This window comes from Poecilia formosa, unplaced genomic scaffold (assembly GCF_000485575.1).
Source record: "Poecilia formosa unplaced genomic scaffold, Poecilia_formosa-5.1.2 Scaffold84, whole genome shotgun sequence".
Classification (NCBI taxonomy): Eukaryota; Metazoa; Chordata; class Actinopteri; order Cyprinodontiformes; family Poeciliidae; genus Poecilia; species Poecilia formosa.
The window spans coordinates 2,016,415-2,067,444 of record NW_006800023.1 but is presented as its reverse complement, the minus strand read 5'-3'; the positions used below and the strand labels follow the sequence as shown (position 1 = coordinate 2,067,444).

At 37.3% G+C, this 51,030-nt stretch overlaps 1 protein-coding gene across 3 annotated transcripts; it reads left to right on the top strand.

The window, feature by feature from the left end:
* Nucleotides 1-13,209: 13,209 nt before the first annotated feature.
* On the top strand, nt 13,210-46,214 carry LOC103141501 (alsin-like). Of its 3 annotated transcripts, XM_007557172.2 has the most exons (41): nt 13,214-13,442; nt 14,998-15,192; nt 16,227-16,387; nt 17,452-17,676; nt 18,897-19,087; nt 19,166-19,198; nt 20,006-20,206; nt 21,104-21,222; nt 21,336-21,574; nt 21,666-21,753; nt 23,217-23,386; nt 25,013-25,169; nt 25,985-26,081; nt 26,274-26,351; nt 27,488-27,694; nt 28,661-28,832; nt 28,909-29,104; nt 30,002-30,067; nt 30,248-30,407; nt 30,549-30,680; nt 31,327-31,455; nt 31,624-31,647; nt 33,540-33,610; nt 35,183-35,249; nt 35,347-35,528; nt 36,446-36,511; nt 36,618-36,716; nt 36,870-37,034; nt 37,544-37,655; nt 37,804-37,881; nt 37,953-38,083; nt 38,531-38,683; nt 39,081-39,195; nt 39,276-39,433; nt 40,315-40,416; nt 40,508-40,687; nt 41,494-41,539; nt 41,726-41,787; nt 42,663-42,812; nt 42,891-42,987; nt 44,612-46,214. In XM_007557172.2, exons 2-41 carry the CDS (start codon nt 15,173-15,175, stop codon nt 44,648-44,650), a joined length of 4,938 nt encoding a protein of 1,645 aa, XP_007557234.1. In that variant the 5' UTR covers nt 13,214-13,442; nt 14,998-15,172; the 3' UTR covers nt 44,651-46,214. The 3 variants fall into 3 exon arrangements, 2 of the variants coding, with proteins under 2 accessions (XP_007557234.1, XP_007557235.1); XM_007557173.2 differs by lacking the exon at nt 31,624-31,647; XR_001662749.1 differs by lacking the exons at nt 40,508-40,687; nt 42,663-42,812; nt 42,891-42,987; nt 44,612-46,214 and having other exon boundaries at nt 13,210-13,442; nt 40,315-40,469; nt 41,726-41,755.
* Nucleotides 46,215-51,030: the final 4,816 nt, after the last annotated feature.

Here is a 51,030-nt window from a genome sequence, read left to right as displayed (position 1 = left end):
GCCCTTTTTTCTGTCTAAAATGTCCCTACTGAGCCATTGTACAAACAACATTGTGTTTCAGTAGAATTTTATGTGATCAAACAATCTCAAGTGGAACATCTGGGAAGTGAAAGAAAAATGTTTTTTTTATATCATTTTAATAAATAAATTAATAAAATAACATGTTGCATTCAGTTGTTTTCATCCCATATCAGTTAGTATTTAATACAAGCCTTTGCTGCACTAATAGCTCCATCCTTGGAGTTTGTCTCTACCAACTTTGTTCATTTAGAGATTAGACTTGTGCTCATTTTATTTTGAAAAACAGGCAAACTTCTGTCAGCCACAGATATTTAATTAAATTAGAGCCAGACTTTAACTAGACCTTTGGAACCATCTGTCTGTTTTAACTTCTTAAATGTTCTCTTCCAGGATTACCCAGCATTTAGTTTCATCTATCTTCCCATAAACTCTTCCCCGCAGCATAAAACCTTCACCACCGTGTTTTATTGTTGAGGTGGCGTTTTCATTTAGTGTTAATTCTCTGCCAAAAAAGTTGCATCCAATCGCCACACCCTTTTCCACATTTGTTGTGTCCACTACATGGCTTGGGGCAAACTACAAACAGGACTTCTTATGTCTTTATTTCAATAATGGCTTCCTTGGTACTTTTCCAGAAAAAGCCCAGTTGTCATGCCAACCAATTCTCTCACCTCAGCTATCAATCTCTGTAGGCCGTCTAGAGTTACGATGGGCCTCTTGGCTGCTTCTCTAATTGATGCTTTTCTTGTCCAACCTGCCAGTTTAGATGGACAAACTTGTTTTTTAGCACTTTTCCTCCAGTATAGCCCTGAATTTAATAGGCCTGTCGCAGTAAATCAATTAATTGCATGATAAATTTCCATTTGTATGGTTGCTTGTCTCTTTCTACCAAAAACTGGATGACAAAAGGCTTCAGCCTGGAGTTTTGGTCTCATCTACTGCCTATTTCAAATGCCATTTTTGTTTACAAAAGCAGCGTCTCCATTGGCTTTACAGTGTAAATGCAAAATTTGACATTTCAAAAATAAATTTTGAAACAATTAACTGAAACATTTAAAATGTCTTTCAGTTCCTGTGGTAAATGTTTATTAGAAATAAAAACTTATTTGTCTTTATTATATAAATTTACATCACTTGTAAAAGTTAAATAACATGTAAAAATAGACTTGAAACAATAAAAGGAGTATTTCTGTCATGTACTCACATGGACAAAACATTTATCTATGTATTTTATGATCTGAACAAACTTTCTTTTGAAATCTGTAGATATTTCCTGTGTGCTCAGTTAAGATGAGCTGATAGTTCCCACACCATCTGACTGCAGTCATCTGATTACATTTTACTGTGTTTATGTTAACGAACCGGCACAGATCATCAGCGATGTGCATAGTAAAGTTGAAGCTCAGCAGGAATCTGGTGTCTCCTGCAGCTTCCTGCTGTCCAGCCTCCAGGCTTTGGTCTTGTTGATGTTACGATGGGGGAAGTGGTTCACATAGTTACATTTACTCAGTTACATTTATTTGAGTAACTTTTTGAAATAAATTTACTTTTACTATGTTGTGGTTTTTACTTTTATTTGAGTAATTTTATTATCAAGTATCTCTACTCTTATTTCTGGATTTTATACCCATGAGAAACAAACTTTTTTAAATAAAAAATTCACCAGACACACACCTGCAGTTTTTGTTAAAGTCTCATAAGTTTTTTATTCAAAGAAACTCATTTGGAAAAAAATATTTTGTCCTTATAATGCCAAAATCTCCACTTAACTTTATATTTTGGTCCATTTGATGATCCATCCATCCATTTTCTAACACCCTTGTCCCTTAGTGGGGTCGGGAGGGTCCAGCTATCGTCCTGGGTGAGAGGCGGGGTCACCCTGGACAGGTCGCCAGTCTGTCGCAGGGCTACACAGAGACACACAGAGACAAGCTCCATGTAGAAAGACCCGGGGCCGGGAATCGAACCTAGAACCTTCTTGCTGCAAGGCAAGAAGGTTCTGCCTTGCAGCAAGGTTCTACCAACTGTGCAGCCCCCATTTGATGATGTAATTTTTAAATATTAAATCAATGATCATTTGATCAGTTACTCAGTACTTTTCACCAAATACTTCTTTACTCTTACTTGAGTAATTTCCTGGATGGCTGCTTTATGTTGAAGTAGTTCTACTCTTACTTGAGAGAATTTTGGGTACTCTGTCCACCTCTTCACGCACTCAGACTTTAACAGCAGTTCAAACCTCTTCAGTCTGTCGGTGAGAAGCAGGTCTTCATTTTATTCCTCTTTTGGTCAGGAAGTGAACAGCCCAGATCAAGAGAGAGGTGTCACAACTCTCAGGCACTACAGGATTGTTGGCTGTTGTGACTTCCTACAAATCTGTCAGCATAAACAGCCGAGGAGTCTTATGCTGAACTGGCTTGTCTGGTTTAGGCAGAATAGAAATGTTCCTTCCCTGAGGCAGGGAAGGAGAAACTCGCACAGCAGCAGCAGCAGCAGCAGCAGCGTGTTAGCATGAAAGCTGCCTGAGCATGCAACTTCTCCTAACAACTGATACCATCTCAGTTCATTTTTCTGCTTGTGCAGGAATGCAAATCCCAAGCAGAAGAAAGGCTGAACTCTCAAAGGAGGTGAAGGAATATTAGATTTCAAGTGATAAGACATTTCTACCTCCTATAGGAGAGCTTGTGTTATGCTAATGTGGCTATAAGAGAACCCCATGCTATAGGTTTTAAATAAGCAAAAATAAGTTTTAGAGCTGCTACTATAGACTCTAAAAATAAATTTGGAGCACATTAAATATTTTCTATTGAAGTGAATCACTTTAAATCAGTCATGATGGCTTAAAATAATGTCATTCTAGATTATTTTTGGTAAAAGTTCAGCATTATTTAACTGGAGAACGTTTTTTATTAGACAGAAAGATAGTTAGTGTCTGGAAAATGAGCTGTTTCAAAACCTCTGGAATGTAACGTTACAAATCATAAGGCGCTGTACCGTTGCCTAGCAACCACAGCTAGACCCAGCCCGTTACCCAGCAACCCAAGTGGAGCTCCAGTACATTTTCCCAGCTTGTTTTAGAATAGAATAGAATAGAATAGAATGTAAGTGATTCAATATGAGAAAATAAAAGTAAATAAATAACAAGCAAGCACATGCAAATATGATCTATGAATCTGAAGGTTTAAGTTACTCAGTTACCGTTGTATGTAATGTAAAATGGCTGCTGGAAAAGGCAAAAGTTTTTTTGTTGCCTTACCATCCTGAAACCACTGGCTGGATTCTTTTTGGTTGTGCAGGAGGTTCCAATTCTGCTTTTCAAAGATGTACGATTATATAGTTGCACTTCTGTTTGTAGAAATGTTCATGTGCAAGTGTAAATGTTAAAATCATTATATAAGTGGGATTTTGTGGTCTTGCTGGTGATCTTTTGAGAATTTTTCTACTGCATAACATGTGTTTACATTTAATCCTCCGTTTTCTGTCCTCTGAAATGTTACATGTTTTATATGTTGGCATTTGTTTGTATGTTTGAGTCCCAAAATCCTTAGGAATGAGTTTGAGAAACCCTTTTCCAAACTGATAGATGTGCCAGACTTTGTTTCTCATCTGCTCTTAAATATTTTGAGATCAGATAAAAGAGAGGAAGGAAGTAAAGGAACGAGGAACAAAAACATACTCTAATTTCCTTTTTCCACCCTTAATTCTGATTTAGCTGAGATTTCATATTTTCCAGGCTTTTTAAGACGGCGTTTGATCCCTGTTAGCAAACTGTTGCACCAGTTTTATTGGTTACATTCTAACAGTGTAGATGCAGGAGAATGTGATGTGCCAGTGCGTGTGGTTAAACAATGGCAAGAATGATGACCGCATGAGATTACATCACTGGAAAGCAATGTGAAATATCCCCAAAAAATTAACTTGGAGTTCTCTTACTTTATCAGCTAGAAGGAAAATACTGAAAACAAAAAGACGTGGCTGTAGAGGGGGTTTAAAGTGAGTTAAACGGTGGGGCAAATCTGTTATTTTCCCCAGTATACACAATGTCCTGGTGTTTTACTTACCCTCCCCCACAGAGCACACAAAAGTCTTTGAGGTGACGTGCTAATTGACGCAAAGTAATGGAGGAGGAGAACTCACAATGGCTGCCCCACTAAGCTTTACATAAACTTATCTTTATTTACGGCAACAAAACCTATCAAAAAGTATGTTGTCTTTTTCTTTTTTGGGAATATTTAGTGGAACCAAACCGAGGAGAAATCCAGGGAAAAGTTTGAAGAACAGGAGGAGGAGGGGAAGTAGAAGAAGGGGTTGACCTCCTGTGGGTCTGGGGTCCCCACACCCAGCTGTGGTCGTCACCTCACACTGCAGGACACACACTCACACACACACGCACACACACTCACCACGGCGATCGTCGCTCTGTGGGAGTTTGACCTGAGCCAGATGGCCACCACTCTCCACCTTTTATGACTCTCCTTTTTCTTGTCTTGTTATCTCACTAAACTAAAATATTTCACACCTAAAAAAAAAAAAAAAGAACCAGGGATTCAGAATACACTTTTCTGGGATGGATCCATTTCAAGACAACGCTAGTCTTTCATTGCAGTGTGAATGAGGTGAACAACACTAAATCAATTATCCATCAGTTAACACGCTGCTTTTATGGACGGCTGTGATTAACGCAGAGTAAATAAATCAAACACGTCAACTCTAGCAGCCAGGAGCAATGTGCTGACTGACAGGGTGTTTTGCAATCAACGTTATATTGAGCTGGACACAGTTTTAACTCGTTTTATCAAAAGTAGAAGGAAAGAACAGATTGCAGTCAGCTTCATTTTTCATCATTTTGTCTCATCTGAGGTGGGTAGAGTAGCCAAAAGTTGTACTCAAGTAAGAAAAGCAATAAGAAAAAAAAAGTAAAAAGTAGAGTTTCAAGAAATTACTAAAATAAAAGAACAAAAAGGATATTAAAGTACTGAGTAACTCATAAAATCTGATTTAATATTTTAAAATGTTGCTATCAGGCAGTCAATATGTAAAGTTGTAATATTATGTAAATGTAAAGTAATTCTGGCATTTAAAAGACTACATTTAAAAAATACTACAATTAAGAATATGACAGGATATTAGGGCTGTTAGAAAAAAAGGAGAAGTAAATTTCCGTCAAAAAAATCTCAGTAATTTTCTATGAGAAAAAAATTCTGAGATTTTTTAGAAAAAACATCTGAGGTCAAACTCAAAATGTCAGTTTTTTTCTAGCTAATTTTGGGCTTTTCAAACTCAGTTTTTCTGAGATTAATCTCAAAATTTCTGAATTGTTTCCATGGAAATTTACTCTTCCTTTTTTTTCCTATTTACTTTGGCCCTTATACACCATATAGTAGAAACTGTTTTCAAATAAGATTTTTCATTACAATATACATAAATTAGTATTTGTAGTAGGTAATGTTAGTCTTACTGACCTCCTAATACTATCAGTAGATAGAAAATGACATTAGAACAAAAACGTTGGTGTAACAACATGATGTCTGACTTTACCATAAACTGTAGGTTTGTGTCTGTCTTTACTAGATGAATTATTTTTGTTCTTTCTTCATTAAAGTTACTTCTATCTAGAAATTTTGCTCAAGTAAAAGCAGCAAAGGTTGAAATGAATATGGCTCAAGTAAAAGTAAAAAGTATGGTGCAGTAAAAGTACTTCTAAAAGTAATTGTTTTTCTAAAACTTACTCAAGGAAATGTAACTCTTACCTACCTGGAGCTCAGCTTGGGTTGCTAGGTGACGAGCTGGGCTCAGCTTGGGTTGTTAGGTGACAAGCTGGGTTCAACTTGGGTTGCTAGGTGACGAGCTGGGCTCAACTTGGGTTGCTAGGTGACGAGCTAAGCCTCCAGTTTTTTTGGTATTTATCCCAGAAAGAAAAGCTTTTTCTGTCCCACTATTACAAATGTAAACATATGAAGTTTGTTAAACTCTACATTGACTGACCGGACCCAAGTGCTATTGGATAGATGAGGTTAAGTAAGTATGGAGATCGACAAGTGTTTTTTATGACCCACAATCTCATGAAAGGTGCTGACATAAAATGGGAGGTTAAAGTTGACCTTCCCTGCCAATATTATGCCACCGAGGTGGTAACAAACCCGTGACAACCATCATGTTACAGTATGATGAAGTAATGGTGCAAAACCAAAGAGAGCAGCTGCAGGTGGAGTCCAATGTATCCGAGCCACTAAATCAGCAGTGTCAAACAAACTCATTTTTATTTTGGGTAAAATCCAAATCATAAATGCTCTTAAAGGGCCAGTTGTGCCAGAATGTATTGACAAAACCCATTAACAAACTATTAAAATATCAATGAATTCTTAAAATTAAATGATATTGAACATCTTTTCAGTCCCTTCTGGGTTTCATGATTGTTTTGTGATTTCTTTGGATTAAAAATCAAAGTGTTTGTGGTACTAATTTGGAAATATTTGTAATATTTCCAGTTGCATTTATTTATGTTGGTAAATGTCACTTTTTATTATTTGCTGTACAGATCATGGACTATAATCTGACATCAATTAAGGCTTAGGCAGCTGTTTAGTACAAGTAAAGTTTTTGACAATTTTTGAGAAAAATCTGCAATAAGCTCCCAATTATGTATTAATGCAAAAAAAGTACAGGGTTTTGTTGATTTTGCATATCAAAATCAACAAATCATGAATCATGAATTTCCATGATAACTTGCAAGAGATTGAAGGGACTGATAGATATAGTTTGGCAGTAAACAGATAAAAACTACATTGATTTGATTGATAAATATTTTATTATAGTTATAGTTATATTTTAGATAGTAATATTTTAGCACATTTAGTGTTAAGGCTAAAACTCACAGGGCCTCATAAAAAGCTATGGCAGGGCCGGATCTGGCCCACGGGCCTCAAGTTTGACACATGCGCAACAGATGGTCCTCCACTGGCCATGTGATCTGACAAATACTTTGATTGGCATGACCTGATGCAGATAATAACATTATGTGACATTTATCATATAAATATTGCTCAATAAATGCTGGAAGTTGTTATTCATTCATGTTGGTTCTGCAATCCCAGCTGCATACATCTAAAGCTCACGATTTTGGTTACTTGAGTGGTGTAAAATTAGAAAGTGGAATAAAACGCGCTCCAAACCATATTGCCATATTACACCAGAATAGTTCACCAAACAAAAAGTCGGTATTCATTAGTTAATATATACGCTACAGGCTTAAATCCAATAGAAAACCTTTGAGGTGATTAGCTTTTTTATGTTCCTCCCCTATAAAAGTAAGAGAAGACATTAAATGAATTAAATGAAGCACAAGTGGGCTAAACTTTTGGATTTAATTGCAATTTTCACAACTGCCATCCAATTTCTTTAAATTTTGTAATTGTTTTTCACCTACTATCGTTCTGAGGAATAAACTTAAACCCCATGATAGCTGAAACAGTCCCAGTTTTCTACCAAGAAGTCATTTAGTCAGTTCCAAGAGCCTGAACACTGAGATGCACTAATTTAATTTATTCTATATGCTACTAGCTTAATTAAATATTTAGAGCAGATATTTGTTTGGTTTACTGAAGAACCAGTAAACCACTCATCCTTAAAACACACAAACATTTACTAACCCAGGAGTATGAACACAAACCCACTTATTCTATAGATTTCCTGCATGTTCATTTGCTTCTTAAAGCCATATGAATTAAACTATTTTGCCTCAAATAAGTCTCTGATATTCATATTTTTATTAATACATGCTATTCTCCAAAAGCTCCTCCATGAAAGGCAGCTTTTTGTGTGTTTTCTGGTGAGTACGATCATGCCAAATTACCCAGTGCCTAAAATATTCTTTATCAAGCTCCAGACATGTGTTTTCAATGTTCTTTAAATATACTGCCTTTACACACACATATTGACACACAAAAACGCACATGCACAAGTATGATGCCAGATAGTTAAAAGAAAACCCCTCCCTTTATCCTCTGAATCACAGTTCAGTATATTTCCATTTTGTTTTCTCAGTATTTCGTGTCAGAGAAATTTAACAGACATTTACTAAGTTAAAACATGAGGCTTATTTGCTAAAATATTAAACTATTACCGAAACTATTTTCACAAAGAAACAGTTTTACCAAACAGTCACAGTAATAATTCTTGGAACAGAACATTTGCATAAAGTAAAATATCAAGCACCATTCATTCATTCAAAAACCATGAATGAATGGCTTTCCACAGAAGGGACGCATGTTCGTGTGAGCGCAGGACGCTGTGGTCAGTAAGTCACTCTTGCTGCGTCTCTGTGGCCTGGCTGTAACCCTGCATGGGTTTACCCACCCACACATGCACACACGCAGCCTCTGCAGCCTTGTAAACCCGGGTTGTGTTGTTTCCAGCAGCAGTAATATTTTACGAGAGCTCGGTAGGAGAAATACAGGCTGCTCAGGTCACGACATGAGGTTATAAGCATGTCTGCTTTTGAGGGTTCTATCGAATTTGGGTTTTTGTTGTTGGTATTTCTCAGATGCCAAGTTACTATACGTGCAAACATTTTAAGTTTGGCATGCTCCAGATATTTTTTTTAGAGAATGAGAGGCTTTATTGTAATCCTTTAAAACTGTTTTGAAAAGTTCTTCAGGCTTTGTGAAGGAGAGTGGTTCAAATGGGAAGATGAACAGCATCTTTAAGTCATGCCTGATAAAAATAAATACAAGATGCATCATGTACTTAGTTTATCATATTAAATTAAATTAAATTAAACCTTTATTTAACCGGATTATAACCAATTGAGATCAAGATTTCTTTAACATGGGTGACCTAGTCATACACATCATAATAGGGAACAGCAATAACAAAAATAGACACTAAAAATTTATAAAATCCAAACAATTTGACAAAAAATGGTTGTTGTGACACTAATAATGTCAAATGTAAAAACACAAGCACTGTTGACAAGATTTCCTTTGTTCTTTGCATTTTTGTAGGCTAATGATGCTATTATCATAGATAGCTAGAAGCTATTAGCTTAATTACGATATATAACACGTTAGCTATTACTTTTAGCTAAATTGGCTAACATCTAACTTAACCTAGAATAGACATGCTAGTTATTAGCTGGTTTAGCTACAGGTGTATAGCTAACTTATCATACTTTATGGTAATTTAGAACTAGTCTCTTCGTGCTCAGAAGTTGGATTTTACGAGTTACCAGTGGGAAACTACCAGATCTAGGAGATGAAAACAGCTTTTGTATTTAAAATTGTGCGGCAGTAGCCAATATAAACTATAGGACCTGTGATGGTTTGTATCTCTTTAAACAAGAGGAACACACAGTGCTCTCTCTATATCTTGTTTTACCTTCAAGTTAAGAGAAATGTATTATTATTAGCTTGTATTGCTAATAGCATTCACCACTACAACATTTAGCAAATACAGTTGTTTTCTAAGATGTGATTACCAGATTCCAAGACTTCTGTAATAGCTTTCATGGCTAAGGGCTAGTGGCAATAGCTATTACCCCGTAGCCAATTAGCCTATAGATAACTGACTGTACATAATAGCCATGAGATTGTAAGAAGTTTACAAATAACCAACTTACAATTCATTAGAAATATGTTACCTATCTCTATAGAGTTTGTTGGTGCTAAAATAAATTATTTTAAGTCTCAAACTGTATTTTTCTTGGTATTTCAGAAAATTTTTCAAAACGTGGACAAGGTTTACTGAGCCTTGATGATTCAGCTTTTTAATAAAATCCCTTGATAATGGTCAGGTGTTGCCAAAAGTGAATGAAACTGGAGCCAAAGTCTAAGGAAATCATTTAGAAAGTCCCAACCCTTTAGAGGCATTATTATTAAATAACCTTAAATGGTTATAAAACACTCTAACTTGGGATGATGCAAGATTCTTGCACATTGTGTCAGATTTTAGATAAATGGCAACCAATGCTATTAATGACTACATAATTTCAGGCTCTTAATTTCTCACACAGCCCTCAGTTTCAAAGGTTCAAAACACTCTTGTTTTAGAATCTACTGATCTAACTGGTTTGTACAAATCTGATCAGCTCTTGTTCTTTAAAAGACATTGTTAAAATTTGAGATGACCACACCCACGATGATTGAAAGCATTTACGTTGACATTGAATATCAGATGACCTGGAAAAAAATAAATGAAATAAGATCATATCAGTAGCTACTGCCAACAGCTTTGCTCTTTTAATGTTCAATGTTTGGATCCAACACAAGAAAAATATTAAATGTTCCTTGTCTGAAATACCAGCCGTTGCTAATTTTTTTTTCCCTCTCTCTGTTTTAAGAGTTGTTGTAAAAGTCAGAGCCAAAACCTGCTGGATGCTTTTATGTAGAAAACACTAAAATTGCAAATAAGAGCAAATCACGAACATGGGTAAATAGAAAAAGAATGGGGAAAAACAAAAGAAGAGAGGGAGGAGAGATTAACTTGTTTCTTCATTAATATTAAAAAAGTACTCATTTAAGCATTAGGCTGTCTTTGTTAAAGTTCAGCACAACACCACAATATTTTAATGTTTGACAATATCCTGCATCATAACTTTATTTCTGCCATTGTAACAAACCAAACCGTGTGAAAATCAGGTAAAAACTGAACTTAATTGTGCTAATTATCTGATCCACAAAGTGCCGTAAGAACAGTAAAACCCGAATCTTCATGTGAAGAATGACTTCGACCAATTGGATGTGAGATTAGCTCAATGCTGATCTTCAGTAATCATGAGGTCACGAGGTCACGGCACCAGGTGTAACCCGTCTGTGTTCGTCTCAGGTCCAGTAGGTCGACTTCACGACAGACACATTCAGGTTCTCTGTATTTATTCTAACAAAAGAGGAAATCAAGTTGGTGGTTAACATCAGTCCAGCAGCTTCTGCCCCTCAGTTACAAACAGCAACTGAAAAAAGGGGGAGGAGCCATCAGTTACCGGTTGCTACGGTAACCACCAACTGCCAAGAGCAACAGAACGTGAAACACCAGTAAATGTCTGGAGAAAGAACTTGTTGACTAAACAAAATAAATAAAAAAAATAAATACATTTTGATAAACTTCACATCGATAATATTGTTAAAATAACACCCTGTTACACATGCGGCTTGCTCAGTACAAATAAACGCCGTTGGGGCGTGTGACATCAACCAAGATGGTGGCCATGCCACCAATACTTTATCTGTTCTAAATTGTTTAGTCAGAAATACTAGATGGGGCAAATTTAAGCAAAAGGTCTCAAGGATCCCGATCAACTCTACTGATAAGCAATTACGCCCGTGTGCAATTGTTACCATTAACCATAAATGTATATAGATAATAAATAGATTGGTCATTTTTTTAGCCAAATATAATGGAGTTAAGGACTTTAAGTAATTATACTGTTTGGTTCTCAGTAGGACATACAATTTATTACTTATTTATCTCAACATATTGTAATTGTGATATTTGTATCACCTAAGAAAAGAAAACATTTTTTTTATCTAAGGAGTTCTGGTAAGTTCACTTTAAAAGTCCTGTTTGGACATTAATTGACAGGTGAAATGTGTTTGTAAGCGTTTTGGTTTTTCTATTTTGGCACCTTTACTAACCTTCTGGAGGCCAGTGGGCCAAAGCCCAGTCCTAAAATTGTACATTAGTCCTAATATCGGTAAAAATACAAACTGTCATTTTTGAAAAATAAAAGAAATCAAAAGTATCTTTATCAAAGTAGACTACTCTTAATAAACCTACAGTCTATAAGACAGTCAGTCATCATGAAAAATCACTGATGATATTATGATTTATTACTTGTTGACAGACAAAATATTTATGACAAACGTTTATTTCCACAGAGCAATTTGTAGGAGCATTACATCAGAGGATCGCCATCTGAGGCATGCCTCCAACCATCACATCTTTTCCCAGTTCCTCTCTGTGGAAGTCATTTCTTTACATGTTCCTCAGTAGATTAAACTTTTTAAACATAGTATAGCCTCATTTGTCTTCATTTTGAAAAATACTTACTGGTAGTATAAATATCGCCAATTATGTTTGTTCTATTTAAGCAGAAACTGTTATTAATCATAATTCTTGTCATTTTACCATTATCTAATCTATAACATTAAACCTGAGAAAAGCAATTAGTATCAAATACTTCCACTTTATTTTTCCAACCATCAGTCATTTTGATGAAAAATGATAAAAATGCCTTAACTCTTATTCATTTAGTTTTGATTACCCATTCATTGGATCAAATCTTAGCTGAATTTGTTCATAAAAGTTTTGGAGCTGGTTGTTTTAGCTTTTTAATTTTCCCCAAGTTTTACTAATTTATAGTTTAGCATTGAATGGCAAGTATACATAAGTATTTCCTTGTATTTCCTCCTGTTTATTGTCAAAAATGTGTTGTGTCCTATCTGAGTGCTTTGCAGCTCAAATGAGTGAGACCTCTGCTGTTCAGATGCATACATTACTAGTCTATTGTGAAAAACAAATAACTCTAATGGATAATTATCTAATTTATTGGATAATTTATTGGTATATGTGGTACACTTTACAAAAATTAATTAAATGTTCAAAGATCTACTATTGGTATGGAAAATCTATATCTGTGGTTCAATTTCCAGGATAAAGTATTCATTTTTGTTGTTAAATATTAGAGCTGAAATGTTAATGTCTTTGTTATAAGTCCTGAAAAAATATCCAAAATATAACAAAATGTTTTATCAGACTTTAAAGAATAAACCTTAGTAAAACACTATAAATAATACAGTGTAATAAGAGTCTCTAAACAAAGTTTATCAGAACACAGTAAGAGGTAAAATAGTAAGGTTTTGTTTATGATACTGAAATTACAGGATTTGTTTTGAGATTTAAAAAATAGCCTTAAGTGGCTGATTTGTTTTTTTGGTAAATCAAAATTGTGTAAATTAAACTTAAAAACAAGGCAGAAAACAAATTCAAAACTTTCTATTATAATTTTAACTTTAGCTTTGTATTTTAGCCTGATCCAATTAAGAATACCACAGCTCTTGAAATTGAATCAGAGTATGCCCTCTTTCGTAGAATAGAATATCTCTACAACTGACGGCAGTAAGAATCGCTTCGGAGTGGGACCTCTTTCGTACATCTTCGCTTTTCTGTCACAGGCTCATCAGCGGCAGTTTCAGGTGTGTCGTCACCGCGATGTTTGTCCCTGCGCGGATTCCATCGCACAGTTTGTCGTCCCTCCGAGCAACATCCAGTCTACTTCTGCTTTCTGAACTCCTGCACTGATTTAAATATATTAAAATTCATTAGCTCGTCGTATCAGCGGTGCCAGTCACACCAGATTATCCGGACTTACTGAAAGGAGCCGCGTCAAACAACTTCTTCACTTCCAGCCGAGTTTGATGGAGTCGCTGGTAAGTTTAATTAGCCTGTTTAGCTTCGGTAGCTGCGTAGCCGCTCAGTTAAATCGCTATTCGACTGTCGAATATATTGAAAGACATCGTTTACTTTCTATTGAATTAGCAGTGTGCGAATACAGTGAAAGTGGATAGAAAGAGAAAATGTTTGTTTCTGGTCTAACACTGTAATACGCATGTCTGTCAGCAAGTTCAGAGTGTGAATGACTAACAATAAATAAATCAGCGGTGTGTTTACAGAGCATCCTGCATGAAGATAAGAGAGAGGACAATCACAAATCTGTTTCCTTCACTTTAACTGGATCTCTGTGCAGAGTTTGAGTTTGAAGGATTAAGACTAAGCAAGACTATTATGAATTCAACAACTATTTACAAGACATTGCAAGGACGGAATTTAATGTATTGGATTTCGTTTAAAAATCAAAAATCTGGTATGTAATTTAGTCCTTTTTACCTTTACACTTAAAAAAAAGGTAAACAGACTCCACCTTCAGTCAACATCAGTATCAAAACAAACTACATAATGACTCTTTAGTGGGTACAGGAAAGTTTGACCATTTTGAGTACAACATGGCAGCATCATGCTGTGGGGATATGCTGCGTTCCAGTTGTACACAGAACTGGGGCATTCTGACACCCCAGTCACCTGGAAAAATCACCTGCAAGTCAAATTTCCCACCAGGAAATCGGGAGCAACTCTGACTGTCCTGAATATGTTTTGTGTTTCAATATGGCCGCTTTTCAGATCAAAATAGTATGATTTTTTTTGGAAACATGTTTATTTTACGAGACACACATGTAAGGGAAAATAAAATAAAATCATGTAGAGCCTGCAGCTCTAATTAAAAATGGTTGCTTATGGAAAGTGAAACTGAAAATGATGTTTGTAAAAGTACTGCAAGCAATGTCTATGGGTGCCGCCACATTGAAATTCTGACACGTTAAACAGTTGTGAGAAAGTGGTCTTCTTCTGCTTGTTTAATTGCAGTTAGGAAGCAACTTTTTGGTGCATTGCTGCCATTTAGATGCTAAATACATATTAGGTATATTTATAAATTACTAAATTAACTAAATAAAACATATATCCTCTACATTAATGTGATCTTTTTAAGGTACCCGACCAAAAAAATAACATTCCGAACTGGAAACTTTGTCCAAGGGAAGATGGTCAGTTTAGAAAACCTCCTGAATAATTAAACATGGTGATGGCAACATAATGCTGTGGGGATAGTTGTCTTCATAAGGGGTTAGGAAATGTGGACAAACCTTAGAAAACTTGTTGGAAGTTACAAAAGACGAGGGATTTGGTGTTCGCACACCATTCAATTAGGTGGCGCTTTAGGATTGTTGCTAAGAATTGTGGGTAAATATTTTAGTGTTCAAATGTTCTAAGGTGGTTGACAAAAACCCCAAAAGACTTGTGCGAAGTGCTGAATATTAATCTTTTTTTCTCTCTGATTTTTGATTGTTAAAAATCATTGATTGATTGCAAGATGTGTTAAAGTTATGGATGATTTTGACAAGGTCTTAATCTGTCTTATCTGTTGAGCAGAAGTTCAACAAACAAGAACCTGGATCCAAATGAGCAGAAGAGGCATCAACTCAGGACGGAGGAGGCTCCTGTCTTTATGTCAGCTGAACGTAATCAGAAGAGACAACAGATGAGTTTTGAGTAAAATGTTCATAAAGGTGCCATCGCCGTGCTGGAGCTCTGAGAGCATGAAGTGATGGAGAAACCAGAAGGAAGGTGAGGAAACCATGACAATCTGTTTCCCCTAGTGTTCAAAACAAAATCACCATTTTTAAAAATCAGATGGATCCCTCATCTGCTCTGTTAGGCTTCAGTTTTAGTCTTAAAGAGTTACTTTTAATTGGGTTTGTGTATTAATGCCGGTTCACAACAAAAGCAAGCCTTTTGTTTCTATATTTCTGAATGATAATGTGAAAAAGTCTGCTATAAAGTGTTTTGGACTGACTGTATCAACTTTCCTAACAATTTTCTATCATCTACTGATACTGTGCTGATGTGTTTATGTGGCTACAACAGAGTCACAACCTGGAGCTGTTTTGTTTTTGTTGTATCTCGTCTTTTATGTCCCTAAGATGTTTGTGGACCGCATCCTGCAAGTTTGAATTGAAAAATGATTTTTTTTATCTATCAGTTAATCCAGTTCTCTTTGTTAAATGATCTCCTGTAAGTTGTGAAATGTTTTTCATTTATTTTACAGAGCAATGAAGCGTTTTCTGACATGGCTAGTAAGATTTCTGATATTTTAATTTTAAACAGGCTTTTTGCTTTACTTTAGTCTTAGACATAGCATTAATTTATCCCCTGAGTTTAGGAGCTTGTAAATTAAGGTAAAAATATATTAAAAATCCTTAAGAGAGTTTAAAGTTATGTTCTCTTTCAGCAAAAATAATCAACATGGCTCAGTTTTTTTTAACTTTGTGATATATTAAGAGAATAATTTATAAATTTCCCTTTTACATGATTGTGATTCATGTTTGCTATCATTCAGACACGTATAGCGACCGTTTGAGTTTTAGATTCGTTTTCTCTAAGAAGTGTGTTGGCATGTCTGGGCGTGCAGATCCCATATAAGCCTTTTCAACTTTAGGGATTAATGAGATGGTATGCTAACTCCTTTATCTCGTCAATCTTTCACTTTCTGATGGCTTTCTCTTTCTTTTTGTCTGTTTTTCATGTCGTAATCAGCTGCGATATTTGCTCTAACTTTGCGTTCAGTTAAATGCCAGAGTTTGTTGTTTCTGTGCCGGCAGCCCTGCGGATGAGAGAGGCCTCCAGCCTCCGGACAGAGGCCTCCTCCATGTCTGGCCTTCAGGAGGAGGAACCCAGCAGCTCTGCCCACAGACGGTGCTGCTGTCCAGGCCCGTAATGCACATCTCCCTGGGAGAAAACCACGGCATCCTCCTGGCACAAGGTGCGTTTTTAATGTAAACTTTACTACTTAGGGACTCATCTTGGAGTAATGCCAAGATCTTGATTTTTGATTCCTAATAAAAGTTTTGGTCATTTAAGAACGGTGAGACACTGGGCTGAATAAATAGAAACGTTCCATGATCTTCTTTGCTGATATAATGGAGAGAAATGAAGATATTTGTATTTACGGTTGAAAGGATTAATTGTGACGAATCGATTATTAAATTTTCAGAAAATGAAACACAATTTATATAAATTCAAATTGACTAAAGGATTGATAAGTTATTGCATTTTAAGCAATAAGATGTTTGTTTTCTTATTTAAAAAATAAATTGAATGATTTACATCATTAATGTACTTCTAATATTGCATAAGACAGGCTTATGTGTTTAATTAATTGTAGCAAATTAACTATATGTTGATGATTAATTGCGATTAATCGTCACCATAATTGATTTCTACAATAATTGTTAGTTACTTTTAAAATTGACTTTTAATTTTAAAAGTTAAAAACAACATTACTGCTGTCAGTCTGCGGTTAGCGACTATTTTAGTAAAAAATTATTCTGACAATTAATCAATTACTCTAAGAAATTGGCACATTCTACAGATTCTTTTAAGCATTTTATGCAATATCAGAGATACAGAAAAAATGTAAACAATTAATTCAGTTCTTTTTTTTAAAAATAAGAATATAAACATTTTATTGCCTAAAATGCAATTACAGCATTGCTTTAGTGTACGTTTGATTATTTGTAGAAAATAATGCATCTGCAGCTAAAACATACTTCTGACACCAACATGTGAAAAACTATTTCTGCTTGACTTAACATCAATACAGTGTAAAGCTGATCTATTGATTATTTTTATTTGGATTTTTTATTTTTTTTTGAGATGACTGGAATCATTTTTAGTTCCAATTACTTCAGTAATCGATTAATCACAATTACTCTTGATTAATTCGATTAATCATTCCATCCATAAAAGCAGGTCGTATAAATTGTACATTGTGTTAAATCATTTGCTCTTCTGTCCTGCAGTGACTGGTTTGGTGTTGTTTTCCAGGGGGTCTGGTGTTCTCGTTCGGGGAGCTTTCCTGGAGGGGGGTGAGCGTCCCGGTGTCGGCTCCGGTGCTGGAGGCCTCGCTGCTGGGGAGGACGGTGGTCCATGTGGCCGCTGGGGGCTTCCACTGCGGCGCAATAAGCGAGCAGGGCTGCGTTTACATGTGGGGGGAGAACACTGCAGGACAGTGTGGGCAGACGGACAGAGCCTCTGTCACAAACACTACAGGTTTGTTTATTTCATCATGTCAGACCAGTTTTTGGCAAAAATGTTTGCTTTAAAAGGGCAGTATAGTGTGAAATCAATGTTATAATGTTATTATTTCATGCACGCTTGAGGAATCCCTCAATCTTCTGTGGCACCAATTCGGGGTGCATAAACCCAAAACTCCTCATTGGAGCTGTAGGCGAGCTTCCTCAGCTCCTGCAGACTAGCAGCAGTTAGCAAACACCTGGTGAAACTGGGTGGCCTTCTCAGTCCAAAGCTCCTGAGAACGTTTGTAAATGGGATAATGGAGGGCATTGCTATGATGACATACTGAAGGCAAAATGAAAGAGCAGGATCTTCTTAAAGAGACAGAGACGTCAATTCACAAAGTAAAATGTCTTTTATGTAATGTTTGATATATGTAGACTTGTCAAAATAACTCATTTTACTGGATGATAAATTGTTCCAGAATTTATTGCAATAAAAGATAATGTTGTTTTGAGAGAATTTTCAAGTAATATTTTGATAATAATTAAAGTTTACTCTCTTACAGACTAATAAAGTTTAATTTTGTAAATAACACTGCACATTGGAGCTGGAATGTGCAACTACAAAAAACAATAAATAAAAAGCATAAACAGATTATGATGGCTAAACAAAATGATCCTTCAAAAATATTAATCAAGATGGAAATTATTTGGCTCATTTCAATTTATAACGTAGTTAGTAGCTTATTATGACAGGCTTAGATATAAACAGCATTTTTTAATAACTGAAGATAACATATTTATTTACTTGTGCTAAAAAGTGGCACCAGAGTGTCTCTAAAATATAATTTCATTAAATGCCTTTTCGTTTCGCTTCATTTATTCTGCTTGTACGATGCGCAGTAACTCTGTCTGCACTGATGAAGATTCACTCACCTCAGCATGCCGGATGCTTTGAGTGGATAATAAATTGAGCCAAAAATGATTAGTTCACTTCAACCACTCAGACTCTGGATGTGTCATTAAACTTTGAGTCCAAAGTGGTCGCGCCATCATTGAATATTGCTAGAAAAATGACAGAGATTTCATGGAAAAAGTAACGAACTGTAAAAATCTACACATTATCTAAAGCTGCTCCTCGAAATATTCAAAACACTTTGCTTTCATGACAGGAGTTGACGTTTAGAAGTTGAATTTGGTTGCTATATTTCTGCTTATTGAGGTAATAATAAAGTGAATGGTTCCCTGTGACAGTTCCCGAGCCGTGTCCCGTCACCGTGGTGGACAGTGAGGTGGTTCCTCCCGTGGTTGTTCGGGTCGTCAGCCTCGCCTGTGGATGGGAGCACAGCCTGGCTCTGTCGGCCCAAAACGAGCTGTGGGCCTGGGGGAGCGGCTGCCAGCTCGGCCTGGTCACCAACACCTTCCCTGTGTGGAAACCTCAGAAGGTATCCTCAAGGCTGAACATCAGTTCCTCTTATATTTGATTTTATTAATCAGATTCTCATTGTTATCCGTCTGTGAAGGTTGAACATCTGGCAGGCAGACATGTGATTCAGGTCAGATATATGTTTGTTGTTTTTGTGCAATATGTATAAAATGCTTTCCTGTCTCTGAGGGTGTTTTCAGACCTGATAGGCCTGTAGAATCGGTTAGATTGGGAACCAAAGCTGCTACATTTGATACATTTTCAGCTGATACAGTTTGGTCTCACACTACACCTCCTAGCCTGTGGTGGCGCTGCACCAAGAACCACTGAAGGAAGCAACATGAAAACCTCTGAGGAAGACATTGAGCACATCTTACTTATTCACAAAATTTAAACAAAAATGAAGTGGCATCAGATTTAAGTGGTTGTAGGATTTCACTTTTTTCTTTGTTAAAAGAAAATGAGTAGTTTCTCCTGCTAGACAAACATGTTAGTTTTGGTTGTATTTACCCAGAATGCCTTGAGCTATAGTCCACTTTCTGCTTTTGGAGCGATTTCTGGTTCACTTGCATTCATATATGCATTGGAACTGCTAGGTTTTTAGGCAGACTACAGTTTGTTTTTGGTCCATGTCAGAGTTTGACTGTTGCTCCCCAAACCAACCAACTCCACATTTGTTTACATTATGTGAAGAAGTAAGTTGTGCTCCGTGTTTTCTTCAGATAATTTCCGGTCATTTCCTTCAGTTGTTCTTGCTGCAGCGCCTCCACAGGCGAGGAGGGAAACAAGTTTTTCAATTAGTTTGTATCGTTTGGCAGTGCAGTGTGAAACCAAATCAGACCAGCTGACCATGTAGCAAATGTTGCAACTTTGGTCCCCAATCAAACCAAGTCTGCTGGACCACCAGGTGTAAATGTTTCTGTTTCGTCTCTTGTAGGTGGCATGTGGTGCCTACCACAGCCTGGCACTTGTCCGCAGTTTACCTGCTCAGGACTTTAGCGCTCAGAGTACCCCGAAAATGAGGGAGCGGGGTCGGTCACCTCAGTGCCCGTTGGCAGACAGGGAGGAACTGGTTACAACCGATGATGCGGTCTACTGTCCGCTTGGGGTGGAGCTCTCTGAAGTCACAAGAAGTGAGGTAGAGACGCCATTTTTGTTTGCTGCAAGTTAAAGAGAGCAGCAGTTTCTTTGCTTTGCAACAATAATGGGCAATGAACTAATATAAGTCTGAAACGTTTGGGATATTTTGGTTTTATTACGATTGTGATTTGATTAAAGGGGCAGTATTATGTAAAATCAACTCTTTTGTTTAGCTTTAGATCATGTTGTAATATCATTACCTCATCAAAAACAAACCTGGAGTGTTACTTTGAGTCTTTCAAGCATGTTTGACAAATCCTTTAATCTCCATGGCAACAGAATGCCTGGTTGGACCAAGCCCCGCCTTCGAGATGTAGCTCCTCCCCCAATCAGCTCCTTCAGAATAGACGGTAGCAATTAGCAAACACCTAGTGGAGCTGAGCACCAGCTGATCTCATTACAGTCGCTGGTAAAAACTTTGTTACAGGGTTAATAGAGGAGCCATGTTGTGATGACTTCCTGAAGGCAGAGTTTCAGAAAGAGCAAAGGTTTTTTAAAGAGACAGGTGATATCTTACTAAGTCAAATATCTTTTTAAGTCATATTTTATATGTACAGCATTTTTAAAGCAACTGAAGGTGACATAGTTACTTTATTGTGCTATAAAATTGAACTATATGCCTTGAAGTTACATAGTACTGCCCCTTTAAACTGCAGATAACTGTACAACCTGTTGTTTTATTCAACCATCCACCTTACTGAGTGTGTTGGTGTTTTAGAAACAAAAAGAAATCCAGATTTTTCCAAAAAATTAAATCTTCAAAAAGACATGTAGGCAAATGTTGTTCTGGAGAGGCCTAGTCAAAGCCTGAATGTAGTGGATAATTTGTGTGAGGATATGAAAAGTGCTTTCATAGTTCTTATCTTTTGCTTCTCCTCTTTGATGTGCATTCCAGCCTTCTTCCCGGAGACGGGTTCCCAGGCTCCATCCGGCTGGAATGTCATCTGGCAGCAGCCGCGGCTCCTCAGCCAGTTTATCTTCATTCTCTGATGACAGCAGATCTAATCCTAAACAGTACCGTGTCTTTAAATATGTCCTCCATCTTCCATCTAAAAAAAAAGAAAGTGGTTTCTGACTGATGAGATATTTTTCCTTATGTCTCCATTTCCTGCTCTCTGAACCTTCAGGAGGAATTTCCCAGCATGCAGCAGGCTGGAGGCTGAGGAAAACAGAGCGGAGTGCGCATCGCAGACTGACGGCAGCCCTAAAGCTAATCCGGCGTCGGATTGGGCCGCCAACAAGGACTCCGCGTTTTCTGACGACCTGGAGCTCCAGAGTTTGCTTGATAAACTTTCTGTTCAGTCGGAGTCGCAAAACGCCACGGCGACGGGCGACACCGACTCAGTGAGCAGCCAGACCGGATCAGGTTCGGTTTGGATTTCTTTTTCTTACTCGGTTTTGGTTCTTACTTTCTTTCCTGTAATGCTTCCTCTTCTCTCTCTTAACCTTTCATCCAGAGGACAGCTGCATTTCTTCAACTCCGTCTTCAGATTTATTGACTTCAAGTTACAAAGATGATTCAAATTTCAAGATGCAGACAAACAAGTAAGATGAGCTTCAGCTGAACCATGACTTTCTGTCATCAGTATGAGAATCTTTAATGCTGTACAAAACAAGGTTCTGTGACCCGATGATCAAAACAGATTAATACGTTTAGTTGTTGCAGAGCATTTTATTGTTTAGAGCTCAGTTTATCAATAACATTTAATCAAGACTGCTCAGTCTGAGTGATTCCCAAAAGAGAAAAAGTCCAAATGATTCAATTGGATTTCCATGTTTAGGCTGAACACAGTAAAACCTTTTACACTGGTAACTTCACTTCTTCAGTTTATTTTTTTCATCATCTTTTGTTCAAAGCTTTTAAAAAATATTGCTAATATTTCAGTTTGTCAGAAGAGATGAACATTTTGCATTTGCTGTAAATGGATTATACTGTTTCCTGACTTTTTTCTGTGATCTGCAGTTTATATTTTATGAATTTATTTACTCTATTTAACCAAGTAAGTTGATTGAGAACAAATTCTCATTTTCAACAATGATCTGTTCAGACAACATTAAACAACATAATGTCATAAATCAGAGATAAGAATAGAAATGCAAAATTTTTGTTTGTTGTTTTTAATTCAAGAATAAAGTTGTAAGTTTGTGATAAATCTACATCAAACTGTGTTAAAATTAGGAATACTGAGCATCTTCTGAGGTTACAGTTGGTATTAGATTTACAAATAAGAAAATACTTAATCTTTTATCACCTCTGCATTAAATTATTGTCAGCCCAGGACTTTGAAACAAATTCTTTAAATGTCTGAATTCATTTAAAAGAAAGAACCACTTACGTGCTGAGCTGCTCACATCAGATCTTGATGAATCAATCAAAGCTTTTATCTCATTAAAACAACTTTTTTTCATAAACTTATGGCAGTATTGCGTCTTTGGAGCTGCTTTGGCTGCACCTTTTATGCCAATCCAACAATAACCTGCATATTTATGCACTGCTGTTTATGGATGGATGTTCAAAAGTCTCAAATATTCATCTATCTAAAGTTAAGACCTTAAAATGTCTTAAATTAATAAAAATGTAAGTTGGCCTTATCACTGGTCATACATTTTATTGCGGTAGGACAATTTAATCTTGTGAATTATGTTGTCTTTTTTCTCGTGGTTCTTTTCAGTCAGGAAAACGTTTGACTCTTGAGGCGGTTGAGGCTACCGCTAACTAGCAGCTAATATATCATTTCTAGCTAGCTAGCTAAAAGGTGTAACTTTTGTCTTTGCCTCTGGATCATTTATTTTGCCAAACTATACGATGTTACCATCAGTTGGTGCAAAATAATTTTGGCACCACCACAATATAAAATTTAAAATTTCCATCATGATACAGGTCTTATTTTTCATTGATGATGGTCTTAAAAAGCCTTAAATGAAGCAGAAGCCCTGTATTTATCAACGACTGTCCCCTGGAAACAATCCATGCTTCAGTATCTGACCTTTGACCTTCCGTTCTGCAGCGGCGGGGCGTCTGCGCCGCTCTCATCTTCGCCGGTGTGTCTGGAAGAAGTTCGTCTTTGTGTGGAGAGGGAGAGGCAGGCGCTGCTCGGCTGCAGCCTCACAAACGCACACCAGAAGGGGAACGCGGCGGCGAGCGGCAGGCGCTCGCTTCCTGGAACCCCCACCCACGGTACGAACGGACGGGTGTGAACGGACGGACTGTTTATTTGGGAAAGTCGCTCATTTTCTTTTGCGATTTAGATGAAGGGATTAATACCTGAAGCCTTCGATGCTGAACCAGGAAGCCGGCACTTTCAATTAACAACTAAAAATATTTTTGTTTGAGAAATGTAAAAGTAAAGTAGAAAATGTTAATTAGTTGGGTAATTAAGCTCCATTTGGATTTGGTAGAACTTTGATCTGTTGATGGGACATAATTATGATTTCTATCTAGTTCTGCTCTCCCATTTCCGTGTTTGACCGTGTGTCAACAAACTGTTTTTATTCATTCTCTCTCCTGAGAAATTTTACAGCAGTTGAAGACTTTAAACCTGAACAGCTCACAGTTGAGAACAAATGTTTCCACTCCCTCCATTTTTAGGCTAAAGAGAACTGCTTCAAATTTGACCCTCATTTTGCAGAAACCAAATGAATTCAGTTCCAGTTTTAGTGCCTTCAGTTCATAAATCAGCTGGCAAACAGGGAGGATCGTTTGGTTTTAAAAAATAAGCAGGACCGGCAGATCAACTTCCCGTTTTCTGGGTTTCCAGAAGTTTCAGGATCATAAAAATGAAAGTCAGCCAGCAGCCTCACTTGTCTTTGCTTCTCTCAGCTGGTTTGATCGGCTCAATAATTTGTCAGTTTGTGTTTCTGTGAACTTCCTGTCAGCTGATGAGACCTCTGAAGATTTACAACCTAACCACAAATAACACAAACTCTTCAAAGCCTTCTGGTTCACATATTTTGTGAATGACTGTAGGGCTGAAACCATTAATCGATTAATTAATTATAAACATAATCTAGTATAGAAATCGATTCATCATTAACGAGAATGACTCAAAAAATGTAATTTGCTGAACAACACAGAGGAGATATTAATCCACAACTGTACAAAAAATATATAGTTTACATTTGAAATGATAAAAAACCCAAATATGTTTGACCTATAACTCCTCAAGTGGCAGTTTTAGCTCTTTCTGATTTAAATTGTCCAAAAAAGCTTGTTAAGCACCTTTTTCTATCCAATTATCAATCACTTAATACTCAACAGATTAGTCCATATTGATTTAAGTTTCAGATGCGTCCTTTGGACAAATGATCAAGCGTTCACTAAAGGATTGCTGTTTTCCATTTTAGGAAATAAATGTTTATTTTCTTATTTAATACAGGAATTAATTTATTAGTTTATTTGTATCTTTTAATTCTAATTTTATATCAAAAAAGCTTAAGTGGTTAAATGAAAAATCAGCAGAGTCTTTTTTTTCTCTGACATTGTTTGAATAATTGGTAGAATAATATTAGATAATCATTAGTTGCAGCATTAAATGACTGTTTACTGTTCAGGAAAGTTTTTTCAGTGAAGTTTTACACATTTTGATATTTTTATTATTACAACTGAAAACCAGTCAAGATCCATTTCTTTTTCTACCAAATTCCCGAGAGTTTTACTTAAATTGTTCTGGTAAATCCAGAAGAAACCATGACGAGGTTTTCATGGCTTCTGGAGGAAAAGCAGGCCCACAGCATGATGGATCCTAAACCCATCTGGTTTTATCTCGGTTATGAGCTCATGTCTGTGGGTTTTGTTTTCATGCAGGGTCGCCACGGAGACGCCGCCAGGCTGCCTCCGGGTCGCTCTGTGCTGGTGCAGCATCAGATGATTCAGGAGACGGGCTGCCGTCCCTGGAGACAGAAGTCTGGAGCTGGGGACGCGGGTCCGAAGGACAGCTGGGACACGGAGACCATCTGGCCAGGTTTGTTTTATGGACTTTAAACGTGACGTTATGTCACGTTTAAACAGGTTTATGAGTTCTACAAAACAGGTTCATTACATTTCTTGTACAAAAAATAAGATTTCAGTTTGCTCTGTTCTGCCTATTTTGAGCTCCTGTCAGAATCAGCTGACCAAATTTGCTTTAGTTCTGTGGAGGTTGCTAGGTAACAGGCTGGGCTTAGCTGGGGTTGCTAGGTAACGGCACAGGGCCCATGGAATGTGATTTAACAAAATGAAGATTTTTGAAAAGGCTCATTTTCCAGACACCAAAAAACATTAAAGTCTTTCCAACTGGGTGGATATTTTTTAAGCATTTAGGCTTTTTTTTTTTTTTTAAACAGTTGATGCCATTTATTGTATTGTATTTATTTTAAAATTTTTTAGTCATAATAAGAATTTTGATTTAATGTTGTAATGATAAATTTAAGTTAATGTTTTAAAAGAAACTGACACAACTGTTATTCAAATCATATTAAAAAATGTCTCTCTGTGCAGTTTACTGACGGCGTTTGTGGTGCCATGAATGCTGTGCCGTACAGTTACCTAAAGAAGTGATTAATAGTTTTTAATCAACATTTTTATCGTTCTCACAATAATACTTTAAATATTACCATTAAGTTTTAAATGTACATCTCTGAACTGGAGTTGAGACCCAGAGGAAATTACAGAAATGTGCAAAAAGTGAATTTTGCATCATAGATCCCCTTTAACACACTTGTTGCTTGTAGTTACATTCATATCCACGTTTTTCCTCTAACCTCTGCTGCTGTGGTTGTGTGTGCTCTGTGTGTTTAGGCTGCAGCCTTTGTGCATCAAGTCTCTCACAGGGCAGGAAGTGATCAAAGTTGCTGCGGGGTCCCACCATTCGCTGGCGCTCACTGCACAGTGTCAGGTAACAGCCAGATTTAAACATGCAGCCAAACCATCCATCAAACCCGCTCTACAGCTTTCATCCAAAGTGTAATTTGAGCTTAAAACGATTTGCTTTTATTGGTTTGTTAAATTAATTTGAGCTGATGGATGTTGTGAGGATTTGAAAAGTAAATTTGTGGCCCTATAAATAAATAATTCTTGTGTGTTGCAGGTTTATTCATGGGGAAGCAACCTGTGTGGACAGCTTGGTCGTGTCGACGGCCCCGTCACCGTACCTCAGTTAGCAAAGGTTTGGTCATTGATTCCTCTCTATACAGTCATATCAATGTTAGGCTTTAATCATTTAATTAATTAGTTAGTTGTTTTTCTGCTCTAGTCTAATGTAGCTTATCAAATACACACATATCCAGTAATATAGAGAAAAGTTTACCTCTGCAGAGAAACCACATGTTGTAGCATCCATCATAATTCTGGATGCATATTTGATCACTTTGTTTCATTAGACTTTACTAGATTGTTGGTTTCCTGGTAGGGACTTAACAGATTTCTTCATTTTTTAGCTTTTCTTGAACTCACTCAGAGACATTTAACCAAATATAATTAGGGTGTTTAATCATAATTTAATTATCAGCAAACTGTGAGTGTAATTTTGATCTTGTGTGGGTTAGAGAACAGTGTTTTGTCATTTGATCATATTCTCCTTTAGCTGAAGAACGGTCCAAATAAATCCTTAAAAATCCCAAAGTAAAGCTGCAGCATGTTGTTTTCGATGATCAGCCTAGTCGTAATGGCCACTGATAACGGCGGATAAACAGTTTTCCTGTAATGGTAAGCTGTTTCTCCACTATTGGAATGTTGACCAGCCAGTACATGAGGGTGATTGGCAGCGCTAATCATCCTCATGTAAATCCTCTCTGCTGCAACTGCTGTAAAAAGTTTAAAATGGAGACGAACAGCGTGGCTGGTATGACCTAAGCAGCTGTATCTGTGTGTCCCTTGGAGGATGTAAATGATTACTCTTTGAACTCTGAGATTTCCATAAACTTGTCAACAGAAAAACCTTGTAGATCTTGTGCATGGTGTGCTCTGCCATCAGAAAAACATTGTTGAGTTTCTGCCCGGCGACTGTTTTGTGATTGGTTGCTTCTGGTCTGGTTCGCTGCATTTCTGCAGATGTTAATAGCGGCTAAGGAAGGAGGTGGAGGAGACCGATGTTTTAATAGATTATCTGTTTCATAACAAACTGTCATGACATGGTGACAGCTTTAACAAATATGAAAAACAAACGTAGATTTAATTGAGTTTTTTCTACCGCAATAAATTGTTTTATGCTGTTAATGAGTGAAAATCTCCATCTTGATCAAAAGAAAACACATTTTTTTGATTTTCCTAAATCCACACTCGTTTCTTGGTTGGTTCCTGCAGCTGTCAGACGGCCTCCGGGTTTGGGATCTGTCAGCCGGTCAGAGCCACTCCCTGCTCCTGGCGGACGGCGACTGCGTCCAGCCGGTCCTGTTGTACTGCGGCCAGCAGAGCGAGTCGGCGCACAGCGAGAAGCTGCAGAGTCAGAGCTCCCCCCTCAAAACAAAGAGTTGCACGGAGAGACCTACGCTGCTGCCCTTCTGCATCGAGGTTCGTGGATTCAACGCACAACTCCAGGCTGTTATGGGTGGAGCGTTTTTCCAGTCGGGCCACTGAATGTGTATGGAGGAGGAATGAACTTAGAAGTCAGGAATACATGAGAAAACTGCAGAAACATTTGGAATAAAATGTGTTCGATACAGAACTCGTATATTCAGTGTTTTTGTTTCAAGTCTAATCTTTAAATAAAAACATCTGGGTCTAATTTTTTTAAAATCTACAGTTGATGATCTGTTTTGGCTTCATTTTTGTTCACTGAATACTCAAAGTGACAACAATCTGGTATCAAAAAGTATTTCCTTCTTTCTGTTATGTCTGCAACTAACAATTACTTTAGTTATTGATTAGTCTGACTAATCAGTCAGAATTTTAAAAAAGGTATGATCTGCAGGTTTTTCATTTAAACTCTTAAGTCTTTCTTATACTCAATTAGAAATACATTAAAAATGCAAATAAATTATTTTTGTAAATAAGAAATTTTTTTTCTTTCCTGAAATGCAATAATTTCTGCTGGGCTAACGTTAAGGCAGTGTGAGGCTGATCTGCTTTTAATAATTGGCAGGATTTGAACCAGGTGAAGCTAAAACTTTGTTACTTGAAGAGTTTTTGCTTAAATGTATTTATAGACAAAGATCTTTTTTCATCTTAAATACAAAATGTAAATATTTTTGTACAGTTTTGACTGAATTACAGCTCTGAGTGTGTTGCTGTTTTAGCAGATTGCCTTCTTTCGAGTCTTTACTTCCGTTAATAATTAATAAATTTATTTTTCTTCTTTTTAATTTATGTTTGTTGCTATTGTTTGTTTTCTTATCCAGTTATTTATTTTGTAGATCAATAAATTTGTTAGTCTGTAATATAAACAAAAGATGATTATTTCATAATCAATTAATCACAGTTAATCCGATTAATCGTTTAATCTCTAGTCTGCATACTCCTTGGTCTGTCTTTGTGCAGATGAGTTACATCAGCAGCGTGAGCGGCGGCGGCCGGCTCTGTGCGGCGCTGATGGATCACAACGTGATGGGTTTCATCGCGGCCATCCACGACCTGGCGTCCAGAGAGAGGCAGTTCTCCTGCTGGATGAACGACGTCCGGAGGGTCGTCATCGCTCCGCTGCGTAAAAAGGGTGCGGCGCTCTGCTGCTTCAATCAGAGGTCAAACCCAGGAACAGCAGAGGATTTGATGTGATTTATGTCCCACAGAGACGGCGTGTCAGACGTTGGGGGATCCATGCACGCACCTCTTCTTTGCACTTTGCGATAGTTTTATTCAGCTGAGCAAGCTGATCGGTCGACACGCCACGGCGCTTAGCTACTTCCTGCAAAACGCCCAGAGCCGTGATGTAACTTCCTTTCCCCTGCTGACACACTCTGAACTTTTCCTGGAGACGTATAAAAAGTAAGGATTTTATTAAGCCTAACTGATGAACAAATGCTGACTTTACTGCTAGTTTCATTTTCTATTTAGTGTTTATGCAGTCACTGATCACACAGACAGAAAAATAAATAAGTTTTAAAGGGGATACGTTATGCTAAATTCCCATTTTGCATGTTTTTATGCTGCCTTTAAAAACAACCAAAGCTCTTAAAAAAACACCAACCAGTTTTAGGCTTATAGGTTTTTGGAGTCTGGAAAATGAGACAATTCCAAAACCTCCCAAATGTTGAGTCACATTCAATAGTCGCTATGCCGTTACCTAGCAACCCCAGCCTAGCCCAGCCCCGTTACTTAGCAACCCAAGCGGAACTCCAGCACGTTTGGTCAGCTGGTTTTACAATTATATGTGCTGTACAATGGCTGCTGGAAAAGACAAGTGCTTTGTTGTTGACTTACCATACAGAAACCACTTGCTGCATTCCTGTTGGTTGTACAGGAGGCTCCACTTCTGCTTTCAAAGCAAATATGCAAATATATTATACAAATAATGTATATTTGCTCATCTGTTTGCAGCCATTTTCATGCGAGTGTAAACTTTGATTTTGGGGGCGTGGCTTACTTGGATTTAAAGTGACAAGCGCCCCTAAAACAGGAGCTCACCAGAGCCAAAACTGACCAAATTAAGATGTCATTATCTAAGAATGATTTTGTGCAAAAAATGTGATGAACATGTTTCGTTCAACCCACAGACCTAGCCTAACCTCACAGTAAAATTTTACACATCTTTAGCAAAGGATCCAGTAATTATAGTTAAATAAATACCTTTAATTTAAAATTGGATAAAATTCATCCCTTAGTGTGCTCTGCTCCCTCCATCTGTTTTGCTAATCAACATGAAATCTGTCTCTGTGCCTTTAGGTATTGTTCTGCAGTCGGCGACTTTCAAGTAATGGGTGGATTCCAGTCACTTCATAAACTCTCACTGTAGGCCTTTTTTTTACGTTAACTGTTTTCATGGGAGGAGTCCAACTTCCCCTGCTTGCCTTGCTGAAAACACTCTGAATCTTCTCTTTGTTTAACCAGAATTTGCTAAAAAAAAAATCTACTATTGCTGATTGTTTCTGATGCTGTAAAAACATGAAGTTGTTGTGTTTCTCCCTGCAGGGAGTGCTTGTGCGGCCAGCAGGCTGTTCTCTCCCAGCTGTGTGGATCAGACCAGTCTGTCAGCAAGGAGTTTGATCTGGTTTCAATGTTCTACCAGCCTCTGCAGCAGCTCCACCATTACAGCAGAGTCCTGCTCAAAATGGCTACATGCTATGACGTGGTGAGCACAAACTCAGTTTCACTCACTTTTACTACTTATTTTTATTATTCTTTCAGTTTTATGTTTCAGCTTTTCCCCATAATTCAGTAACTACAGATTTATTTACTGTAAGGTGTGTTGAAAGCCTGTTTCTCTCCCCAGCTCACTGAGGAGTATCAGTCTCTGCAGCAGGGCTGCAGTCACTACGACGCTCTCTCTTTGTCTCTCCTGAGGAAGAAGAAGGAGGCTGAAACCACACAGCTGTTCTGGAAAACTCATTCTGGCAAAACTACTGTGAGAACAACGCCTTATCAGTGACCCCCTTTTTCCTTGTCTGCTTTTGTTGGGAGTAGATATAACTCTTTGGAAACTTGTTCTGCTGAAGAGATTTTTTGTTTATTTTTATTTTTTGTTTGTTTGTTTATTTATTTACTATTTTCTGTAAGGATGACTGTTTATCTGCAGGTTAATTCACGTGAGAATTAACTTTGTCATTTTTTGCATCATATAGAAAACAAATTACGTTTCTCCTATCGTTTAAATTGAACCTATTATGCAAATCTCAAGTTGTGCACATTTCCATACTTTGTTGTTTTGGTTTCAACTGCTTCCAAAAACAGTCAAAACATCCAGCAGTAACTTAATGGTTTTTTGGTGTTTTGGAAAACACACAAAAAAAACAAAAACATTTTTGGTGTTTTCCAAAAATGTTCCAAAAACCTGTATATTTTACAGCTTTACAATGGCTGCTGGAAAAGACAAGTGTGATTTGTGTTGTTAACTTACCAGAAGCCACTTGTTGCATTCTAGTTGGTTGGGCAGGAGGCTCTACTTCTGCTTTTCAAAGATGTACAGCATTTCAGAAAAAGAGCATCACACATCTGTGGTAGTTTGATCGTCTAGGTCTGCCTTAGCCAACAGGTGAATGTTTGTTTTTCAGGAGAGTCTGCGTCTGCCACAGCGCCGTGTCATTTGTGAGAGCAGCAACAGATCTCTGACTCCTCAGTTCGCCGGCCGCTTCTCCAATCACTGGTTTATCCTGTTCAACGACATCCTGGTGCACACACAGGTACCCAAATTAAATGCCTATAAGTTGCTTCTATAAATCAGAATGCATTTATTGCCAGAACGTTTTGCTCATTTAAGGTTTAGAAACAGGGCGGTGTGTTTGTAGCTGACATTTCCAGTCGTCCTCCATTGTCTTTACACGTCTTCATTGTGTCTTTCGTTCACTCAGGGATCTCTTCCCTCTCAGAGCTTTGTAAGTATGATAAAGGAGCATCTTAGTTTGACGTCCCACCCACCAGTTTTTGCTGCATCCAGTTTCCACTCTGAAGGTTCAGATACGGGGCATTCAATAAATGTGAGCACTGGGCGTCGTAAAGTTTGCAAAAAGGTTTTCCAGACGGCTGTATTTGAAGGTTTCAGGTTTATTTTTGAAAGTTGGACAATAGATATTGGTGAAAATTTACATTTAAATACATAATATTATAAGGAAGTGGCTAATTTCCACCTCTAGTCGACATTTTCAGCATTTTCATTTGGTGGTGTCGGATTCACCTAATTTAAATAACCACATCTGAAAAAAATCACCTTGTTTTATAATTGTGGGGTTTTATTTTTCTCAGTCTATACCAATGTGAGTTGAATTATGTTATCGTACCACTACTAAATCTTGTTTTTTCTGCGTGACGTCCAGTGCTCACGTTTGTTTTCTGCATGTTTACTCAGTGGTGATAAACGGGGGTCTTTGTGCTCATTTGGGTTTAATGTCTGCAGCGATCCACTCTGAGAGCTGGCCCACTATCATTCAGAGGGAAACTAAACTAATCTGACCAACTCCAAACAACGAGGCGTTACTGTTACTTTGGACCGTCGCCTGTGTTTCCCTCTCTGGTTGTTTTCATGTTTTATAGAGACTAACTTTGTCTTCCACTGTCTGGTTTGCTGTGGTGTGTTGATGGAGGAAAATGCTACATTTAGGAACATTTCCCTTTCCCCCAAAGCTTTATCACCCTAAACTTTTCATTTACTGGCGTTGGTTAAAAGGTTGCTTCTTTTCAAGTGCTGCTCCTATTGTCAGTCATTGATAACCTGTAAATTCAATCAACCTTAGCTAAGAAGACAATACCACCTTCTGCAAACACACCTCCAGAATACAGTGATAAAATGTCTTAAATATAATTAAATAAATGCATATAGATATAGTTTATCATTAAAAGTCCTCAAAAACATGCTACATTCACATTTGTCTTAAAGGAGATCAATACTAGGCACAATCACTGCAGTCTGATAGTTTACTACTAAATTAAAATCCCTCCAGAATCAGATGAAATGTTAAATTTTATCAGAAGTTTGATTCTTTCAAACTTAAAACCAGGAGGGAAAGCAGGAATGTTGTAAAACAACACAGAGTTTCAAAATGGAGGATTTACTCTTTTTGACCAGAAAGTAAAAATCTTATTTGGAGTTTAAAATTAACAGGAAACATGAACTGTAGAGGAGCTTAAACTGATAACGCTGACTCATGCTGAAAAGGTTTATTAAATTAAAAATGCTTGTTGTCCACAGAGACTTGACCCTTAATGGCTCAGTATAATAAATGTGCCACCTGGTTAGGTTTCTGGTGATACTTTTACAGGAAGTGAAGCTGAGAGGGAAAGTTGTTCTCCCACAGATTAGCTTAGTTCCTGGGAAATAAGTGAAAAAACACACTTTACATCTTCAGTTTGTGCTTCGTTTTGAATCTCAGTTGATTTCACTTCCATCGTTGGCTTTAAATGTCTTTTTCCATCATAAAGAGTCTAATTTACAGTTTTGAAACAGTTTCTTTTATCCAGTTTAAATACAGTCTTATCGCTACAGCTCCTCTCATTGCTACTTTTCCTACAGTTGCAAATTGCTGATTTATTTTCCAGAGCTGTTTCTGAGCAGAAGCACATTTTGTTTGGTGAAACTGAAATTAAGGTTTCTGGGGGTTTTTTTAATGAAAATTCCCCAATTTGTCTGTTTTTAGAAAAAGCCCTTTCGACGATAACTGACACGTATTTGGTCGTTTTTTGTCAAGTGATTTTGTAATTTCACAGTGAGTAATGTTGCTTAATTTGAGAATTTCAGAAAAGCTGTAATTTCTGTTGCTGCGTTTCTCTGCAGTTCTCCTCATTTCGAATCTATCCCCTGACCTGTCTGTGGGCGAAAACGATTACCGAAGACGGCAGCGGATTGTGAGTTTCTCAAGACGTTCTGACCAGAAATGTGAAGAAAGTAGATAAATGATGATACTGACATTAGCGCTCATTAGTCATTGGGGAAGTTCAGATGACTTTACAGCCAATTATGTGACTATTTCTGTTCAATAATGAAACTAAAACCTTTCAAAAAAGCTACAAAAGAAGAAAACGAATCTTAGTAGAAGCGTTTTTTCATCGGAGGAAGATGAATTAGTTCCTAAAAACTGAACATCCTTCCTGTAATTGCTTTATTATTGCCTTTATAACCACAATCTGCTGTCCTGCAGATGAACTTCTGCACTGCGCAGCGTTTAACGGTCATGTGCAGATGCCATGTCTGCAACATCAGGCCAAATTAACACAACTATTTTTTGATAAGTTTCACACAAAGAACAATCTGCTTATGACGTAACAACACAGCAACAAGTATCTGTGTAAGTGGAGATTGGCCACATTTTAAATTATGCATTTAGGGGGAAAACCTTCTCATATTTATATATTTTGTTGTAAATTTACAGCCAAAGAAAATTGTGTCACATTGTGAAAGACCAGCACAAATGATAGGAAATTAAACCTATTTGCTGCAGTTCAGACTTTACAGAAAATAATTTAGAGGTGTGAGGTAGCCCACCATGATGCAAACTAAAGGCTGCTTTTTCCATTTAGTAGGCGAAAAACAGAATATAATTCATGTAACTATATTTACTCAGTGCTTTAATCATTGCAGTTTGTGCATTAAAAGCTAAATGTGTGGTAATCACCAACATACATTATTTCAGTATACTGTAATAAATGTGATCAATTTACTTTTGTACATCAAGTATGTTGCTGAAGCTTATCGAGTATTAAATGTCAGTCAGGAAGTTGTGATGTTGCGATCGCAGCTATTAACACAAATTCACTCATTACTCAGATTTTACCATTTTTACTCACCATCGCAACTTTTTGTAAATCTGACCTGCATTTTCTGCATTTCCTTTTTTCTGCTTCATGACGACTGAATTTTGACCAATCCTCTTCGCCCTGTCCTAATCTGACTTCCTGTTTCACATCGTCTCTCACAAGCAAAACCTGCAACATCAGACGTGTAAAACTGTAACATTTGACAAAAACTTTTCTTCCAAACAAACCGTAAAGCAGTTAATGTTGGCTAAATAATAAGTAACACTAATATATCGCAATAAGCTTGTTAACAACAATACTAATGTCGTTGTTGTCACCTATTTTACATCCTTTACTATTAGTTAAGGCAGGAATAAACCCAATCCTTTTTCATTTAAATGTAGAAGTTGTGCTCACTGCTGCTTTCCCCTTATTTAAAATAAATCTTCATTGTCACAGTAGAAAGAGGAAAGAGTCAGGGGGAGGCAGCAGCAGAACGAAGGTGCAGGGTCGCCTCGGGTAAGGAGGGATTGTGATCAGAAAAACAGGGAAAGGGAGAGTTATGTGCAGAAATGTCAGCTTTTTAGTAAAACCACATCACGGCAGAAATAAAGTAAAACGTCACAAAATGTAAGCACTGGAATATCCTTCAGGGAAATTAATATTTTATTGTACTTTTCTCAGTTATACGATCAAAATAATATGTCCAGAGGAGAGTTTCACCCTGGTGGCCTCAACGCCTCAGGAAAAGGTACGTTTTTGGTTTATCTTTTTATTATCACTGTAATTGTTTTTTTAAACCAACCCTTACGGCGGCTCTGCATGTTGACCCTCCCGTCTCTCTGTAGAACAAGTGGCTGCGGTCCCTGAACCAGGCGGTGGATCAGGTGCTGGGAGGTGCAGGTCAGGGGTCATCGCCAGGGGTCACGGCTGCAGTGTGCCGCACGGCTTCGTACAAGTTCGTCACAGATGAGCGATTCAGAGACGCTCAGTACAGCGGCAGCTGGATGGCAGGACGAGTCCACGGCAGGTCGGACCGCTGCGGCAAACCCTTACAAACGTCATCAGTGGATTAGTAAAATTAACCTTTTAATAGTAAAAGATCTATAATAAATAATCTCTTTTAATGAAGAGCCATAACTGCTCTGCTGCATCTGTTCATGTGGTGGTATGCATTCTTTAAAAAAATGTCTTTAAAGGCTGAAAATATAATATTTTAATGTCACTAATAACCAGACTAATCGTGATTATTTGTAATTAATCAGATTGATCGTGATTAATCAATTCTGGAAATAATTGTCAATTAATTAAGTAACCGATTAATTATTTGGCGTATACAAACTCAATAAAAGGCCAACAGCTGAATGAACGTCTCACTCACAGTAATTAAGCTAAAACTGTTCAAAAAATACATTTGCACTTAAGTTTTATAAAAAGAATTGTCTGCAAATATGATTTTACAAACTAAATCTGTAAGCTATGAACAAGATTAGTTTAGTTTTCTCTGAGTTTGAAGTCACAAAGGTTTGATTGTACAGGATTAAAAGACGACTGTGACCAACTCGGAGCCATTTTAGATGTAGATGGTGATCTTTGCCGCATCATCAGTGTAAAAACGATAATTTTAAGCTGCATAAATTCTAAATAAGAGCGATGAAAAGAAGTGGTCCTAAGCCCGGCCCTGGGGGACACCATCAGCTACCTGTAGGTGAAACCATGCTATGTTCTGTGAGATTATTGAAACAGACGAGTCTCTGCTTCTACAAATTGTGACTTTCGTCGTCAAAAGCTTTTGATAAATCGATGAAAATAAACTTTATTTTATATATCATTTTGAGACTTTGTGTAAAAATGTCAAAGAACCTTTTTTATCGTCGTTTACATGAGTTGGTAACGCTTTGAACTGCTGAAAAGCTGAAAGTGTAATTTGCACATTTTGTTTTCCAGAGGAACCATGAAGTGGCCGGATGGCCGAGTGTACAAGGGAAACTTCAAGGGTGGCCTGGAGGACGGGTCTGTATGAATCTGGACCAGTCGTTCTCAAACAGTGGGGCATTAACTGCGAATTTTAAATCTTCTCTACAAATTAAACCATATTTTTATCTTTTTTTCCCCCCAGTTACGGAGAGTGTGTAATGCCAAACAAAGCGCAGGACAAACCCGACGTGTACCAAGGACAGTGGAAAGAGGGGAAGATCCATGGCTTTGGCAAGTACAAGTCAGTACGGCGTTTTATGGAGCCATTTTTATTCAAACCGAGTCAAAGAAATGTGTTCAGGAACATCAGAACCGTCGGTAACTGGATGCGTCACCAGATCTGTGACGTCTTAACTTAGAGCGCCCCCTTGTGTGTGTTTCGGGTGGCACTCAGGTACGGCAGCGGAGAGGTGTACGACGGCTGTTTCTGTGATGGCCGTCGCCACGGTTACGGCATGCTGAGCGCCGGTAAACTGGCCCGCACGTCTTCAGGCCTTTTCATCGGCCAGTGGGTTCAGGACAAGAAGACGGGGTACGGAGTCCACGATGACATCATGAGGTAAAAATGAAACATTTCTGAACAAAATGTGAGATTAAACACAGAAACACGATCAGATGCTTTATAAAACTATAACTAGGACCAAAGTTATTATAAATAACGAAAACTAATGAAATAAAGAAAACTGAAATTGAGAAAACATTGACTGAAGTAAATAAAAAAGGTTATTAATGAGGAAAAATTATGTTGTGCATTTATGAAACTCAAGCATACTGTTGACTATTATTCATCCAGTCGATTTATATAAAATCACAATACTTAAAAAAGTTCAACAAAAGTATTAAAAAAACACAAAAACAATTAAATAAAACGTAACTTTTTTCACATTGGCTTTTTCCCCCTAATTTTCCGTCACCATAAAAAATGCCTTAGTCGATGGATTATCATTCTGTAGCAAAGTTTCTGAAACAATTTTTGATCTGGTAGATGATCTTTGTTAGTTTAAATTAATTTAATTAACCTGCATTAGCACAGCTGTGGGCTGAATTAATCTCGTTTTTGTTTCTCAGAGGAGAGAAGTACATGGGCTTCTGGCTGGATGACCAGCGGCACGGCAGCGCTGTGGTCCTCACCCAGTATGGAGTTTATTTTGAAGGGTCATTCAAAGAAAACAAGATGAGTGTAAGAACAGCAAAGGATAACTGTGATTTGTTTTAATGTCAAATATAAGTTATAATCTGTCTGTAATTGAGCAGCCAGATGCATTATAAACCAGACTTGTTACGTTTCTACTGGTTTTAATGGTTTTATCCCTGTAATCTGTAATCAGGGTTCAGGCCTGTTGGTGTCGGACGATGACACGGTTTTTCATGGGGAGTTCAGTGACGACTGGACCGTCAATGGGAAGGTAAAACACACGCCCGCTTTGCTCTGGAGGCTTTCCTCAGATCAACTGATCGCTCTTCTTCTTCTCTGCAGGGGGTTTTGACGCTTGCGAATGGCGACCGTCTGGACGGCCTGTTCAGTGGCGAGTGGAGCGCCGGTCTGAAGGTCGTAGGAACGTACGTCAAACCAGCCATGGATGAAAACAAAGAGAAAGATGAGCCACCGTGAGTATTTACTTTACTTCCTCATAGAGATGCAAGCAGTCAATCTACTTACAGTTAATTATCAGTTAAAGATTTATTAGATTAAAATTAGTTCCAATTTAATGACAAAAAAAACCGTCCGCTTAGATCTTCTGTTAGTGTTGTAGTCTGGCCACCATCCAGCAGAGGGCGCCACTGGCCATCTTAAATGGAGCCAGGGATTAAAGATGGCGGCTGTTCCAGAAAGAGAAACCATACAAACAGAGTCCGGTTAGATACGCAAAATTCACCATTTTGAAGTTTTATTTTGAAATATAAAAGCTGGACAATCATTAAGCTAATAGAACCGCAGGACAGAGCAGCGTCAACATTCAAAAATTCACTGTAACGTTCGTCCGGGCCCCGACGGTGACGTTCGTCCGGGCCCCGACGGCGACGTTCGTCCTGAATGTGTTTGTGTGTCGACAGCCTGGGTCAGTACGCGGTGCCAGCGGCTCAGAGGTGGATCTGTGTGTTTGACGAATGCTGGAGTCGACTCGGCTGTGACGGCGCCGGCAATGGAGAGCGGACCGCAGCCTGGGAGAACATCGCCGTTACCATAACAACGGCTCGACGGCAGAGGTAGGCACACAAACCGCAAGACCAAGGAAACGTTTATCAGTAAGTCAGGGTTCCTGCAGAATCTAGAATTTGTTTTTTTCCTATCTTTAACCTCTGCTTTGTTTACTAAATCTTCCATCTATCTTTATATTAACCTAAACCAGCGTTCTGCAACTTTAACAACCCAAAGAGCCAATTTTCCCCTAAATCCAGCAAAAATAAAACTTCTTTAAAGCCAAAACTTTTCTAAAAATTGCAACTTATAATTTTCGATAAATGTCAACCATAAGAAGTTTACTGTCATTTTTTAAAGAAAGGGAATAAAACAAGCTTCACTCGTGAAACCTGATTATTAGTGACACTTAGCTGTCTGTTATGATCGGATTAAATATGTGTGTGTGTGTGTGTGTGTGTGTAGCCCAGACCTCAGTAAATCTCACACCAAAGTTTTGGAGAGTTTGGAGTTCATCCCTCAGTACGGCGAGGCGGTCACCACTGCAAACTACGACAACATCAGACGATACCTCACTAAGGTCGATTCTCCCACCTGAGCGTTGATCTGTGCAGCTCCTCCACAGGACGGATGAATCATGTGTGTGTGTGACCGTGTCAGGCCTGCGAGACGCCCCACCACCCCCTGGGCTGGCTGGTGGAGACGCTGGTGACGGCGTACAGGATGACGTACGTTGGCGTGGGATCGAACCGCCGGCTGCTCCGGCAGGCGGTGCTGGAGCTGCAGGCCTACCTCACTCACCTGTACAGCATCATCAGGTAGATTTATTCACCACCAAGAAGAGGAAGAGAGGGCGGCATATTCCTTTAAGAACCTGTTGAGTTCACATTAAAGGATTCAAAATGGCTGACCCTGATTTAAAGGTGGCCTACTAGGCTTCCTTAAACAGACCAGGATATTAGCATAGATCTATGAGCTACAAAACATGTTGATTTCATTATTTTTACCATATAATTCTGAAATAATGAGGTTATAGTTTGGTCAGTTCTGCTTTTTTTAGTTCTTTTCAGAATGATTTTACAATTTTATTTATTTATTTTTTATGTTTTGAGGCTCTGTCACTTTAAATCTAAATAAGCTGCTGCTGGCCACGCCCCCAACTTAAAGTTTACACTTGCAAATGAAAATGGCTGCAAACAAAATGCACAATTATATTACTGTACATCTTTGAGAAGCATTAGTAGAGCCTCCTGCACAACCAAGGAAAATACAATAAGTGGTTTCTGAATGGCAAGTCAACAGCAAAACACTTGTCTTTTCCAGGAGCCATTGTACAACACATGCAGCGGTAAAATCAGCTCTCTAAATGTGCTGGAGCGCCACTTGGGTTGCTAGGTAACGAGGCACGTGACTCAACAACATCTCATCTTCCAGACACCAAAAAATATTAACTTATTGCTAAAAAACAGCTGGATATTTTTTGTTTTTGAGAGCTTATGTTGTTTTTCCAAGCAGTTTAAACCCAAACGGAAGAATAAAAACATTAAATTATGAATTTTGCATAATAGGTTCCCTTTAAACAACAGAAATCTGGGCTTTATTTGCTCATCGTGTTGCTTCCAAGGCTGTTGGTTTCACCTCAAACTACAGAACAAAACTGATGATCAAACTTTGGCTGTTTGTTTGCTGCTGTCTGCAGGTTTCTGTTTCCAGGGTTACCAGATGATGGCGGCATCATCCCAGACGCTCCTGACATCAGTCCGTATAAAACCCGACGAAACTCAAACAAAGTGGATCAAGGGTCAGAGTTCACACAGAGGAGACCGTATGAGGAAACAAGATAAATGTTGAGAGGTCATTTTAAGTCGTGTGTTGTTTTATTTGTCCTTCAGGGTGTTTGTGGTGAGCTGCTCCTCGCTGCTCCTCCCTCTGCTGCTGCCTCGGCTTTACCCGCCCCTCTTCACCCTCTACTGCCTGCAGCAGGAGCAGGAGGAGGCCCAGTACTGGGAGCGCATCCTGCGGCTCAACAAGCAGCCAGACCAGGCGCTCCTCGGCTTCCTGGGAGTTCAGGAGTCAGTCTGCAGCACACGCACACACACACACCTACACACACACACACAGACACACACAGACACACACACAATGTACCGCTCTATCACTCCAGAGCATAAACTGCCTCAAGAAGAAGAAAATCATAAATACAGGGTTGGTAAAGGTGCTTAAAATCCTTGAAAATACTTGAATTCAATTATATGTTTTCAAGGTTTGAAAAGTGCTTGATTTCCGTATAAAGTCCTTGAAAGTGCTTGATATTCAGAACCGGAAATTACTCAAGTCAGAATAAAAAAGTATTTGGTAGAAAGTCTATTTAAACACTCAGTAACTGATTAAAATGATCAATTGTTTGATATTTAAGAATTACATCATCAGACAGATATGAAGTTAAGAGAAAATCTTTGGTATTTTAACGACGAAAATGACAACTATTCATATAACAGAAAATAAAATCAGTTTCTTTCAGTAAACATGAATTAAATTTGTGTTTTGCTCTGAGAACAGTCAGGTGTGTGTGAAACATGTTTTAAAGCATAATATTTGTAATATTTTGACTCACTTTGTTCAAGCTGCAGAGTGAAGAATACGACCACAAAAAACATGCATAACAGTAATGCATAATAAAATACCACAGTGAATTGAAACTATTGTTTTTAGCTAATTTTTATCGTCTTTTTTACATAAGTTGGACCTGATTATGTCTCAGCCAAACTATGAAAGATATCTGACGTACAGTGAGGAACATGCAGTGTTTTCCTCACATCAGGCGTTGAGCAGTTAGCTAACTGCTTTTTGTGGATATTTGTTTTGTTTCCTGTTGTAGGAAGTTTTGGCCTCACTGGATGTCGATTCTGGGGGAGAAAAAGCAGGTCAGGATGTTTTTTATTCAGCTTTTGCAAGTACTCCTTCATACATACATGATTTAAAAACATGTATAATTAAAAAGTAATAACACTGGAGTTTCTTGTTGTGATGTAAAAATGTTTAAAGTCATCTTTGGTCCCTATAAACTGTATTTACTTTGTTTTTTTTACTTTATTTTATGGTGTCTGCAGATCGTTTCCAGCAGTAAAGACGCCTGTTTCATTTCTGCTGTTGAGACTCTTCAACAAATCAGGTGCCACAAAATAAACGCAACACAAATAATCGGCTCAGATAAAATCACTGCAGAGGGATTACAACAGGGATGTCCAAACTTTTTCACATATTTTTCCAAAATTGTAAACTTAAAAACAGACAACCTAAAATCAGATAAATGAAGCAGCTGGAGATCTACTGTAGATCCAAGATTTGAAAGGGATTTCTACAAAGGTGTATTTTAAATAGGAAAAAAAAGTAAATTTACACCAAAATCTCTGAAATGTTGAGATTAATCTCAGAAAATTTCTAGAAAAGATTTTCAGAACAAACTTTGATATTTTTGTATAAAATTTCTGGTGTTAATCTAAAAATTCCTGATTTTTTTTAAAGCAGCTTTTCAACTTTCCAAACTCATAAATTTCAATGTTTTTGTGGAATATTTCTCACATTAATCTCAAAATTTCAATGTTTTTTTTCTAGCAAATCTTTGACTTTTGAAGCTTAGAAATTTCCTCAATTTTTCTAGAAAATTTCAGAATTTTTTGGCAAAAATTTACTACTTCTTTTTTTTACAGTATCATACTGCGCTTGCTATATTTAGTCAGCTTTAAGAGAGGATAAAATCTTAGCTTTTCAGTGAAAACCTCTTGCTTTTAAAATTTGGTTATAAAAAGACGAATACTTCATGTTGTACTTTACATTTTCCTGTGTCAAAATATTATGTTGGTAATGGTTTTAACACTGATTACAAACTAAAAGTCTCCATCTGCATGTAAAGGCCAAGTTTGTATCATTTATGAATTGCAGTTGGGGCCTCACAGAACCAGTCCAAGGGCCACAAATGGCCCCCGGACCTCACTTTGAACACCCCTGGATTAAAATCCGTATTTAATGAGCATGTTCTGCACGCAGCACCACGTTTACGCCGTCGGACAAACTGTTGGTGATTCAGAAGACATTTGAGGAGCTGACGCTGGAGGTGAAGCCCTTCCTGGCCGGGGACTTCCTGTGGTGCATGGACGACCTGTTCCCCCTCTTCCTCTATGTGGTGCTCAGAGCCAGGTGCAGATTCACCAGCACCGGCAGTCCAGTTCGGATGTTTCTGAGCCATTTCTGTAGCTCACGTTCTTATTTCTGCAGGGTCAGGAACCTGGGAGCTGAAGTCAGCCTGATTGAAGACCTGATGGATCCCAGCCTCCAGCACGGAGAGATGGGCCTCATGTTCACCACACTAAAGGTGAGAAAGTCCAACAGTCGTCAAAACACTAAAACACGGATCACACTGGTGCTTGAAGTCCTTGAATTTCAACAGGGTGTATTAAAAGTTTGGAAACTGCTTGAAAGTTCCTGATAGTCAGTGTGCAGTTCTTCAGAGTTCCCAAAAATTATAGCAAAACGTCAACATATTTTTACTCAAGTAGAAGGAAAAAGTACTTGAGAAATTACTCAAGTATGAGTAATAAAAAAGTTTGATTAAAAGTTTACTAATGTACTGAGTAATGGATCAAATTAGCAATCATTTAAAAATCCCATCATCAGACGGACCAAAATATAAAGTTAAGTGGAAATTTTGGTATTTTGAAAATCAAAATTACAATAATTCATTTAAATAACGAATAATAACAAAACCAGGCAAATGAAAATTTTCCAAATCAGTTTCTATCAATAAAAAACAGGAAGCTTTAACAAAAACTGCAAGTGTGTCTCTGTCTGGTGAATTTTTGGTTAAAACATGTTTATTTTTCATTCAGTGGGTAGAAAACACATAATTTTTACTCAAGTAAAAGTAGAAAGTACCAAGTAGTAAAAATACTCCTAAAAGTTTTTTGTTAAAAAAAAAAAAAAAAAAAAGTTACTCAAGTAAATGTAACTAGTCCAGTGGTTCTTAACCTGGGTTCAGTCGAACCCCAGGGGTTTGATGAGTCGGTCTCAAGGGTTCGGCGGAGCCTCTGCCGCGGAGGTAAACACAGGTTCTTAACCTTTTATTTTCAGTCGGGTAGTGAACTAGTCACTACCCGACTGCAGTTTTGTAATAAATGTCAACGTTATTTACAGTTGAAACCAGATATTTTCAGACAATTAATAAAGAGAAACATTTTTTTCTCACTGTCTGACGTAAAACAAGATAAATTTTGTCTGTTTTAACTTCAGTCAGAATCACCAAAATTATTTCTATTTGCTAAATGCCAGAAAACATACTTGGAACATTTTTCAGAGATTTATTTGTAGCTCTCTTTGTATATTGTTAAAGCATTTAATTTAATTAGATGCTTAAATACATTGTTTCACACACATGTATAAAACAACGTATGTAAGTGTTAAACAATGTTATAGAATTTTATTATTTATTTTGGGTTAAATTATGTTGTTTTTTGGACCAGTCAGGTGGTTAGGGGATGAGAGACTTTCCAAAACATAACATTTTGTTATATTTTAATTTACCTTATCCATGCTGTAGCATACTATCATGAGGCATCATTAATACCAGTAATAAATTACATAAAGTAGTGAATTGAAACCGTCTTGTTTTAGTTAATTCATATTGTTTTTATCTCAGTGTGGTCCTTGAAAACTTACCTTGAAAATGCTTGGAAACTGTTCAAACCCTGATATTATTGCCGTTATTATTGTTCTGTCTGTAGATTTGAACAGGTTAAGGCAGAACTTACATGACTGCATGCCTTCTTGTTTTTCCCATTTTGAGGAGTTACTGAGACCAATGGGCTTCTGTGTCGCATCATATTTATACCCCATGGAAACAGGAACTCATCTGATGCTAATTAAAAAGCTTCAGTTTTTTTTCTTTTTTTTCTTTATATTCTGGACAAAAACACATTTTTGAGTCACTTTACTCTCCGTAGGCTTGCTTCATCCAGATCCAACAGGAATCCACTACATAACCAGTGATTCAGTCCCAGTTTAATGGAGCAGAACCAGTATTATCTCCCAGTTTCCTGCTGCTGGCAGAGAGGTCGGCGTCCGTCCGGCGCTACAGAAAAAGCCGATTTGACCGCCGATCATTCAGGAAGCAACAGTTGGCAGAATGACGCAGCACAGCGTCCCCTGCTGTTGGAACATGGTAACACCTGTTCATATCACTGACGTTCACAATGGAAAAGGAACATTTATTATTCCACAGAAGGGAAATTCATGTGCAACAGCAGAACAAAAAGTTACAAAAGTGTTGAAAATATATAAATAGAAAACAAAAATAATAGTAATATACTGTACAAAATTACAGATATTGTACTCAGAATCCAAGGGATGTGCATCGTAATGTGCATGCGTACTGAACTTTAAAAAGAAACAGATTGTTTACAGTACAATATATCAGTGAAGAGCAGAAAAACAGAGTAAATTATTGTGCAAATAAATGGCAGTATGTACATAAACATTTCTAGACTTGGATGGTTTTAGAGTCCGACTGCTGCTAGGAGGATTTTTGTTTTAAACATGTTTGATTGTGATTCAAAAGTTGGAGCTGCTGTGTTTCTCTTGTTTTCTCAATTTTTATATTTAAACTTCAGCCAAAAGGAAACGACAACTTAACTTTAAAAACCTGATTTATTCAAACACTTAAGTTAATTTAAATGTTTTTTCTAACACTTTACTAACACAATTGTCTTGAAAAGAATGTACAGGTTAATAAATACAATGGGATTATTACTACTAGAGCAGCTATGTGCACAGAAAAGGGAATAAATCATGTTTTTAATGTAATTCTTTTGTTTCTATGAGAGAAAATGTTTTTAAAAAATGATGTCAAACCGCTTTGGATGCAGAAATGCAGTTCATTGTTTTACTAAACGCCTGTTTGTGGTTTTCATGAGTGTTTAAAACAACTAACAAACCTTTTCAATGTCTTGTACTGTGTCAGCACTGAACATTAATCACTACTTTTAAAGTTAAATATTTTGTAATATATTTTAATTGGAAAGAAACAAAGATTTAATTAAGATGATTAGAGCCAATGTTCAAATATCAGTTATTTAATCTCAGATGTTATAATGACTGGCTAAGTCTTTATTTGATGCCAGGAAATGTTCTAGAAAGGTATGTTGATATCATCTTTTACGATAAAGCATCAAGGTACTTCTTTTCTCTTGTAGTGAGTGTACTGTAATCATTTATTTATCTAAGAGGTACTTTGATGTTTTTAATCATTATTTTCCTAAAACACTGCTTTTTAAATGCACTCAGAGTAATTCCTGCATCGCAGTGAACATTTCAGCTCATCGTTTTGTACTGGTTGCTTTTGTTTTCACAAACTGTAGCACCTTACACGTTACCATCCTTTTTCATCACTTGAATGGATCTAAAAGTGATTATTTTTCTAATCAAGTTTGTGTAATTTTTAACTTCATAGCTTTATAAAAGACTGATCATCTGCACTGAATGCTTAGTTTGATGGTTGAATATTTAAAAAAGAATAAAAAAGGGGTAATAAACTTATTTTGGTTCCTGGAATGTGTCCTGACTGATTTGTTTTGTCTTTATTGTCTCTGATTCATGAGTTTTTGGACAATGATCTATAGTTCAGCATTTTCTACGTAACAAAGTATTCGGTATTTTCTCGCCATTTCTCCCTTTATTTACTGTTCAAACATTGAACAATATATCAGCATTTCGTAGTGAAAGATTTTACAATCATGACGGAGATTTAGAAATCTTTGAACATTTTCATGTTATTGAACAAGCAAACGGTTACGCTTTTCAACGGCTATTCGTATCCTAGCAACACAAGACGGAAGACGAGCAGGAAAACCAGATCCGGTTAAGAACTCTTCAAAATAAAACACTTCCCGTTTCCAAAATAAGTCGTGCTTGGCACTTAAATGCGTTTTACTGAAGTTTTTTGTAATTATACACAATCGTCACATTCAGTGAATATTCATGTAAATTATTAATATGTAAATAAGCAAGAACGGCAGGAAAATCGGAAGGAAAGAACGAACAACTAAAGGAAACGAATAAAATAAAATGCATTTTAGATAGAAAATTTTAAAGACAGGGATGATTTAAGACTTTTCCACAGTTCTTTCTCACTAAAGAGTGAAGTGGAAGCCTTTATTAAGATTCACAGACAACATATACACACCTCCTTAACATTGTAATATTGTGTGTGTGTAATATTTTTTGGAGAATCAATTTACTAATATTTAAAGACTGTGCCAAGTTAAACTTACGATTACTACACACAGCTGTTTACGTGGACATAAAAAGGTAATATCTCATATTATCTTATATAAATATATATATATATATATTCACCCTGTGCTTTGCTGTTTTCGTTTGTGAATATGAAGCTTTCAGATTTACTTTATTTAAATCTTAAAATTTTTTAATTTTTTTTTCAGTTTGTCTGCAGATTTTGTCTGAGTAATGGCACCAAATGGACACAGGAGGGAGCCAGTGGTGAAGGTCAGTGTAGTGTTAACATGTTTTATGGTTTGTTGGAGGGACATAATAGTTGTTTATGCAGAAAGTGGATAAAAAGAGAGAATGAACACCTGCAGTGCAAAACACCTGACGGCTTTGTGTTTAGTCTGTGATCAGGACAGTGACGTGCGGTGAGGTTCTTAGCCGGTGAGGCACTGACTTAATCAAAATCAGATTTACAAATCTAGACCCCCTGCAAGTTATTGTTTGCATAAGGAAATTTTGCGCATGCGGACAACGGCTATTCCTTTACGTGCCATCCATAGCCGCTCTGCCGCTGTAGAATAAGTCCGTTAATTCAATCAAACTTGGACATGTAGACATTAATTTCGTGTTGTGCTCCACAACAAATGGAAAAGTAGTTAAAGTACAACTCAAAACCACGCCTTTCATGATGTCTGTATCAGCGCAGCTACAAGCAGACTCGTTGCCTTAGCAACTGACAACGCCTGACAACACAGATATTTCCCACACAAAGAGCAGAACATTCAGTCTGTTGCAGTAGTATGGTTTTAGGCTTAATGTTTATTTTGGGATTATTAATAAGTGATTGCTGTGGTAAGAGAAGTAAACCATAAATATATCGCTGCACTTGACTTTACTGCATGGCTAGCTGCTAGCTCGCTGTTACTGTCTCTTACTCTGCAGATCTGGAGTCAGAATTTCTGGGATCATGAGCGCCCCCAGCGATGAGGCAGAAGAACTGTCTGCCTCACCTTGAATCTGTTCTCTGCCCTTTCTGATCGCTCCTCAGCACAGGAAACACGATACACACACGGTTGGTGACAAAAAACACTGTACATTACATTATATAAATCAGCTAAATTATGGAAAATAAGTTCATATATTAAATGTTTTTTAGCCATTTTATTGCCGGCGTACAGACAGGAGGAGCTGCTCTCAACCGCAGTCCCAGGTGAGGCCCAGCTCACTGCTGCCTCACAGGCTTCGCTTCTGAGCATTTGAATGGGAAAATGCGAAAATCCAGCGATTTTAAAGAAAAAAAATCATCAGATTTGGTGAAGTTAAATGAAAAATAGGTATTTTGTAGTCCAAACCACAAGGTGAAAATAGCAATATAAATTATTTTATCATTATATATTATTTTTCCATGATGACAGGTGAAGGTCTGCCTCACCTGCCTCCCCTGACCGCACGTCACTGGATCAGGCTGATGCTGACTGTGTTAACTCTGAAAAGCAGATTAATCTGCGAAACTCTGCAGCTCTACTCTGGCTGGCTTCATGTTTGGTTTCTAGTGTAAAACGTAAAAAAACAAACAAAAAACTAAATTTGTTTATATAATGGCAGAAAATAGTTGTGAGATCTGCTTTCATTATGAAGGATTAATTAAAGAATCATGGAATATATATTATAATTATAAGAAAACACAATCTGGTAAAATTAATTTTTACCAGATATTTGATTCCATACATATAAAGAGGATTAGGGCCAATGAACAAAAATAGGAATTCTGACTTTTTTCCCCTTTGAATTATGATTTTTTTTTTCCCCCCCCAGAATTTTCTAACTTTTCTCATTTTTCTCTGAATTTTTACTTTTTTTTCTCAGGACTCTGACTACAATCTGCTGAGATAAAAAGTTGTAATTATTTTTTTATCATTGGCCCTAATCTTCTTCCGTACATTAGACAGTTTGCTCTCTTCAGATTAGACTTGGATTGAGTTTTATAGCAACAAATTCTGGGTGAATTTGGTGAGAATCAAAGAATTTATATTTATATTGCTTCTCTTATAAAAGGCTCTGGGGAGCTCCCTGAATTGTAAGTTTTAAGAGAAAATCTTTCTACTAATTATGGCCGATGATCCAAATGTCCAATGTATTATTCACCAGACACACAAAGAACTTCCCTCCATTGCTATCATCTCAGTCTGCAGACAATCTGTGGTGTGAACTGATTAAATAAATGTATTAAAACTAAAGATTTATGAAATTGTACTACTGCAATATCAAGAAAAGTATTTATCGTATTCATTTTTTTCTTGTAATGTTCTTACAGCATGAAAGTTGTTATTTGGAAAAGTCCGACTTGAGTTGTCAAAATCAGAGATTATCAGACCTCAGAAAGTCGCCTGTATCTGACAGATAATGGCATAACAAACACCAATTTACTGGTTCATTTACTCTTTCCAGGCTGCGTGACAATTTGTCTGAAGCAGACGCGGTTCAGAGAAACGCGGGAGGATGTCTGCTGTGTTTAGGAAATAACCAAAAGCTGCTGGCTCCTGTTTTGGAAAAATCTGAACAATGGAGACGAGTGGACAGCGACACAAAAACACTTCTGACAAAATAAGATTAAAGGAAAGAAAACAATCGCAGCAGCAATTAGAAGAATTAAGATGAACATTTACTTCTTCAACTGGCTAATTGTGCAACTGTATGTTTGTAAACTGAAAACACTAAAAAAAAGCATTTTTCACATAAATTGTTCTGATTTGTGTTCTGATTTGATCCATTTCGGTTTGTTAGAGTTTAAGACAGAAAATCTGGGATTTTATCTGGCTAAATGGAAATTATATGGTAAAAAGAGACAAAATGAGAGGCAGAAAACTAATAAATGTGGAGTGGCAAATATATACAGCGTAACAGATTAAATCTTATCTTGGTATATTCTCGTGAAATGGAAAGATGGATTTTCATCAGTGGAGAAATGTTAATTCCTGCTTAATTATATTTTCTAAAATTATGTCTGTATTAATTAAATTTAGAGGAGGAAAACTTCTTAGTACTTTTAAAGATGGATTCCAGATTTATCTTCACCGTGTCTGATTTGTTTTGGTGATATAGAACAGTCCTCACAGTGTTTTCCATCTGGGTGGAAAACTTTCTTTAGCTTCCAGTCAGAGTTTGAACTGCAAATAAACACATCAAAACCCCCCAAAACTCAGGATTTCCATATAAACACCCCAGCTGTTTCTGCTGAGTTTCTCAATAGAAATAATGTTTTACATCTCTGTAAATTGGAATCACAAATTCAAGCTGAAGAACAAGCCCAGAGTATGATAATGTTTGGGGTTTTTTTACACTATACAAATATGCATAGATGGGATGAACAACGTCTTTTGCAAGCAGCAGCAAAAAAATAAATAAAATAAAAAAAATGGTATTGTGATCCAGCATTAATGTTGCTTCAGTAAACTATGTTTGTGTGCGTTCATGTAACTTCCGACTGTTTCATTCCCCCTGAACGCACCATTAGCCTTCTGGTACATGTCAATACTTATCTGCTCCTCTTCCTCACGTCATTAGTCCTGTAATGAAGATCACCGCCTTTAATCTGTGGTGATACATTTACTCGGTTGAATAATAAAACTGAAAAATATGAAGACAGCCGACATAATTATTCTCATCTTCTTTCACTTCTCTGGGTTTTCTCCCGTTGAACTGTCTCCGGTTGGTTTTCTACCGGCCCAATCAGCGAACAGAAGGAGAAGTCTTGAACGATGACGTCATTTTCCTGCGCTGTTTTGTTCTGTAGTTTTAGCGACGGAGAAAGTTCCGTTCAGTTCAGTTCTTCCAAACGGTTTAACATTAACAGCCGCCATGAATCATTTGTTTTGGAGCTGTAACTACACCAAAAAACTTTGGGACGATATTATGATCCTTATTGTTTCTATTTCCCCACAAACTCTTCACAGTTTTGAAACTGTTATCCTTGGATTTACTGCTTTTGACAAGAAGAACTGGGACTCCTTTTTTGTTATCAACCTTATTATACTTCTTGCTAATTTTTTATACATAAATGCAAGTTTAGCAATAGCAATCCTTTATTCTCTATCTTTATTAAATAATTGAATATGTACATTAATCTCATTGAATC

What these genes read in the sequence shown, in the direction of transcription:
- LOC103141501 (XM_007557172.2), top strand. Translation starts at nt 15,173, where the DNA reads ATGGAGAAACCAGAAGGAAG. An exon ending in TTCCTGGAGACGTATAAAAA is followed by an intron (nt 29,105 to 30,001) that starts GTAAGGATTTTA and finishes CTGTGCCTTTAG; the next exon opens with GTATTGTTCTGCAGTCGGCG. An exon ending in CTCTTCCCTCTCAGAGCTTT is followed by an intron (nt 31,648 to 33,539) that starts GTAAGTATGATA and finishes GTTTCTCTGCAG; the next exon opens with TTCTCCTCATTTCGAATCTA.